We start from the raw sequence: 72,089 nt of genomic DNA on the forward strand, positions 1-72,089 counted from the left end.
GATGTCCATTATTACCACAACCTTTTGAAATATTTTCTCATACAAATGAAATTTAAGAAGGAAAAAAATTGTATCTCTAAAATTTAATGAGCTAACTTAATTAATTTTACTCTGCCTTTCCCCAGAAGGATTCAAGAGATGTATTAGAATATATAAAAGGTAACAGACAATGTTATCATAAAATTAAAGTGAAAATAAAAACTTTTAAAAATAAGGTTGAGAAAAAAGAAGAAGTTTTTAAGTGCATAGAATAATACCCATATAACTAGGAAATGTGGGCTACAAAGAAAGTGAGTCAATTGCTCTGACTTATAAGATTAGATCAGAATTTCTCCTGAGAATACTGGTAAAGAAATACCTTTTTAAATCATGAACACCATTCTCAAAAACATGAAAATATGTACTAGGCTTTCATCATCTCATTTTCACATTATTTTTAGTTTTTTTTTTTTTTTAATTTGAAGTGTTTCTTTTGGAGTCTTCAGAAATTCACAACTAAATTTCCATTTCCAAAGAACTAATTTCCAGCTTAGTTCATAGTTCATTAAGAGACTGCGAAAGGATTGATGCTATTCATGTGAATTACAAGGAATTGGGGAGGCTGAGATTAAATTTTATAAACATTTTAAAAACTTTACCATTTAAAAAATGCGAGATGATTACATTATGAATATGAATGAATTCCATTAGCAATCATTCATTGATTTAAGTGTCTACAGAATCTTTTTTTTTTTTTCAAAAAAAGCACATATTTTATGAGGAAATTTTATTATTTATGTAAAGAATTGTGAGGCTTTATTTCTTTCAGTCAACAAATATTTGTTAAATGTTATCATATGTTGAATATTTTGCAAAGGGTTAAGGATCTATTGCAAGAGGACATCTGAGTTAGTGAATGCTAACATAGTGCATTCATAAAATATATATGGATGTCCAATCAATAAATGAGTGAACTCTTCATTTAACTATTACTGCTGCAGTCTAATAATTTGGCAATATATAAGCAAATGGGGAGTGGGTTAATAATACACAGATCTCTTATATTGTTAATGAGAAAGGAAGTCACCACTGACTCTGATATTATTTTAGCATTTGCTTTTGACATTTGGAGCTTGAAGTGGAAACTTCTTATCTTTAACTTCTACCAGTAGCTGGCACATAAAGCTACTTTTTTCCCTTCAGTTTTAACAGAATCAGAGCAATAGTAGGTGGTAATATGTTAGATTGAATTTAAAAGAACCATCTTCTTCAAAGTTATCATTAACTCATTCAGTTGAGAATACAAAAAGTGAACCGAAACCCAGGGAAAGAGCTAAGAGTTTGTTAATCCCTTCAAAGATGAGAATCTCTGGCATCTTTTGAAGGTTGCTTTCTATTCTTAAAGTGTCACTTTATTTTAATATCACCATGTCACAATGTCTAATAGCAATGTAGAAATCACAAACATTTTTATATTCTAGCAAACTCAACTTAGAGAGAGAGAGAGAGAGAGAGAAGAATGAGGAATAATATGAGAATAATAGAAAAGAAGTGACAAACTTTTTTTTTATTAAGTTGCACAATTAATTTAGTTGAACATGAAGTTTAAATAACTGTTCCTTGGTTTACCTGCTATTTTATTCACCTGAAATTATTGGTTGATTAATTAAATAACATACGAACACAGAATGATATGCAGCACTCTATACCCTTGTGTCCACAGCATACATTTTGGCAGTCTCTGTCCGAGGGGCCACGTATGATTTGGCCATGGAAATAGCTGCATTAGAATAGGTCTTCCTCATGGAATAAGGATAGTTCCTTTCAGGTCCCACATCTGTTTAGGACAGGTAATTGTAGGGATATAAACATAATTATGGCTGAGTAAATTTTGGGAAATAAAATAATGTCAATTTGCATATTCTTCTCCAGAGTGACAAGAATATACATATTCTAAGAAAGAATCATCTAAGAAGACCTCTAGGTGACAATATAGATTTTTTTATCCTCTAAGTTATTATTAGATTTAAAATTTAGCCAGGTATTCTCTTTATTTTTTCTTGATAAGGAGAGGAGTTCTTTTTGTTCTTAAGTGGTATTTTTAGAAACCAAATTGCAGTTTTTAACAACAAATATTTGGTTTGCCTTTCAGTCTACTTCTCTATTTAACTCTAGATATAAATGTAATAGATTGGGTGAAGTAAGAGATATAAAATTATGATACATCAAATTAATCATTATATGTTTGGATATTAGACAGTTGTAGTTATGGAATTTTTTTCAATAAATGTACCACTAACTGGGTAATAGGCTTGAATATTAGAAATGAGTTGTCCTTGAACAACTTAAATTTTTAATGGCAGTGAGTAGAGATCAAGGGAATAACATTATTTTGAGTTGGTGAGATGTGTTTCCATTAGGTTGGGGAAAATAATACTGGAGACAGGGAAGTATGCTATTTTATTTTGTTCTTACCTTTGAAGATGTATAAGCAGCATGTGAGGATAGCCCCAGCCAAAAAGCAACCCAGAGATCCAGCCATTCCAAGCCAACAGGACCAACCAAATTTATATTGGATGCCAAGAAATATATTGTGCAAAACCAGAGAAGAACGTTCCACGTAAACATCAACAGCATACCACACAGAACCAATAATTCCTGGGGCACCTAAAAGAAAAGGAAGATGCAAAAAAAAAATTGCAGGTCTTTTCTAAATTTAAATTATGCTGCTCAAAACAGATGGCATCATGCAAGGAATAATGATGATACTGTGGCTTGATGAACAACTCAAACTGTGGTCACCTCTTTTATGTGTTCCTGTGGCCATCTATCTTGTATTTCTTCCAAATTACATCTCAGAAATACAAAAATAAAAGTGTGAAGTGCTCATCTGTTTTGTAAACCTAAAATGGTCACTATGGTTTTCTTTATTTTTTCTCTTTCCAATGTTATTTTAGTATTATAGAAAGAAAACTATTAAAAGAAAAATCTAAAGAAGAGAAAGAACACAAAATGTAAGACAAATAATGAACATATGTTCTTTATATGTCAATATTTTAATTGAAAGTAGATGTCTTTAAGAACATTCTATCTCTCCCCTTCTCCACCACCCAGCCCCACGATTAAAACCACATCAGCTACATAACACACACTCATATAGAAATCATATTTTTAAAGTCATTAATTTTAGTGTGTTGGGGTTAAAAACTAATAACTGGAGTAAAAATTTGCTTTAATTTTAAAACAAATTCTTACCTATCACCCCCACATCCTATATAATAAAGAGGTAATATGCAAATTGACCCTCACATCCTCGCACAAGATGGCACCCCATGTGGTCAAAGATGGCTGGCAGGGGAGGGTAGTTGTGGGCGATCAGGCCAGCAGGGGAGGGCAGTTAGGGGTGACCAGGCCAGCAGGGGAGGGAAGTTGGGGGAACCAGGCCTGCAGGGGTGGGCAGTTAGGGGTGACCAGGCCGACAGGGGAGGGCAGTTGGAGGCGACTCAGCTGGCAAAGGAGGGCAGTTAGGGGCAATCAGGCCAGCAGGGGAGCAGATAGGCATCAATCAGGCTGGCAGGGGAGTGGTTATGGGGTGATCAGGCTGTCAGGCAGGTGAGCAGTTGGTAGACAGCAGTCCCGGATTGTGAAAGGGATGTCCGACTGCCCATATAGGCCCGAACGTGTGGGATCAGGCCTAAACTGGCAGTCAGACATCCCCCGAGGGGTCCCAGATTAGAGAGGGTGCAGGCTGGGCTGAGGGACACCCCCCCCCTCAATACACAAATTTTGTGCACCGGTCCTGTAGTATAAGAATAAACAGAGAAAATGTATTCCTTGTAAATAGAATTTATTCATTTTAAATAAAATTTATTCCTTTTAAATTAGTCTATCTGACAAATGACTGGCTTGAAGTAATGCCACTAAGGTCCTCTTGTTTTAAAGGAATAAATTGCATGTCAGGGTCTAGATGCAAAAAAAAAAAAAAAAAAAAAAAAAAAAAAAAAAAAAGGACGGGGGATTGGAGGATAAAAGGCTATGTGAAAAGGGTATTTCTGAAAATTGTAGTGTCCAAAATGTTTTTCACATTACTTTCTAGGGAGTTTGTGATATCTATTTAAACCACCATTTCATTGCATTCTTCTCCCAATTATTCAATACAATTTTTAAGAAGAACCAGATCGTGAACATATAATCTTTAGATAACAGGGTATAAATTATCATGCTTTTTCTATAATACTGTAACCAATGGGAATAGAATGGAAATTCCTTTTGTTAAAACTTAGAATCAATGTAAATACTAATACTGAATAATGGTTCCAAGTCCTTGGCCATGTCTGGCAATTTAAATGTAGTCGTTTTTTTCTTCAGCCATTCCTACTGGAATTTTCTCTATAGACTTTGTTTTGTTTAAATTTAGCTCATTCTGTTGTCTTATTTTTAAAAAATGCAGTATCTAGTGATATCTCAAAAAGTATTCTGTAAGAAAATGTATAGCATTAAATGATGTTTAAATTTGTTAAATAAAACACATTGTTACATACAAAAGCTTTCCGGTATCACTAGGCTGGATATGGGAATACATGTCTTAAAAAGCAAAAATAACTAAATTCTTGTAACTTTTTAATACAATCTAAGGATCATCAGGGCCTTGACTCAATGTTTGCACGTGAAAAAATCAGGGAGAACTTGGTTTTGAGTTGGTGATAGATAAGTTAGGCTCTCTGCTATGAGCTTGCTCTGCATACATTGGATCTTCACAAGAGCAATTCAAAGTAGATATTATTTCCCGGGCTTCAGCCTATTCTGCAGATCAGAAAATGAAGGCAGGGTAAGTAACTGGTCTAATAAAACCGTAATATGCTAATTAGACTGGACAGCCGAATGACCTTCCAGATGAAGCCAGGGCTGCGAGGGCACAATCTCTATCCATTCACTACCTAGATTGCCTGGTCAGGTTCTCACTTACATTTGCTTTGCTAACTTTTTGCTTCTAGCATAAAAGAAGACAGTTTTCTCACTGGAAGATATTTCTGTTGGTTTCTTCAACAGGATGCTTCCTCCCAACTTGCATCAAGATCCAAAGATGACATCATGTTGTGGTAGAGAAAGACTAAGCTTTGAAGTTGACAACAGAAATGAGTAAAATATTAATTGTGCTGTTTCACTAATAAACATCATGTGAAGTGTTTCTTGACTTATGGTCTATTAGTCATGCTTGATTTATTAGTCTTCAGAACTCCATTTATTCATCTGCTTCTTAAGTAAAGAGAATAATATTATCTGCTTATTGTTTAGTTTATGATCAAATGGGTTGGCACGTGAGAAAAGTCTAACATAGGACTTGGTACAATTTAATTCATTGCTAAAAAGAATTGGTGGGGTGGGAGTAGGTAAGGAGGCTTAATTTGGGGCTTAAATGAGAATTTAACTTCAGGAATAATCACATTAGAAATTATTTTTCAAATTAAAGCATTATACAGCTTTTTTTAGTTGGTTGAAAAATAGTTTGAGGACTTTGATAAATCTTGATTTGCCATATTAACAAAAAAAGATTAATTATCTGATTCCAAAGCAAAAGAAAGTAGGACTGGTGAATGTGCCTTTTATTCCTTCAGTTTAGAAAAGGAAGTCACACACAATCCTAAAATGAGCACTTCAGAACATCACCCTTCTCCTTCACCTCAAGAACCCTGAAACACCAGTCAAAGAATATATGCACCCCTATGTTCATAGCAATGTTATCTATAATAGCTAAGGTCTGAAAACAGTGGATGAGTGGATAAAAAAGTTGTGGTACATTTACACTGTGGAATACTATACAGCTGGAAAAAGAGGATTTCTTATCCTTTGCAACTGCATGGACAACCTGGAGAATATTATGCTGAGTTAAATAAGCCAGTCAGAGAAAGACAAATATCATATGATCTCACTTAGATGTAAAATTTAATGAACATAATAAATTGGTGAACAAAACAGGCCCAGAGGCATGGATGCATGGAATAAGCTGACATATCTCAGAGGTGTGTATGTGGAGGGGAAAGGGGAGATACAGGAAGAGATTAACCAAAGAAATTGTATACATATATGCATAACCATGGACTCAGACAATAGTGTGGTGAAGGCCTTAAGTGGGGCAGGGGCTGGGGGACTAATGATAGGAAATTGGGGGACATCTGTAATACTGTCAATAATAACAAATTTTTAAAAAAGGATCTTAGATGTGTATATCGACCCCTACCACTAGTCCAGACCAGTACCTGCTATTAATAATGTGGTCCCAGCAACAAAGCAGATGCGCACTTTGATATATGGCTCCTCAGGGAGGAATTTCACGCAGTGGAGACCCAGGAGCAGGGTAATAAATCCAAACCCAGCTAGAATATCTGCAGTAATCATCAATGCCCGAGTCAGCACCAGCTTCACTGCAAGATCGGGGCAGGTGGTTACAGCATAGTCAGAGGAAGAAAACATACTAACTCACAGAAGTGCATAAAAAACAGGCAACCTGAAAGTGGTACATTTAAATTTGCATGAATTTGGAAATGAATACCTTTACATTTTTCATAAAACAAAAATATTATGAGACTATTGGCATTATTATTTGTTTATGCACTGATTATTCCTTAGTCTTGTTACCTCCGATAAAAATTCCTGGTATACAGTGGGGACTAAATAAATGTTTCTCTTTTGATTCCTGTTCTGGACTGAATCCTGATCACAAGTATGATAATTGAACACTGAATTCATAGTAGAATATCTGTTATGCAGAAGTTACTCAATGAATATTCAATAATAAATGACCACTGTATTTGTTTGAACTTTTATTGTAAAAAATTAAAAATAATTTATTCAAGTTTGACATAAGGGAGCAAAATTAATTTTAAGACGTCTCTTGTGAATTTAGGCTGGTGGGAGAACTGTAGAAGACTATTTCTGGAAGACAGATTATATTCTCTTTCACATTCCTTCAAGCCATGACCGTTCATGGCCAAGACTTCATACTAACCCTTTCATTTGCATTGTCAACTGAGCATATTTTAAAGCTACAGCCAGTGAGAATAAGCAGTAGAAGACACAGGGAAGAGAAGATAAGGAAAATAGAAGTAGAATAGCAATCACCTCCTTCAGTAGAAGCATCATCCACTGGGAAAGCCTCCTGAATGAGTGATGATTATGCTAATTTAACAATAGGAAGATTTCATTACAATGTGTGGAGGGTTAATTACCCAAAGTCAGAATTACTAGCCTTTTAGCTGACTAATAGAGAGGAGTAATAAAATTTATTCCTTTAATGATATAGTAATTAGGTTTTATATTCATAGTGATTTGGGGTTCCCTTGCATTATAAATAATTTCCCCCAATGATGGGGTAACTTTAGGGCCTACCTACACTAATAAAAGAGTAAGATGCAAATTGACCATACCTTCGCGACGCCCATCAGCCGATCAGGAATGAGTATGCAAATTAATCCCCCCCAAAAAAGATGGCAGGTTAATTTGCATATGCAGGTGTTCCACACCACCCTAGCTGCTCTGGGCCTCTGGGCAGCATGGAAAGGCTGAAAGGCGGCTCACAGCTGGAGCAAAAAGGCAGCTCCGGCTGGAGCGAAGGCAGTGTCAGCAGCCAAAGAAAGGAAGGCCCATTCTTGCATGAATCTCCATGCATTGGGCCTCTAGTTTAGTAATAGGTTCCTTGCAAAAATGTGGCTAATTTTTCTTATTTAAAACAAAAAAAAAATATTTTTATGATCTATGTAAGAGAAAATCAATGCATAAAATCAGCTTCTACATTATTAATAGGTATATATAGTATATGCAATTATTGTGAAATTAAAATATGAGTATATATTCATTTCTAGAATGGAATTTTTAAGATGTCAAAATTTAGCATTATTTTTAAAAATTAGGCTCAAATTTCAAAATTAGGTTAAACCTAAGGCTGACTTTTCTCAAAATTGAGGAAAGAAAATAATATGTAACTCATTAGGTAATATTAGTTTTTATATTTCAACAGATACTCCTGATCATCAAATGATATACATAAGCAGGACTCCTATTCAACACCCCAAGCCAAGGGGCCCCACATTTTGGAGTGCCTCCCTTGAAATTTTCTATGAGCCTTTTTGGAACCTGTGACTACCCAGTAACAGGAGCACCATCTGGATGGGGTGCCCTGAAATCATTGTGGGTCTTGGTCTTCCCTTCTTTGACCCTTGATCCCACCCAGAGCATTATTTAGATGCTCTGCAGAACTCCAGGACTCATGCTTAGGAGATCATCCGGGTGCCTCATGGCTAGGCCAATTCCAAGAAAGTAGCACTGCAAGCAGGTTGCTAAGGCAGGTTCGCCAGGAACTTTCTTTTGAGGATTGTGTGTGATTTGGCTGCCAGAATAATATTAAATATATTCTAATTAGCAGGGGGTAGAGGGGTCCAAATGAACTATATCAACAGGAGCCCTGAATAAAAGTATTTGTCTGGGTCTGCATACTTCAGTTTACAGGATAATGGAAAAGGATACTATGATTGTGTAAAAGATATCAAAGACTAAAAATAAAATCCTACTCTCTTATAAGTAACACCCTAACATTGAGGGAATAGTTATAATATTTTCTAGAATACATTTTCATCTCCATTGTCTTTAAGTATATGATAGATATTTTTAAAGAAAATTAATGTATCTTTTCAATGTTATTTGCAACTAATTGGTAAGACTACATAAAAGAAAAATGTGAGATAGTGTAAGCAAAAGATAAAAAAAGGAACATTAAAATATAAAGTGATTTTCTCTTGTGCAGCATGCTCATGAGTGATTTTAAGTGTTCAATATGTTGAAAGATTTCATTTTTTTTTCTCAGCTGTATCCATACCACTATATTTCTGGAATAGCTTAGTGACCACATGAATTTATATTCCTATTGACCAAATCATGCTTCTTTGTAGGTAGAACTAGGTTAGTGCAGAGAGGGGAAAATGAGAAAGAATTAAGAGGTCTTTTTAAAAAAAGATGAAATAAAGTCTTTATGAATTATGTTAAAAATGTTCCAGGCACTCAAATCCCAAATGCCAGGGAAAGGTATTTACAGCACTGCTCCTTTTAGGTTCTTTGCCTTGGATGAATAGCTTTCCAGGGACAAGTCACATTCCAAGGTTTACTTTCCCTTTATCTTGAGAAAAGAAGTTGCCCTGTGATACCATCACCTGCCAATTACTTTGAAAGAAACTAAAACCAATTTGCTTTAATCTGTCTCTTTCTGTCTCTGTCCTTCTATCTCCAGTTCTCTTTTTATGTCAAATCTTCCATTGAAATGCTATAAACTTCTTATTTGAAAACAGTCATAGTTAAAAGCTATCTCTGAAATACTTTTCATCTAACCTGTCAATTCTAATCATAAAATCAAAGCACCCTAAAAAATTCGTTTCAATTTCAAAAATGTTTACTATAAGCCTACTGTATAAGGCATTATGCAAGGTCCTTTGAGGAAAAGCAGAAATGAATAAGATAATATTTTTACTCTAAAGAATTTACAAACACATTGGAAAAGATAAAATACAATAAAATGTTTCAACTCACATTTCAGAAATAAACTTTCTAATCAAAATATTTAAAACTGGAAAGAACCTTAAATACAGTACTGTAGAACAAAAAAACCACATGACAGAAGCCTGAGTTCAATTTTCTTTGGTATCCCCTCCCTGCGAAGTGAATGTCTAAGGTATACGTACAGGGGTGTTCGGCAAGTATAGAATCGTACTCATCGCAGGTGCGAATTCCATCAAAAGCATTTGTGACACACTCCCACCAGAGGCCTCGGCATTTTGTGCTCACCTAGACATGGGAGAAGACACTGTGTGAAACAATTCATGCAGACACACTTTAGTTCCTCTTGACCAAAGAAAGAATTCAGCTGTTGTGAGTTTCATAGCAAAGTACAGTGGTTATGAGCATGATCAGAATTTCAGTTACAATAAACACAATGCACTTTAGAGTATTTTCCCTTAAACACTAAGAATTAAAAGCTTTCCCCACCAGGAAGTGAATTCACTTTCTGAATAGGGGTGGGAGGGATAAGTCATGCCTCAGCTGGATAAAAATCAAAATTAAGCATATGCAGATGCCTGTGGTGGTTCCATCATCCATAGTTTATCATGGAGATAATTCATTTCACTCTCCTGTGCTGACATTTACTCACCCTCCCACCCAAAATCAATATAACAATAGATAATAACTGTTGACATCTTGAGTCTATTAATAATGTTCATTAATTTATCTTCATCATGAACACTGGGTTTCATGAAGAAAAGTGTTATTATAAATGAGGTTCATAAATTTAAAATAATTGCCAAAGGAAGCTATATATAAAAACACAAAAAAGTGAAATACAAAGACCTCACCACTTCTTCCTCCCTGCTCCACTGACAGACTACAATGGCTTATGCTATGATATGGATGTAAACAAACTAGCATTAATTTTATACAATCTGACATCTGTAAACCACTTTTAGTTAGAAATGCTGTGCAGATAATTCTTGGTCTACTTAGAGCTAAAAGCTACCAGTGCTCTGAGCCTGCCCATACTTTATCTCTAAATTGTAAGTCACAATAGGTTTCTTAGAATTGTAAATATGCCAACGGAAAATAGTTCCCAGTATTCTTGACAGAGTTCATGCATATGAAACAGAGCTAATAAGATTGTTTCTTTTGACTCAATTACTGACTCAATTACCTTGGCAATCTGAAATAGGTAAGATTTAGCAAGGGTTATCTTGGAAAATGAAAACTTAATTTTTTCCTTAAAGAAAGAATAAGTAACAGAGCAGAGTGAGGAGAGAAATACAAAGGCACGGGGATTACAATTGGTGGCGAAGAAGAAAGGAAGGAACACAAAACACTTTGACTTACAAAAAAAAAAAAATTCTCACTGGTAATATTTGCATTTGGACACTCTCTGCCCTGTGTTCTGCTTTAAAGCCATGCTGTGGGCCAAATAAAACTACTGAACTCTGCTGCTGGCTACTCCACTACAATTTCAAATGTAGTACGTCTTTTATCACTTTCTATGTGAAATACTTCTAACTGATAATAATTAATAATTTTAATTTAAATTCTTTATTGTTTAAAGTATTACATATGTCTTCTTTTTCTACCATTGACCTCCCCCTGCTGCTCCCACCCCCCCCAGCACATGTCCTCACCCCACTATTGTCTGTATCCATTGGTTATGCTTATATGCATGCATATAAGTCCTTTGGTTGATCTCTTATTCCCCCTCCCACCTTCCACTGCCTTCCCTCTGAGGTATGATGGTTTGTCTCTTCGATGCTTCTAAGACTCTAGATCTATTTTTGTTCATCAGTTTATGTTGTTAATTATATTCCATAAATGAGTGATATTTATCTTTCTTCGACTGGCTTATTTCATTTAGCATAATGCTCTCCAGGTCCACCCATGCTGTTGCAAATGGTAAGAATTCTTTCTTTTTTTACAGCAGCATAGTATTCCATTGTGTAGATATACCACAGGTTTTTAATCCACTCATCTGCTAATTAGGGTGTTTCCAAATCTTAGCTAATGTAAATTGTGCTGCTATGAACATAGGAGTGTATGTGTTCTTCCTGATTGGTGTTTCTGATTTCTTGGGATATATTCCTAGAAGTGGGATTACTGGGTCAAATAATTAATACTTTTATATTGATTCTGTACTACAAGGCAGTTGCTGTTTAAGCATATTATTATTTCATTTATTCTTTAAAGCACTCTATGAGACATCATTATAATTGTCAATTTTATAAATAAGGAAAATAAGGCACAGGAAAGGTAAGTGATTAACCTCAATAAAGCATTGTTAATAAATGGAGAAGATAGGATTCAAACACCAAAGTCTGTGCATATGGCCTTAAGCATTGAGGTATACTTAACACCCATTTTTTAAATTTCAAATCCATTCGGGCTAAACTACTCTATTAATGGAAATTAAAAGATTTGGGTAAAACAGTAAGCCTTACATTTATTCTCATCCTATGGGCTATTATTCTATAAAACTTCACTTTGGCTTGTTCTTCCTAAGGTAAAATCTGAAAGTGATATTCTGACACTTATGGAGTATTATTTCAGGAAACAGGAATCATAAAGATCAAAAGTTTAATGAATAAAATCTATCTTGTGAAATTTAACACATTAATTTCTAAATAAGAATGTGAACATGTAAATTTAAGCTATAGTTGAAAACATATAGACTTTAAGTATAAATTGACATTTATTAGTTGTGTTATATAGTGAGCAAGATCTTACCTTTTTTCAGCCTCTATCTCTTTATCTGCATAGAAGAGATAACGCTAAAAAGATTATAAGAATTAAAAAGTGTACATACACACACACAATTTCTCAGTAAATGATGACATTAATAAATAACTTAAACATCATAATAACCTGAGTAGTGACTTTGTTCAGCTTTCCTGACTAACCAGAATGACAGTAGAGAAAGGTAGATGTCAGGAAATGAATGGTGGTTGCCAAAAAGATATGTCCATATCCTAGTCCCCAGAACCTGTGAATGTGACCTTATTTGGAAAAAAAAAAAAAGATTTGCACATGTAATTAAGCTTATGATCGTGAAATAAAAAGATGGTCTTAGATTACCAGCCTAGGCCATAAATCTAGTGGCATGTCCTCATAGGAGACAGAGGAGAGACACAGATAGAAGAGAAGGAAGAAATGTGAGCACGGAGGCAGGGATGGAAGTGATGTGGACACAGGTTGAGCAATGCCCACAGCCACTAGAAGCTGGAAGAGGTAAGGAATAGATTCTCCCCTAGAATCTCCAGGGACAGTGCAGTCCTGCCAAGACCTAGATTTCAAATTGCTGGCCTCCAGAACTGTGAGATAATAAATTTATCTTGTGTGAATGTGGACAAAAAGGGGGGGGGGAGCTCTGTAACTAAATCTAGCAATTCTAGTGACTGAAAGTAACCTCTCAGGGTGATCTGATCATAAATGCACAATTGGGCAGCTTATGGTGAGTAGTCATGGACAGGCATATAACTTTTTTTTAATAATTGGCTTTCTGTTATTTTATTATTATTATCATTATTTTATTGACTTCAGAGAGGAAGGGAGATAGAAACATCAATGAGAGAATCATTGATTGGCTGTCTTCTGCACACCTCCCACCAGGGATCGAATCCACAACCTGGGCATATGCCCTGACTGGGAATCAAACCGTGACCTCCTGGTTCATAGTTCAATGTTCAACCACTGAGCCACACGGGCTGGGCTATATAACTTCCTTAGTAGAAGGTTTATCTTTGCCTTCAGCAAGCCCTGTCCATTGTTTTAGTGCATCCAAGTAAACACACCTTTGGAAAGCTCTTTTTCAAAGCTCTGGGAAGTATAACCACCCTCAAGAGAACACACATAACTGTGTTAACTATCCTGTAATCTAACCCCTGACTTGCTTTCTCCCACCTCCATGTCATCTTTATGTTCCCTCCTTAATTCCAAATTTACAAAAGAAACCACAAACTGTCATTCTCTGGGGCATTTCAGATATTGCTTCCCAGCAATTATTGGCTTGGCTCAAATAAATTCTTATAAAAATACTCTGAAGGTTTGGACATTCTTACATCAACATTAAGCTACCAGATTTGTGGTATTTTGTTATGACAGCCCTAGGAAACGAACACAGTAGATATTATTTTTACTCAGCCATTATACCATAACAAAAAGATGCTATAACTATTATCCTGTATAATGAAAAGCTAATATACTAATTAGACTGGACAGCCGAACGTCCTTCCAGACATCCTTCCGGACGAAGCAAGGGCTGATGCAAGAACGACCTTCCTGAATAACCAGTGAGCAGGGGGCAGGGTCAGCAAGTCTGTGCTGCCGGGCCAGCCATGGTGGTCCCCGTGCCCCTCCTTCCGCAGAGGCAGCAGGAGAGGCGGTGGTGCAGGCCTGGTCCCAGTGCCCTTCCGCAGAGGTGGCGGGAGAGGGAGGGGCACGGTCCCAGCACCTCTGGAGAGGCAGGACAGGGTGCAACCACAATGCCTCAACCTCCCACGGCCTCTCCCCTGGCCAGTCTGGTCCCAATCGGCCCCCAACCAGTGGGCAGGGGGCGGGGCCAGTGCTAAGGAGCAGCAAGCCAGCTTCTGGTTGAGCGGCTTTCTTCCCCCTCGCCCCCCACCACTGCTCAGCTGAAGCCAGGCTCATGGCTGGCAAGCACAGCAGTGGTGGCGGGAGCCTCTCCTGCCTCTAAAGCAGGCAGGCAGTAAAGAGCGAGGGGCCCTGGACTGAGAGAGCACCAGACTGCAGGAGGGATGTCTAAGTGCTGGCTTAGGCCCAGGTGCACTGGGCCTAAGCCAGCAGGTGGACATCCCCCGAGGGGTCCCAGACTGGGAGAGGGTGCAGGCCGGGCTGAGGGAACCCCCCAACCCAGTGCACAAATTTCATGCACCGGGCCTCTAGTACATACTATATCAGAAAACAGACCTTTTCATAGCCTACTGCTTGTCAATCTATTAAAAGAAACACCCGTGATCCAATTTATTTCAAATTAAGGAAGGTTATGTGGACTTGCAGTCGTTTCTTTATAATCAAAGAGTGACTATTCAGGCATCCTCAAACTACGGCCCGCGGGCCACATGCAGCCCGCCGAGGACATTTACCCGGCCTGCTGGGTGCCGCTGCCTGTCCTGCTTAGCAGCTGACTCATCCCGGGCTCGCAGTACGCATAGGAATTTGTTCATAGTTTTTTTTTTTAAACTTTAGTCCGGCCCTCCAACAGTCTGAGGGACAGTGAACTGGCCCCCTGTTTAAAAAGTTTGAGGACCCCTGACCACACATTTCTTCTAACTCAGCCACTAAAACAATCTATCCAATGGCTATTCTTGTTATATATGACATTATTTAGAAATTCACCTGAGATATATATGTGAGAATACTTATTTTTACATAAGGAATATTTCTTTCATGCCAACATAATCCAGTAGTGGTGTCATTTTCAAGGCTATTGATCATTTACCTGCAATGACCATATTTAGAAAAGCAATGAGCTCATTAGAGGAAACAAAGAATCCAATTTCATTAGGTATTAATGCTCAGGGGCATACTATTAGATTGCTTGGTATTCACACTCAGTTAAGGTATGTGAGAATAGTGGCTGTAATTAACTAAACTTCTGTGTTAATATAGCACTTACTGGAGACACCCTTAAAGGTGCCTTTGTTCATAAAAGACAAGGTTAAAAGATTTTATATTATTTAGCATATTTAAGAAATCCCTCATTGTCTATAATGTATAGCATTCACTTATCTCTGTATTGTACAATGGCTTATTAAGAATTTTCTAAAAGGCAAGCAGATCTAAGTTCTTAAAAGTTTTAAGACAAGTTTCTTAAAAAGCCAACCAATGCTTAGAATATGTGCTTAACCTTTCTTTAAGGACAAAATTGCAAAATGTTAACTAACAATTTTTATCTCACAGGGTTGTCCAAAATAGGGGATCACTACTTTAAGCTTTTTTCTTTTAATATGTGATTTATATATTAATAAATAACATACAAACCCATACTAGAGGAATTTGTATATTATTTCAATGAATAGTCATTGATCCTGATGTTAGAGAAGGTATTATCTCCTAAATTAGGAGAAGTTTATCCAAGGTACAACAATAAAAGTACACAAGCACAAGGCCAGCAGAAATCTCTTAATATTAATTAGTTGCCAATAGTGAAACATAGGGATTTTACAGAACAGTCCGTATTTCTGGCTTCCCTTGGAAACTTGGTCAGTCTAGCCATCTGGATTCCCTAGTTCAATGTAGCAACAATTACTATGAGGTAAGTAGTTGCTCCATTTAGGTGGAATTTGTGTTCATAGGGTCTACTATTCCTATGTAGGAAACCAGTCTGAATGTTGGCTTCCTTGTTTCTGTAGGCATTTGAATTTTTCCCTCATAGTATATAACAATAGAAATAACACTGCTTGCTCTCAACCTGTCAAATTTCTACCTATTATTCAAATCCTACTTCCAAGATATCTCTTCTCTCAGGCTCTCAACTAGAATTAATCTCTTCCCAGATAAGAGTAACTGTCCATATTGTTCTCTAGCATTTACAATATTAAATTATCTTTTGTATGTGCATTTATGTACATTTGTCTTCCAAATCTGTTGTCTGTCATGTTTCAGTCAATAGGCTAACTAAATGCTATGGATACAGCAATGACCAAGACAGGTATGACACTTTCCTCAAAGGAGCTGACAGACCCTCCTCTTTGGTTACATAGTAGATGCTCAATAAATATTTATTGAGGGGGGGATGGGAATCAATCTATCTTCTACACACACAATAACTCTCATTTGATCTTCGGCATAGATAATGGTTAACGATACACTGTATACACTGATGTTTAATATGTGCTTTCAACTTAACTGAATAGACTAGGATACCTGAATCCAAGAGCCAAAGAACTATTATTTAGACTAGACAGTTTATACTGATTTTGTATCTGCCTGAATCTCATCTGCTCAACTGGCTAAAGAAAGTATTTACCATGGTACTTAGCATGAGCAGGATACCACTCAGAAAAAGCTTTAGGAAACCATATTGAGGATGACTCTGCCCAGTTAAGTTTCTAGTAGCATAAATTAATTCCTTAATCCTGGAACTTCTTATTCTGATCCTTTACTTTCCATCAAGGTTTCTCTCTCCTAGTCTTTACCAATTTCTCTTTCTTATTACTTTCGAAATACAAGCAGCCCAACATAATTTTGCCTGCCTTGTCTTATTCAGTGTAGTTTTGAGTGTGTTTGTCTTGCTCCACATAGTTTACATATAGTATTAGAGAAACTTAAAAATACTTTAATTAATTGGCATTTATTTTTCACTCAGTTACATAGGAGATTTATACACAGTAAACTTAGTAAATATTTATTTTTGGTTGACCATTATCAAATATAATTTTTTTGTCAATGTTCATTAATTTAAATGCATATGTACTTTGATTTTTGTGTAAATATATATAAGAAGAATGCATAAATCAAAAAATGTAAATATAATTGTATTTTAAAAAACACATTTCATACACATATTATAGAAAATAATAGTTTTAACAGCAATTTACTATCCTTATGCTAATATACTTTACAATGAAGATTCAACGTACCTGTTTCCAATATTTACCTAATTATATTTATCAGTATGCAAATGTTTTTATTTTATTTTAAACTTTTAAATAAAATTAATTGGGTAACATTAGCTAATAAAATTACATAGGTTTCAAGTGTACAATTCTACAATACTTCAGCTATATATTACATTGTATGTTGACGAAGTAAGTTTTAATACTAAAAACATGTTTTACTTCTAAAACTTGAAACATTTCCAATTTAACTTAAAATACATTTGAATTTTTATCATAGGATTCTAAACTTTTTATTTTAATATTTACTTTTATCTTTCTTACTCTCCCAGGGTCTAAAAGAAATCAAGACAAGTATAAAAAAGGATGAGGAAGCAAGATTAAAATAAGCATAATAGATACCACCTTTCCTTTCTACTCCATTTATGTACCATGAGTTTATTTGCTAAAATATATTTGGTTTATCTCTGCCTGCTTATTAGTGGAGCACTGGCTAAAAGTATAAATAGTGAAAACAGGATAATACAAGCATGGTAGGTAAAATATAATTCTTGTCGTCTTCACAGTTAAATTACCTAATTTACATATCTGAACTATCTAAATATTTCAATTTTAGCATTTATTGTTTAATTTAAGTCACACATTTAATAATTTTATAATTCTTATGAAAGTATAGTATCACATCTGCAATGATTTCTGCCCAATGACAGATCATAATTTATGTTGAATAAATGATAATAAAATTAGTATTATCATTAAATTACTGATTCAGTATTTTATTAAAATACTAATTTTATTATCATCTATTCAACTTAAATCATTACTTCTTGTTTCTCTTCTTCTTCATTTCTTTCTCTCTTTGAAATACTAGGCAGAAAAGCTATAGACCAGAATATACTCTTCATCAACTTTATTATGCATCCCAGGGGATTAGATTTTTGCCTATCTTATTAAAAAAAGAAGCCAAATCCATTATCTTGAGAAAACTGAAGTTGTACCAAGATAAAAGATTTTGCCTAAAAAATAGTGTTGGTCTCCCTACAGAGATACTTCTCATTTAGGGCTCAATGTGAGTTTCCAAAGATCACTCTATATTGTATTTCATTCACGTTCATTTATTCATCCTTTTAATAAGCATGGCAAGTATCTTAATAGTTACCCAATCAATTCATGTTAGCAAATAAATCAGGCGTTTCTATTATTTGGAATTCCCTGTTAGGTGCTATAGAAGATTATGAGATCAATGAAAGAATTTCTGTAGCCTCAGATGTTCAATGAAGGAGTTTGAAATCAGTTGGAAAGTGAAATTAGTATATAAATAATCAGAGTACGTGCTAGATAGATTTTTTAAATATTTACTTTATGTTTGAAAAAATATAAATCCCAGGGGAGAACCTGGTGATGGAGCTAAAATAAATCCAAATGTGGGAAACATTCATTTGAGGTAATCAAATTTTAATTATAACAGTGCTTGGTGTATAGCAGGTTCTCGGTCAATAATTAACAAAAGATTAATTGAAAAAGTAATAATCTTGTGAAAACATTTTTTTTCCTCTGGTAGTTGAGGCCAGTAATCTTGTGAAGAAATTGCTTTTCTATTTCAGTGTGGATAATGAATAATTACAATATCCATAATTTATTTTCTTTTAGAAATATATTTAATAGATAACTTACGCTATTTTGTCTTTCTTGTCTGCCTATTCCCCTAGTTAGACAAAAAAATCATAAGTATAAAAATGGGTAAACCACAGCCCAGAGAAGTAAACAAAACTTCTCCAAGAAAATCAATAGCAAAAATAGGAATAGAACTTAAATGTCATATCTCACCTTTAAGTGAACATTATATAAAATGTCATCTCCTCCTTCAGAACAAAAAACAAACCGATAAACTGCAAATAGACAGTAATATATCTAACGGTTATTGACTGACTTGTATCTGCCTGATACTGTGGTACACAAGCTCACTTAATCCTCACAAGACACTTACAATGTTCACATTTTAGTCTCTCTGTGCAGAAGAGGAAATGTAATTTGTAGCAGCTTAGACACCTGTCAAAATTCACACAGCTACTACCTGGCAAGGTGGGATTTAATCTCAGGTCCCTCTAACACCAAGTCCAACCTGTAGGCCTTCCCACAATACAGCATCATATTACCCCATCTTGAGGTGCTGTGTAAGAATCTCAACAAGTTAGAATAGTGTGATGGTTCAGGGACATTGCTGCTCAGTGACTTCTGCATAGAGACTAATTGTCCTCCATTTAATCTCTAGGTGAGTGACTCCATCAGTCCTCCAATTGCCCCCAAAACAGTAAAGGATTTCAACCTTGACTTCTTCCTCTTCATCAGCTTTCTTTCTCTACATACAACCAATTATGAATTCTATCAATTTGAATTCTTTAGAATTTCCCATAGCTTCACATGTCTCCTTTGCTGCCATCCTAACTCAGATGACTGTTGCTTCCCTCCTGTTCTGCAGCAAAAGTCTCCTAATTTCTCTTGGGATACTTCATTTCACTGCTTCCCAACATTCTCCACAAGCAGCCAGAATGATTGATATTTCTAAAATACATGTATATGTTTGTTTACATTGAAACATGCTTGTCTGTGGTATATACCACCTATATTTTACATGATCTCAAAGTCCTTGAGATCTAGTCCCTATATTCTCTTAACTACATTGGAAACTCTAATCATGCTTAAATATATACAAAGCCACAAAAATACAGTGCTCTCATACCTGGATGAGAGCCCATACAATTTCCTGTGCTTGGGACACTCGACTTCTTCTTCACTCACCTATCCTTCAAATCCTTAGTTCAGATATTTCTTCTTCTAGGTAGACTTCATCGGTTATCCATAAATGAATGAGCTAGGCACTTGGAGTTATTTGCAAGATCATACTGTAACTATAAATTCACTATCTTCCACAATGTGCTGAGAGCAATTTAAGGAACATCCAGGTCTTATTCTCCGTCATAATCTTGTACCCACAGTACCAGGTAGACAGTAGGTGTCAAAGAATAATTGTGAAATGCAGGAAGATAGAAACAAATGGAAAGAGGAAGGGAGAAATATTTTTTTATATTATATTGATATTTTACAGAGAGGAAGGGAGAGGAATAGAGAGCTAGAAACATCAATGAGAGAGAAACATCGATCAGCTGCCTCCTGCACACCTCCCACTGGGGATGTGCCCAGAACCAAGGTACATGCCCTTGACCAGAATCGAACCCGGGCCCCTTCAGTCTGCAGGCCGACGCTCTATCCACTGAGCCAAACCGGTTTCGTCAGGAAGGGAGAAATAAAGCAATGAAGGAGAAAGGGGGAGAAAAAGAGAGAAAAGGAGAGGAAGAGCATACATAAGGGACTTTAAGAAAAGGAGGAAAGGAGAGGGGGGAAGATAGAGGGAAGAAGAAGAAAAAGAGGGAAGGAGGAAAGGAAGAAGGAAGGGAAAAAGAAAAAAGGAAAGGAGGAAGAGTGGGTAGGAGAAAGAAAAGAAGAGCCTATGAAGTTACAGAAAAATGGAGAATATTCACTCTAAACTACTAGTGGAAATTTCTAGGGAGGCTCTAAATGCCATCAGACATTGGGTAACTGGCCATCTCTCTGGGATTGCAGACATGGTCACAGCCAAGGAGTCCTGATGTTAAAGAAAGTGAAGACTGAAAAGACCCTTAAAATGACTGAGTTCAACTTCATGTTATGATTGAGCCAAAGAAAGGAGGTGTGACTTGCTCAATCAGTAGAAGACAAATAAGATACAAGCACAGGCTGGAATAATTTCAAAATCCAAGTTCTCTTCACCACAACTATCTTCCCAGAAACAAATGAGTCAATAAAGACAGGAGCAGTATGGTAGCTTAGGGTGGTTGGTACTCGTTTTGGGGTCATGCTTCTGTGTGCTATTTCTTTTCCCTAATGTTTTACTTAATGCAAAGAACTTCACTCTCCAAGGCAGGTAGAAGTAAATGACTCTGTTTGATATTTTGAGGTTCTTTCTGCTGTGCTCCCTGTTACTAACCTTGATCCTCTAATGAGCCCTTAGTTTCTGCTCATGCTTCACTTGTCATGTGTCTTCTTGTCAGTTCACCTTTTGAAATCCTTTGTAACTTTTGAAGCTTTGTGCAAATGCTTTTCCTCCACAAGGCCTGCACCAGTGACAGGAAATAATCACTCCATCTGCCCTGCTCCATTGGTATTTTGTTCATTTCTTTCTCCAATATGAATTGGCCTATGCCTTTCAGTATAGATTCATGTGCGTATTTTTTCCTCACTAAATGTATACTCCTGTCAGGCTGACTCATTCTTGCTTTATCCTTATCTCCCCTACTAGATATTAGCATAGTGGCTTTTATATGGAATACATGTCATGGTTTTTAATGTTGAATTGAGCTATGGAATCCATTTTCCAACTCTGAAGCCTGTATCATCCTAAATGATTAACAAAGCTAGAAATTCATAACACTACTTTTAAAAAATTTTTTTCCATGAGTATGTTTTTTTTTTAAAAGCACTTTTGTGGTGCCAACCTTTGTTCAACAGTTGATTAAAGTGAGTTGTTAATATGGACTAGTGGTAATACATATATATGAGGAAGGAAGCAAGACGAGCAGCATAATTGAGTCAGTATCACAACGTTCAAATTTATGGATAATAGTATGATTTCATGTGTTGGCCCATTGAAGGAGCAATTACTAAGAGAGATTCATGTCCCTTTAAAAATATTGGCAAATAAAGAGATTGTTGGAAGAGAAGGAGCCTCATCTGTTATAGATTCTTTCTTTAATGTGGAGGCTTCTTGGGGAATATTTATAGCAATATATTTCAAGTATTGGAAATGAGGAAGAAGCTAAGAAATACTCACTAGAGCTTGCCCAAGGTTAGCAAGGATTTACTTGAGGTGAATAACCTAGACTGTTCATTCCATTCATTTTAGCTAGAAGTGTTCTTGCCCAGAGCAGATGGCAAATTGGTTGGATGTAGTGAAATAAAAGCAAGAAGGCACTTTAAGTGCCAGGACTCCCAATCTCTCCCAGCAAGGCTTGACCCTTTCGAAACTCCCATTTCTTATCAAGTGAAGTTAGCAGTTCCATTAGCTTAAGCAGATGGATTTTCAAATTGTTTTAAAAAATATATTTTAACAATGCTTTTAAATGAAAAGTTGTCTATATGTAAAAACATAACTTTAAGTCTGCTCAAGTCCAATATATTTCTCTGTTATTCACATACTACTGACAGTCCAGATTCCGGTAAGCTAATGGCTGCAGACGTTTTTATCTGCATTTTCCCTCAGCATTGTTCAAAGGGCATTGTCTTCATTCACTTTTTATATGCATGACCAGATAAAATGTGCCACATATAGTGGACATCCTTTACAGTAGTTCTATTAAAGTTTTCAAAAATATAACTGTTAGTACTAAAGAAGTTTTTAAAACTCCATTGGTTATGAAATGCCATGTAGAAGTCCAAGAAAAATTAAAAGCAAGGAAAAAAAATAAATGGCAGAAATAATACACAGCAAAATAGAAAGATTATTACCTTTCATTTCTAACTGCCACTTGAGAGTTGAATAAATAAAATTAAGGGGAAAAGATACCTTTGCTCTCAGGTATCTTTCCTAAACTTCATAGAGGTGACATTATAGCATTTGTTAAATTGTTCCCTTCAGATGTACATACAAGAACCTATTGGGTTGCTATATAGTCTTTACTGGAGGTCCTGATTTGTTGTTTCTTTTTCTTACCTACACTTTTTGAAACCTTACTAATGAATAGTAGCTGATTTTGATATTTACTCAGTTCTATTTCTCTCACATTCCAATAGCCATAGGAAATACTTTTAAACTCCAAAATTACTTCTTCCTGAGCTTCTCCAGTGAGAAGAATAAAATCTTCAAATGTCAACTACTCACTCATTCTTGCATAACAGTTGGTTCCAGAGAGCAACTCATTTTTAAAAGAGGGTATCTTAAATCTATATCTATTCCCTGTACCTTGGGACACATGGGAAGATGTGCTTTCCCTCAGAATGTTTTCTCCTACTTGGAAACTCCTTAAAATAACATTTTTCTATAGCATACCAATTGAATAGATTTTATATGTCTTGAGTTTTATTACTCAATTTCTTAGACTACCATTCTTTAAGAGAGTCTATCATGGTACTTCTAATGTTATCATCAAGATTAGCAAATTTATGTTTAAGAAACTGTTGGGGGGTATTTAGGGGTGGAGGGATTGAGAAAAGACAAGAAAAATTCATGGACACAGACAGCAGTGTGGGGATTGCCAAGGAGAGGAGGGTGGCGGGAGCTAAAGAAAGGTACAGGGGAATAAAAGGTAAAGGGAGGATACTTGACTGGGAGAGGTGAACATGCAATACAGTATACAGATGATGTATTAAAGAATTGTACACCTGAAACCTGTATAATTTTGTTAACCAGTGTCACCCTAGAAAATTCAATAAAAAGGAGAAAAAGAAAGAAAGGTGTTACTGGAATGTTATTTAAATTGGTATATGCAGCAATAGAAGAGATGAATTTCTGGAGGGCTGAGTGACAGAGATTATATTATTATCCTTTTATGAATTTATCCTTATAAAAAACGATAAATTATTCAGTTACTTCATCTGCAAAATGGAATATGAACAATACTTACATCATAGATTAGCTGTGAGGATTCAGTGAATGAAAATGTGAAGACTCAGTAAGTAGTAAATAAAGAGTTGATCAGTCCATGTTGGCAATTATCATTAATCCCAGTGAACACAGTGAGGCAGTGAGACTTTGAGAAAATGTGGAAGGGCTTGGGTGAGAAAAAGAAGTTGCTGACTTCTTACCTCCAGGGAATCATCAGCATTCACCATCCAACAGTCTGTCCAGGTGGCTACAACCAAGAACCCAGTAGAGAACAAGGCAAAGAAGCAGGCCACGTACTGAAGAAGATCCCTCATCTTAGCAAGCAGCCGAACTGGAAGGGATGCATGGGAAGCTGCCAGCCCTTGACCACTCAGGTAGCTGGAATGCTGTCAATCTCCCGTACTCCCAGTACCTGGGGATGTAAAAATACTGGTCTTTTCCTCTTTCTCACACCCCACTGCAGGCGTCTTGAGTTGCAGTAAGAGTTATACAAACAGGCTGTAACCCACAGAGGGGTCCTGGAGGTCATGATCCGAAACAACCAGCCTCCAATCAGAAGCCAGGTCAGTGAAAGGGCTGGGTATGTTTTGTGTGCAGGAGAAAAGTGGCCCTGTTATGTTTTCGGCCCAGACCGTGAGATGATGGTTACCAAGGTATTTTCAGCACCAAGATGGAGAGAAGGAAGAAGGGTTATACCCCATGCTGACGTCTGTAAACTGATCTTTCTCAGGCCCTCCAGGGAAAGTGAGCTATTCTCCTCCCCCTCCCTAAGGAGGCTACACGGTTGACTGAGTGCTATTTTATTATAGGACTATTTTAATATTCGCAGACTACCTTAGACAGACAGGCCGCGGGTGAAACTATGCCAAACAAGTGCTTGCTCAAGGGAGTTTGCATTCCAAAGTATTGGACAGAACAGCCCCATGAAGGGTTTTCAGCATCTGGGCCCCAGGTAGAGCCACCGCTCCTAACCTTTCGGCATCATAGAGTGGGAAAGAGAGTGCATTTTTATCCAGGCAGCTCTGGGTGGAAATCCTTGCTCTGAACCTTATAGGGTGAGGGCACTTGGGTTGCAGTTTCTATAAAATGGGAGTGTTAATACTTTCTTTGTAAGATGTTTGTGACAATTAAATGACATTGTGACTCTAAATCATTTAGAATAGTATCTGACAAAATAGCTGAATAATAAATATTAATATGACCAAGAATTCTCTATATGATTACTTTTCTTCCAACCACACACCTGTTTATGTTAGGAAATTACATATATATCAAAGTGGGGTTTTTTTTTATATAGCAATGGCAACTGTAGTTTTATCTACAGCTGAATGGGTAGACTTCTTGGGTATAAATATTCCATAACTAGTAGTCTTTTAGAAATTTAAAAAATACTTAAAAAAGCATATGAACCATTGTTTTATCATCATCAGATAGACTTCTCTATAGTAAAATACAAATTTCAGTGATAATAATAAAAACATTTTACATGGCTCTTAATGCAAGACAGAATGAGAAAAGTGGAGAGAGATTGAGAAAGAAAGAGAAACGGGAATAAGAATTAGAAATCAGTCATTACTCTGAAAAGAATTAGCTGCTAAGTTATTTTAGTACCAGTGAATAAAGAAATTACTATTTGGTAAAGACTTGGTCATAGTGTATGGTAAAAGGCTAAAATCAGAATTGATTCAATATCCTTCAATAATATTTTAAATAGTAAATTTTGTGACTAAAATTTATAATTTTCTCATTTTAATTCATGTGTATTATAATATGCAAAAGGTAAATATAAATGTAAAATTAATCTAAAAGCTGGATTTAAAACCATGTTTGGAATATAAACCCAATTATTGCCATAAATAAGGTTATACATGTTAAGAGTCGATATCATTATTAGTTTGCAAAGCACATTACAGATGCTTTTAATTTTGCTTATTTTATTTTATTTATTATACTTAACAATTGGGAAAAATACTTATTTTTAAAAGTGCTCATTCAAATAATGTAAGTCAGCTACAATGCACATACTGCTTTGGTGACTCATAAGTGAATCTTTTCCTGTGCCCTGAAATCTAAAATGCTCATGCTCTATTGATCTGGGAGAGGAAATTCATTCCAAAAGCACATGCCCATTACAGGAAAAGTCCTGGACTTATATGCTAGCTTTCCACCCAGGGACCTTTCACAATGTACTTTTCCTGCTAACAGGGCACCCCAGGGCAATGGATCTTAAACTTGAGTGCACACTGGAATCTCCAAAGCCATTTGCTATAAATGTACCTGGGAGCTCAACCCACAGAGATTTGGACTTAGGAAATTGGGAGTGGAGGCCAGGAATTCACATTCATAGATGTCTTGTATAAAATTCTAGCTCTGAAACAGGTGACCATACTTTGAGAAGCTAAGAAAAAGAAAATAAAAATTCCATCTAAAACCAGCATATTACTTTTCAAAGTCATATACTACAAATCAAAAACAAAGCTGTGTGAAGGAGATATCAGAATTACATCTTTGGTAAAAAAACAAAACAAAACAAAAAAAGTCTTCCCTATATAGAATCAAAAGCACATGATAGTCCCAGGCAGTTTGGCTCAGTGGATAGAGCGTCAGCCCACAGACTGAAGGGTCCTGGGTTTGATTCCGGTCAAGGACACGTACATCGGTTGCAGGCTTGATCCCCAGGGCCCTGGTCAGGGCAAGTGCAGGAGGCAACCAATCAATGTGTCTCTCTCACATCCATCTTTCTCTCTCTATCTCTTCCCCTCCCTTCCACTCTCTCTAAAAATCAATGGAAAAATATCTTCGGATGAGGATTAACAAGAAAATAAATAAAAATAGATAAATATATTAAAAACACATCCCAAATCCAAATATCAGAACTTAGTGAAGAAGATTAAGGAAAGGAAAAGACATTGGGCATGCACATGTATTATGCATGCAAATATACACATGTACACACTGACCATTGAAAATCAGAGATCTGTCACAAGAAAGATATACACTGCAACTGATTTATGGCATTTCCAACTATGTACTGGGCATTGTATGTGGTTGAAGGTGGTGGGGGGTGGGTACTATATATGGGACTCTAGAACTGTTTCTGAGTCTATACGTTTACCACTTTTTAGAGAATAGCATAAAACAATCATGTTTAAATGTTAATTGTTGTGAGTGAGGCCATACTATGAAATGAGATCTAAGACAGGAGAGCCATGCAGACTAACAGAGCAGGAAGGACTTCATGGATAGGATGGGAGGGTACTCATAAGAAGAGATAAATGTGCAGGGAGCTGTGAGAATGGAGGGGACGGATGCATAATAAATCACTCGCAAGTCCATACAAATAAATCTCTCTCACTGTTCTGCCCATTCTCTAGCTTCCACTCTAGCTTTATCAACTGAATCCTAGTTTTGTTTCATTCTATTCAGAGCATACGCTGACCCAGTACCATACTAGGTCCTGGGGGCACAGAGGAAATAGAATGTGGAGACTTGGTCCCTGTCCTTGAGAAGCTGCAATGAGGGGACCAGAGCCAGGCTCATGGTCTGAAGTGAAGAGCATCATTCAGGAAACTCTGATTCCAGCCTGAAGTTACAGTAGCACTCCCTACAAGAATACACAAATATTAGATAGAAATAGGCAGGGTTTCCCAATGTAGACTAAACACAAAGGACAGTGACCACCATGCCTATGGCTCAATCATGTTTACAAAGTATGGTCAAGTGTATTATCTCATCTAAGCTCAATGAAAACAAACAGCTTTGTTTTTTCACCAATGCACCTCAAGTGCTTAAAATTCTGCCAGGCACATAGTAGGCTCTCAACAAATGTAGGTTGAATTTAATTTAGTCCTCACAGCCCCACATTTTACAGAAGAAGAAGAAATGTTGGACTTACTCTTTTTGAACCACCTAGGGTCCCCCAGGATAAATACGAGGTTGGCAGAAGTGGCTCATCTCTGCAGTGCCAGAGCTCTTTGTTCTGCACAATCCCTACGATGAGTTGGTCGGTTCATAGGTACTGCGTTCCTGCTCACCCAGAATCTGCATTATTCCTGGTTGGAACTTTAGAGCCAACTGGTGATGAGGCGAGTGATGCCCTCAACCTGGCACCCTGCATGTTGGTCTATATAAGAAAGGAAGTTAATTATACAACTAGAAACACTGCAATTGTCCCTTTGTCCTGCAGATGGAAGCAACTCTGCATTTTCAATGGTGGAAAATAACAAATTGCTTTGTAGTAACTGTTCTTTCTGCTAGTGTCTCAAACTGTTCCTTCTCTATTCATTATAATAATGAGTCCTTAGAAGAAATACGCTGATTTATACCACATCTTGTAACAATCTTCCCACTCCTTTTTAATTGCCCAGTGCCTGTTGGAAAAACCTAAGCAATATAATCAGTTGCTGTTGTCAAAGGCCATGCTGACTGTGACTAATAGCAAATAAATTAGTGCTTTTAAGCTTAGATCTCAGAGTCAGGCAGACTCAAGTTCAGCTAAGATATTAATAAATGTGAGCTCTTGGCATGCTACTTGTCTTATTCAATTAAATGAGAATTACAGATTCTGTGTAAGATGGCTGTGCAAAATAACATCTGTAAAGGTCTTAATACATTGCCTGGAAAATAATAAACAAACAATAAATTATAGTGATTATCTTTTTTATGTTACAACATTGCTCTTCTACAGATTCACCATATATATATACACATACATATGTATGTATATAGTATATGTATGTATAAGTGTATTTGTATGCATATATATTCATACACATGGATATATATGTGTGTACATAAACACACATATATATGTATGTGTATATGATATATATTATATATATGTGTGTGTATATGATATATATACAAACATGTGTGTATGATATATATTAAACTTGGACACAGAAAAAACAAAAGGTGTAATCATGAAGCAATTTTTTAAAAAATCTTTATTGTTGAAAGTATTACATAATGTCCCATTTTTTCCCCATTGACCCAATCTAGCCCAACCCTCCCACTGCCCCTTATTGTTTGTGTCCATGGGTTATGCATACATGCATACAATTTCTTTGGTTGATCTCTTTCTAGCTGTCGACCCCTGCCTTTCCTGAGATTTGACAGTCTGTTCCATGCTCCATGAAGCAATTTTACTTTTATCTCTTATGATCTTTTCAAATCCACTTGGTTTGGACCAATTCTTCCCCTGCCTCTTGGATAAAATCTAGGGTAAGTGTCATGACATTTCTGTCATTCTTAGGTAATATAAATTCTTCTGGTCGTTTCAAGGCTCAAAGAACCAGCCTCATTCCAGTGGTATAAATATCCGAACTCCTGTATATAGGCCAAGCCCATGATGCAGAATCATATAGGCCTCAGAGCAATGCACTTACCAGTCTCTGCTCTTTAGATCTCTTTTGGCCTGAGACACAGCAGTCCATTCATTATGTCTCTCCAGATCCAGAAGAAAAAAAATACCAGGCTGGCAGATAGATGAGTTGAAACTTCTTTCTCTAGGCTCAAAGGGAGGTACAAGAACTCTCACCCTCCTCCCTGCTGACAAGGAAGTGGGACTCAATATGAATGGCTCTTTCCAAAAATATCTCCTCTTATTTATCTCCTTTCTTGGTGTTAACATTTTTTTCTTTCTTTTTTTTTTTTTTTTTTTTTTTGGTGGGGGGTTGGGGGTGGAAGTGGGTGTGCAGATCTGAGAAAGATAGTCCACTAAGAGTTGAAAAACTGGTTCTAAGATACCTTTTTTGCAGCTCTCGCCTGGATCTCTCATCTCATTTTGGAATATTGTATCTATTGTCTAGTGAACTCAGCAGAAACTGAAACTAAAACAATTTCAACTGAAAAATCTATTGCACAGTGTTCGTGGTGTTAGTGTTTATCCTGGCCATAACATACCTGGATTTATTTACTGTCGAGTACCACTACTTAAGGTAAACTGGAACCTATCTAGAAGACAAGGTTCCAGTAAGTGAAGTCAGTGAAGAGATTAGCAACCATCTCATATTAGGTATGACTGAAGAAAGTTGGGGTGAAGAGGGTATTTTAAGTCTAAATAGAGTTCATAAATATGACAGTGGGGTTTTCAATAATAGGAGGACTGCCATCTAGGAAAGGAATCTTTCTAGCAGGCTTCTGAAAATATTGTAAAAGCATAATTATGGCTAATTAACTAACTTTCCAACAATTAGAACTGACTGTAAGGGCAGTGGTCTGTTCTGGTGGGTTTCTTGACTTTGGAATGCTCAAAGGAAAAATTCAGAGAATTCTCCAGAAAATTTATACCCTTACTCCAGCTCTTACCTTACACAGAAGTAGAGTATTACTTAAGTCAAAATTCAGAGATGACTTGGTGAATCATTCATCAAAAGTCATACTTCAAATTCAGGAGCAATGCATATATCATTACCCTTTCTGTAATTTATTTCACCTAGAAAAATGTTCATCATGGTACAGTACTATTAAGCCACCAAGGGTGCTTTGTGTGAACCAATGATGGAACAAATCTGGTATCAAAGGTTAGCGTTTTACTCCCTTTGAGTTAACAGATAACCCATGAGGCCATGCTAAAATGACACTTTTCTCTTGATTGGCCTGCAACCTTCTACCTATATCATCAAAATCAGCCTTTTTCTCAAAAGTTGAACTTTCTTTTTCAATCAACTCAAGCACATTCAATTGACCATTACTACTTTTTTTTTTTTCACCATTTTGCATTTCCTTCTTCTTGTTTTCTTTCTCTCCCCGCATTTAACTATTCACTTATGGAATCAATTTCAGCTCTCTCTCTCTCTCTCTTTTTTTTTAAATCATGAAGGTTGTGTGAATGGTGAATGTTCAGTATATGCTTAATCCATGTTAGAAGGGAAACACTGAAATTATCACAAAATTGTAGGAGATGCTCTTAAAACTATCACATTATGTCCTTAGCAATGCTCCTTTGTCCAGCTTTGTCAATTAATTCTTAATTGATATATTCTCCCCCACCCCATTCCCTCTATGCCCTCTTTCACCTCCACCCACCCCTTCTCCCTACCCGGCCCCACAATCAACACACTGTTGTCCATGTCCGTGGGTAATTCTACTTTTTTTTCTTTTTTACTCAATACGTCCACCCTGCCTCCACCCCTAACTCCCACCAGAACTGTCTGCCTGCTCTCTTATTTATTCTTAATTCAGCACATTTGGAATGACAAGTACCCAAAGAAAGTCCCTATCTAAGACAGGAGATAACTAGCTTTCAGTTTCACTCAATACACAAGTGCTCAATGACATCAGTGATAAAGTGATGTTATCAAGGGCCTAGGGGCAGGAGGACAAAGGGAAAGCTATGGAAGCAGTGAGTGTTCGGCTATATCCACAGTTTAGTATGTTTAAGACAGTAAAGAAAAATGAAGCTGGACTGGAAGATAATGGTCACATTATGAAACATCTTCTATTGCAGGCTGAGGAGCATGGATTAACTTGGCCATTTGTTGATGGCCACTGACAATAGAGCAAGAGTGATCAAGTAGCAGACAGACCAGGTAGCAGCAGCCCTTTTAACTGCTACCTGAAAATCTAATACCTATCTCTCCTAATCCTTAGCCTTTACACCAGAATTATCTCTTACCACCCAGGTTCAGGAAGTCAAATATAAACAACTCCTATTCAATTAATTATATTTTAGGAAATTACCTTGTTTTTTATCCCTTCACTCTTTCCCTTGATCTTTGACCCACATCACCTATCCCATTATCTTTTAATAGATACCTGAATTCAGAGTTTGGGGAGTTTACCTGTCATTTAAACCCAGTACTGACCTCTTGTCCTTGAAAACTGACTGGATTCCCTAGATTTTACCTGGTGCTCCCTAGAGTACAGCTTGTACTCATCCTCCTAAACAGTCTAAATAACCTCATTCCTTCCTATTCAGTTCTGGTTCCTGGGACTTTACTTTGTATCAGTTAATTTGCAAGATCTATTTCCTTCTGCCCATCAAGAAGAAGCAACTCCATGTTTTGACTGCCCCTCTAATTCCTTGGCATTGTGACTTAAAAGTCTACAAATTAATAAAAGAAATCCACCAGCTTTATTTTTTTAATCTTCATAATTTATTCACGGCTTATATATCCAGCAGTATTTCCATAGTCAGCCTTCAGCTGGAAAAGCAGGGGGAAGTGAGAACAGAAAATAAATGTAAATGACTTGATTGTTAAGGGAAGAGGAGCTATGGTGAGGGCATTTAGTCACTCCCTCTCCATATCCCATGATCTGCTCCATGTAGGTGATCATTGTTGAAACCACAAATACCTTGTCCTTTCCTGATTTGTGCCTTTGCTCATGCTGCTTTGTCATCCACTAGAACCCCCAATCTACTTATCCCAAATCTATATATCCTTTAGGATGCACTTTTTTTTTTTTTCAGAAAGCTTCTTATTAATAATGCTGGTTGAAAAGAAACCAAAATGGTGGCATAGGTAAACACCTGAACTTGCTGCCTTGCACAACCACTTCAAAACTACAACTAAAAGACAAAACAGACATCATCCAGAACCACAGGAAGGCTGACTAAGTGGAAATTCTACAACTAGAAGGAAAGAGAAAAGCACACTGAGACTCAGAGGAGGAGTGGAGGTGCAGAAGTAAAGTGCAGAGGTACGAAGGGACGTGCACGCGCAGAAAGGGCTGGCAACTGAGTACACAGTTGTCTTTTTCTATCAGGAGGGAGACACAAGCTCCTGACTGCTCTGAACTCCAGTTCCGGGTGAGACTCTGGGGACCCAGACTCATACGGGGAGAAACTGGACTGTCTGGCATCAGGCAGAACTCGAGGGTGGCTTTCTCTCAGAGGTGCTTGCAGTGATTACTGAGGGACAGTGAGACCCCGGGGGGCCTCCTAGGGCAGGGCTGAGGATCAGCCATTGCTGTTGGCTCCGCCCGGTTGATTCCCTGAGGCCCTGCCCCACCCAAGCAGTGTGCAGAGGCTTTTGCATATGAATGGCCTGGCCCTTTGCAATCTAAAATTACCTAACAAACTGAAGCTGGGTCAGAGAGCCCCAGAACTTCCAAAAGAAGGCCCAAGGCCTCACAGCAGCTTGCATTGCTTCACAGCTGGGCCTCATCTGGGCACCTCCAAACCCCAAACAAAGAAGAGGAATCTGCAGATCTCTCCATAGCTCCTGCTGGGTGGCCTCAGGCAGAGGCTAAATTTGCACCTCTTTGGAGATCCAAGAGCCAGTGTACCTAGTGGTCAGAGTGGGACCATCCAGATTACAACTCCTCACATCCTTAAGGGACACACTCAGGGGGCAGACTCAGTGAGCACCAAAGCCCCAATGAAGCAAGTCTTGTCCCATAAGGGTGTCTCCAGCACAGAAGTTCTCCCATCGTAGACACAGCTGATCCTCACAACCAATTGGCCTGGAGGTCAATTCCTCCCAGTGATACCAACAATAATCAAGGCTTAACTACAACAAGACTGTACAAACAGCCCACAAAGGGGTGTACCAAGAGTGTCCACCTCAGGTAATTAGGGAGGCTGAACCACTGGGCCTTATAAGACACCTAGCACACAAAGCCACTCTATCAACACAGGGAAGCAACCAAAATGCGGAGACAAAGAAACAGGTCACAAATGACAGAAATGGAAGAAAGCAAATGACTGGATATAGAATTCAAAACCACGGTTATAAGGTTATTCAAGAATCTTCTTGAAACCGCCGATAAATTTAGTGAGACCCTCGAGGATATGAAATAGGACCAACTAGAAATTAAGCATACACTGACTGAAATAAAGAATAATATACAAAAATCCAACAGCAGACTAGAGGATCGCAAGAATCAAGTCAAAGATTTGAAATACGAAGAAGCAAAAAACACCCAACCAGAAAATAAAAAAGAATTAAAAAATATGAAGATAGTGTAAGGAGCCTCTGGGATAACTTCAAGCATACCAACATCCGAATCATGGGGGTGCCAGAAGAAGAGAGAGAGCAAGATATTGAAAACCTATTTGAAGAAATAATGACAAAAAAACTTCCCCTACCTACCTGGTGAAAGAAATAGACTTACAAGTCCAGGAAGCCCACAGAACCCCAAACAAAAGGAATCCAAAGAGGACCACACCAAGACACATCATAATTAAAATGTCAAGAGCAAAAGACAGAGAGAATATTAAAAGCAGCAAGAGAAAAACAGTTAGTTACCTACAAGGGAGCACCCATACAACTATCAGCAGATTTCTCAACAGAAACTATGCAGGCCAGATGGGAATGGCAAGAAATATTCAAAGTGATGAATAGCAAGAACCTACAACCAAGATTACTCTACCCAGCAAAGTTATCATTCAGAATTGAAGGGCAGATAAAGAGCTTCACAGATAAGAAAAAGCTAAAGGAGTTCATCACCACCAAACCAGTATTATATGAAATGCTGAAAGGTATTCTTTAAGAAGAGGAAGAAGAAAAAAAAGGTAAAGATAAAAATTATGAACAACAAATACATATCTATCAACAAGTGAATCTAAAAATCCAGTGAATAAAAAATCTGATAAACAGAATAAACTGGTGAATATAATAGAATCAGGGGCATAGAAAGGGAGTGGACTGACAATTCTCCAGGTGAAAGGGGTGTGGGGGGGTGTGGGAAGAGACTTGACAAAAATTGTACACCTATGGATGAGGACAGTGGGGCGGGGGGTAAGGGCAGAGGATGGGGTGGGAACCAGGTGGAGGGGAGCTATGGGGGGGGGGAGAGGAACAACTCTAATAATCTGAACAATAAAGATTTATTTAAAAAAAATAATGCCAGTTGAAATTTTTCTTTTCTAATATTTTCTCTGTATATCTGATAATGGTTAACTTTATGTATCAACTTGAGTGAGCTATAGGGTGCCAAGATATTTGATCAAACATTACTCTGGGAGTTTCATGAGGGTATTTTTGAGTGAGATTAACATTGAAATCCATAGACTAAGTAAAGCAGATTGCCCTCCCTGATATGGGTGGGTCTCATTCAATCCATTCAAGGCCTGAATAGGACAGCAAGGCTGAACCTCCCCAAGTAAGAGAGTTCTTCCCATCAGACAGCCTTCAAAATGGGACATTAGCTTTCTTCCCCCTTTCAGACTTGAACTGAAATATTTGTTCTTCCTTGGACTAGAGACTGCCAGCCTTTAGATGGGAACTCTACCATTGACTTTTATAGTTTTCAAACCTTAGGATTTTGAACTGTTAATCTGAGTCTCCAACTTGCCCACTCACCCTGCATATCTTGGGATTTGACTTGCCCACACCATTGATAGATAGATAGATAGATAGATAGATAGATAGATAGATAGATAGATGATAGATAGATCCCACTTCCTATTAGTTCTGTTTCTCTGTAAAATCCTGATGAATACAAATCTCATAAAATAACTGTATCACAATCCCTCTTCGCTCCCTCAGTCCTCAATGGAGCTCCACTCTAGTCATTATGCAATTTCTTTCTGAACCTCTGGCTAGTTCTGTCTCTGAACATATGTCTATTCTCTTTCTTCTGGATGAAATGCTTTTTATTTTTATTGTCATTTATTATAGTCCTAATTCTCAACCAAGGGAGGAATATTAACTTTATAAATCCTGACTTGATATTTTCATCTTACTTTCCTCTTTATCTGTTGGATGTAAAATCACATAGTTTAGCATGTCATCATTTCATGTTTTCTACCTGTTAGTTTGATGTCTCCAGATGATGTTTAACAAAACAAAAGTTCACCAAGTAGAAAGTATCTGTCAAGCTCAGGGTTAGGTACTTAATATTCACATATCAATAAAACATCATTCAAAAGGCTTACAGTCAAAAGGGAGGATGGATAGCTAGATAGATAGATAGATAGATAGAAAATAAATAGGTAAAAAAGATCTTGTTTTGAAATATATGTTTCTGAAAAATGTTTTAGGAACATAAAAGATGGAATAATTAATATCTCCAGGCAATTATTACAAAAGACTTCTTAGAAGTTATGATGGTTGATTTGATTCTTAGTAAGAATTTGGTAATCACAAAAGAAGGGAACAGAGTATTCTTGACAAGAGAAACATGTTGAGCAAAGGCAAAGGGGAGTAAATGAATAACATATTATTGAGGAAAAAGTTGTGACAAGTATTCTATAAAAAACTTGGGAGCATAAATCATTTTTTATTTTTCTACTTGTGCTTTAAATGCTCAAAAACACAAAGCACAGTGATTGCACCAATGTAGAACCTCACATGCTTGGATTGTTATTATGTTTGTTTATGAATTTAAGTCCCATGGAAATAGCTAGCTTTATGGGATGCTGGCTCTCAATAAATATATGTTGAGTGGATGAATAAATTAATGAATGAATTCTATGTGCCAGCCATCATGCTAGGCATGAGAAATTAATCAAACGAAAAATATTCTAGTGGGGGAAGAATATTCAATAATATTTAGGCCCTTAATAAATATCTACTATCTCTCTGTCAGATAAAGATGTTTGCTATGAGCATTCTAAAGAAGTCCTTCTAAGGTGGCCCAATAATAGTATAGTCTACTTGGAATATATTTTACATTCAAGAGGCAGGAATTTTAATAGTAGAAAATACTGGGCTGGGATTTTATATACTTGGTTTCACTCCAAGGTATACTTTATGTTTTCTTATCATCCTATATAATAAAAGCTTAATATGCAAATTGTCTGACCGGGAGTTTGACGGCTCACTATGACGTGCCGCTGACCACCAAAGGGCAGCATGGAACATGGTGGGCATCGGCAGCATGGAACATGGTGGGCGTCGGCAGCATGGCACTGGCAGGGGCAGCAGTGGAGGCAATGCTGGTCCCAATGGGCCCTAACGAGAGTGAGACCACGGTGGGATGGTGAAGCAGGTGAGCGGGTGGCACCAGGCCAAGGCAGGGTGCCAGGAAGGGCTCTGGGGCTGCAAGGCTGGGGGTGGGAGCTGGGGCTGCAAGGCTAGGGGTGCAAGCTGGGGCCTGATTCCCATAGGCCATCCTGAGGGACTCCACCCATGCATGAATTTGTGCACCGGGCCTCTAGTGTATTATAAGAAGGCTCTCTTGTACTTTGTATCCTATTATATATATATAAGGAAACTGTGGAGTTCTACCCTCCTTTAGAAAGACCTCTCCTCCCACTCTTGTTTCTTTTCTCTGCTGTTTCCCAACCACAGCTGCTGAGATCCTCTTTCATCTTTAAGGAACTTTTTACATGTTAACTTCTCATGAGTGCAATGTGAGGTCCCCATGTGTATATAATCTCTCCTTTAAATTAACTCTTGCTATTATTATTAACATTTTTTGAGGGCTTGTTACGTGCCATGGACTGAGCTCATTGTTTTCTAAATATTATCTCTTTTCATTCTCCCCACAATCATAAAAGTGATTACATTATAAACATTTTCACTTTTCCCATATTTCACAACTATTAAGAATGCAACCAGGATCCCAGGTCTGACTGACTCCAGAAAATGTGGTCCTAATACCACTTGATCAGTGATGTTCATCGGTGTGCTGTGGCTGGCACATCAGTGTGCCACAAGAATGTTTAAAACATGCACTATGACTATTTAGACAGGAGCACTGACCTCTTTTCCCTTAGATTATCAAATTTAAAATATGACCACAATCAACACAACAATAGTTGTCTGGTGTGATTGAATCAAAATTATACCCTTTTTTTGTCACGTTGGCAAAAAATATATTTTTTGGTGTGCCACAGAATTTTAGTGATTAGTTTATGTGCATCATGAAATGAAAAGGGTTGAAAATCACTGCACTAGACTTCTTCCTGGCATTAGCACCACAACTTTTCACTAGAAACCCATGGCTAACACTGGAAGGCTGCCTTGGAGATTATCTGGTTCAGCTGTCTCATCTTACAGATGAAGAAACTGAAGTTCCTGGAAAATAACTTACCCAAGATAACACTGTTACTAAGACAGATAGGATCCAAACCTCCTCCACTTCCCATTTTCCACACAGCCTGTAAGATTTATAAGAGCCGGTAGAGCACCTTCTCATCCTCTTTATCACCCACAGCATTGCACACACATCTTGTTTACAGCAAGTGCTTCAAAATTACATGTTATTGGATTTTATTATGTGACCAGAGATCACTAATTAGAAAACACAGATATCAAAGCATATCATGATTATTAATGACATACCTAGAATACAAAATATTAACAATAATTTAATTGCATATCAGAGGAGATTTTACACAGAGGATCAAAACATTGTTTTTGTTTTTTAACCAGCGACCAACTAAGTTCCACTAAGCTAAACTGATTTACAGAGATGAAATAAACAAAAAGTGATAAAGTAAAAAATGGAGTCTAAGTGTGAAAACTTGTCCTGACCTTTTACTGGATGATGTTCCAATCAACTGTGCCACACTGGCCAGGGCTAAGTGAAAACTTTTATGATAGAAGAAGACTGATCCATCCATTTTAGTGAAATGTTCCAACCACAGAACTTAAACATCAGTGAGAAAAAATTCCTTGAGATTCAAATGCATTAGCAGCAATTCCTTGGTGCTCCTTTGCCACATTGTCTCCATTAACTTTTTAATTATTCCCATCACTATCAGGATAAAGTACAAAGGATTTAACATGTCTGGCAGATTTTTCCCAATCTGATCCTCCTCTGCATCTCTAGATTCACGTGTTATGATGCCTAACATGCACGCAGCTCCTCTGCACCAACAAACACTCTCTCTGGCATCTGAAGAAACCTCTTTCCTCTGCCTGGAAGATCCCTGCCTGTCTCCTCTCCTCAGCTCTTAACTTACTCCTCTTCCTCCTTCTAAACTCAGGTGTCATTACCTCATAGCTGATTTATTCTAAAATCAAACAGTTTGATAATCAGAATCACCTGGGGAGTTGTTATGCAAAAGCGGACACCCACAGAGATTGTGATTTCCAGGAGTCATAATTTCTAAAAATATCTCCAAGAGATTCTGGGAAATCACTGCCTTAAATAAACCCTCTAAAGCCTACTCTTCCCTGATACTTGTTATCAAACTGTACTTGTCTGTGTCTCTCTCCTCCCTACAGGGTTGGATGCTTCTTATTAGCAGAGACATGCACCTTCTATTTCTCTAATGCCAGCCAGCATTAGATCAGCAATGAAGGGTGGATGAATAAATGAATATATGAAGTTCGCAAATTATCAGCATCTTTGCTCAAATTGTTTCCTCTGCCTGTGTGTGTGTATGTGTGTGTATTCCTTTATTTTCTGATAACATTTACAGATCCTCTTAGTTAAAGTAAATCTCTCCTTGCTGTACATTACTAGGGCATGTATTTTTGTTTATTTTTCCCTTCTAACACTTTGTAGCCTGACTTATATTTATGTATTTGTGCATCTCTCACACTGAGTTCTGAGCTCCTGAATTCAGAGACTAAATACTTTTCAACTGTGTAATTCTTTTTTTTTTTTTTTACAGAGAGGAAGGGAGAGAGAGAGTTAGAAACATCGATGAGAGAGAAACATCGATCAGCTGCCTCCTGCACACCTCCTACTGGGGATGTGCCCACAACCAAGGTACATGCCCTTGACCGGAATCGAACCTGGGAACTTTCAGTCCACAGGCTGACGCTCTAGCCACTGAGCCAAACCGGTTTTGGCTCAACTGTGTGATTCTTATAGCAATCAGCAATATACCCCCTTCACTTGTTGAATTGAAGTCAAATTTTATAATTCTTTAATTTTCTAATCTTTCATATCACAGGTTCTCAGAATAAAATCCTTATGATACCACAACATAGAATATATCCAATAATACATCCAATAATCTTGAGTTGACCCCATATGTAAAGGCTTTTGATTCCCAAGCAAAAATATCTCCAACAGAAAGAGAGAAGATATTTCAGAGTTTTGGAGTAGGACATAACTGATACAATGAAACAAGATTCTTACTAATTAATAAATCTCTAATTGATGGCTTCAGCAAAATTTATTCTGAAGGCAGTGATGTGGATAAGTTTGCAAATTGTGCCTTGACTATCCAATCATAAGGTTCTTTCAATTTGAAGCTATTCCCATTGGACCTCTCAATAAAAGCAGAACATGGTTGTGACACATGGTGGTTATAGGAATTATTGTTCCAGATGTGAAGATCTGAAATAAAAATACTGGGACAATAGAGACATAAATTTGGAGCTAAGTAACTAATCAGAGATTTTTTTAAAAAAAATATTAAAAACAAAAAATAAAAACAAAAAAATTTTACCAAAAAAGGGTGAAGAAATAGACAAAGATTAGAGAAGGAAGGTGACTAGACAAAGGAAACAATTGAATTAGAGAAGCTGAATCTTCTAAAAACAAAAAACCTATAGGGCACTCATGTTGGATTCCCCATAGATACATTGTTGGGTAGAGGAAAGACTTTTGAAGGGAATAAACTGGATTCAACTTTAAATGTTGAATAAACAGATAAATAATGAATGGATAATCCACTCAAGAATGTTTGGTTCAATTTATATCTGTAATTTCAAGAAGTATTATCATACTCTGTTCTTTAAACCCTCTGCCATCCTCTTTGGGATGAAATGTCTACATCTCTCAACTGTAACTGGGCTCCACCACAAAATAAAATAGTTTCTTCCTTCATGAGCCATGTTCATGTCTGAAGTATTTCCTTTTACTTTCATCATATGGGTCTCCTTTCACTTGATTTCCTACAATGGCCAATGGTTTTCTCTTGTGCAACCCAACTCAGATCTACAATGAGGCTATATGCATAACCCACATGTTCCAAAGAGCCCAGAGGGCAAAGCAAAACTAAATGCCAAGGTGGCCAAACAAAATACAACAGCCTAAGTCTCCTTTTCAGTTAACATTTGCAAAAATGCTGTCAGTAAGTTATTAAGCAAATAATATTTAGTTGACCTTCAGAAATTATGTATGAAAGGAAAAGATAGGACTGCTTATCATTTATCCTAAAGTGCATCTCACTAACCTGAGTTTAAACATCCCCTGAATAAATAGAGAGGGCAAGAGTTAGGTGTAGGGAGGAGAGAAATAGAAAGATAGTACTTCACAATAATACACAGGTACCTTTAAAAGTTTTGAAAGAACAGGCTCCTTTTTATAAAGAAATATAGTATAGATACAAATCCAAAGATGAATAAATCTAATGCTATTTAAATTTATTTCATTATTCTCTACTCTGCTACCTTTAAGTTGAAGATGTCAAATACAATGATAGATCTACCATGTTTCCCCAAAAATAAGACAGTGTCTTATATTAATTTTTGCCCCCAAAGACATGCTAGGTCTTATTTCCAGGGGATGTCTTATTTTTCCATGAAGAAGAATACAGTACACATTTATTGTTAAATGAAAATAAAGGAAATTTATTACTTGTGTACGGTACGGTAGTACGGTAGTTGTCAACACAAACCAGACAAACTGAATCCTACAGTATCAAGAATTTACTCATTTATTCAATGACAATCATGTCATCATCTTCTGGAACATCATCATAACAATCCAATTCCTGCATTTCCTGGTGAATTTCTTGTGACTCCATTTCTTTCAGAATCAGTGGACCGAATCTCTCATGTTTAGCAATAGCACTGTCTTTAAATGAGTACTTCTTGTCAAGGTAGCCTGCTCGCAGTGCATTTGCAATGCAACTGTCAGTGATTTTCTCCCATGAATTCTTCACCCAAGTCACAACTTCTTGCAGTTTAGGTTTCACCAAGTTTCCACACTGATTTCTCTCCATTCTATTTTCAATGTAGTCATTAATTTCCATGCGCAAATTGTCTTTGAATGGCTTGTTTATTGCAATATCAAGAGTCTGGAGATAGGCCGTCATTCCTGCGGGAATCATTATCTGATCTATTTTTCTTTCGTGAAGAAATGTCTTCATGTCTTTAGCGCGGTGAGTGCTGGCTGCATCCCAGACTAGCAGACCTCTTTGGCTCCCTCGCATAACAAGCGGCAGCATTAAATCGACCCACTTCCTTATAACTGCTTGTGTGGCCCAGGCTTTTTCAGTTTCAAGAATAAAAACACTCAAAACACGTTCAATCTTTTCCTTCTTGCCCTTAGAAATGATTAAAAGTGGGATTTTAGTGCCATCCAGACGAATTGCCAAAATACAGGAAACACGTGCACTTTCGTAAGCAGTGGAGGGAATGTACGCTAAGGAGGCACCCCGCTGTTCATTGTTGTTTGAGATGATTGGCCCATAAACACTGCAGTTTCATCCATAGCAATCATGTTGGAAAGACTGTATTTAGAGAAGTCAGCATTATCAATAAAGGACTTGAATGCAAGTGCTCGCTTAATAACTTGAGTATCTTCCAACCTAAACAATGTTGTAGATCTTCTTAAAGACAGTTCACTTCGCTGAAGGAAATTATCCAGCCAGTGTTGTGATGCTTTGAAGTCTTCAGGGGCTATGTCAAACTGTGGTGCCATTGCAAGGGCAAATTTTTGAATCTGAGCCCTATTCACAACCAAAGCCTTTGCTCTGCTGTCAACAACCCATTCACAGATCAGGTCTTCCAGCTTGGAAAATAATGGTTGCCGACCTGATCCACACTTGCGCTTTTTAGCATTTCCCTTGTCCGCTTGTTCAATGAGGTTACCATACTCTGCTCGCCATTTTCAGACCAATCGGATACTCAACATCTTCTCTTTGCAGAAAGCAGTAAGATTTTGGCCCCAAGAGTCTTCCACGATTCCTTTCTTGTACTCCACGGAGTAGTTTTTTCTTTTTGCGCTCAATTCTAGGGGTAAAAAAAAGGAATTGGGGTATCAAGGTGGGGGGAGGGGGATCACTCAAAATGACACAGGGGGGATCAGAGGGGGAAATCAAAATGGCACAGGAGAATCAGAGGGGGGATTACCATTTTAGTAACCCCTTTTGATCCTCCTGTGTCATTTTGATTGTCCCCTCTGATCCTCCTGTGTCATTTTGATTGCCCCCTCTGATCCTCCTGTGTCATTTTAAGTGATCCCTCTCCCCCCACCCCTGTGCCACTGAACACCTTCACCAGACATCCCCCCTACGCCTTTATCAGACATTTACCCTCTGGGGCCTACCTGGGGACTGTCACTGGGCTTGCTGGGGCCTGGATCTGGGCTGGAGCAGGGTCTGCCGCTGACTGCCGCAAGCATCAGATAGTGTCACCAGAGACAGACCAGCACTCACCACCTTCGCCGCGTCCCGTCCGCTCTAATCCTCCTGTTCTTCTACACGCATCTGTGAAAGTCTCCTTCTCTCTCCCACCCCGCGCTCACCGCTCACTCCGACCTCCGCTCCACCTCCACACAGCAGTGACGTCAGGACTCCGCGTAACATCACTGGTTGCTAGATGCCAGTCAGGGCGGCCCTAGCGACCAGTTTACGGTAAATTAATTTTCATTCTGAGACAGAGCCTGGGGGCCTTATTTTCAGGGGATGCCTTATATTTCACTCAGAAGGAAACCTGTAAGTGGGTCTTATTTTCGGGGGATGTTTTATTTTTGGGGAAACACGGTAATTACACTTTGCTTACAACTCAGCTTACAGTAAATATAATTTTTTTAATGTTTTAGGATTTGTAACCTTCAGTTTTTTTTAATAACAAAAAAGACTCTTTTCTATTTATTTTAACAACTGTATGGCTATCTTTTTCAATATCTGATCATCAACTAAAAAATTTAAGTCTAATAAATAGTGTGCCTAGATCTAGCTAGGTAAGTTAATGTCTAGTTGTAGGCAAGAACTCACGAAACTTACATGCTGAACTACACGTGTTACATGTATTGGGTTCAACCAGAGAAGACTGCCTTCTAAACAGATGGCCAATAGCGAGTCCAGTCCTGCAAAGTGATAAAGAATTGAGTATTTCAGGGTGGTAGAAAGGGCAGGAGGAGGAGGAGGAAGTAAACAGTCGGCTTGCCACTCCTTTAGATGGCATTCTTCATAAGCCATGAACTTTTCCTGGGCTTAAAGCAACTCACAGAACTTGTTTCTTACTTACAGTTTGGGCCCTGTACACAGTAAGGACTGCTGACACTGCTTCCGAGGAAACCACTGGGGGGCAAGAGGGGAGCTATTTTCTGTTTTGGAGGGAAAAGAGAGAAACACCTACGTTGCTTCCACTTACCAACAGCCCCATACCTCTCACTAGGCAGAATATATCTGAAGTTTTTTTAGCTGCTTTTTGATCTCTCTAGAACATTTCTGTATCTGAGTCCCATGCTATATGAGATACAACCTAACAAGCCCAGATGCTGCTGCCTAAAATCCTTACTCTGCTTTCATTGCCCCTAAGGGAATATAAAACAGCTGAGAAAGGCTTTAAACACACACACACACACACACACACACACACACACACACACACACACACACACACACACACACCAAAAACAAAAACAAGAAACAGTTTAGAGTCAAGATTTTCCTAATGAGTGATTTTTGTTAATTGCAGGAGGAATGTATAAAGTGTTCTCAGATCCCTTATAAGACTACCAAAGTAATACTATGCCCGTCTCATATTTTTACAGTATGGGTGTATTTTGAACTGTTCTATATTTTCTTTGTCATCAAATGATTCTGAAGAAGCAGTCATGTATTTTTTACATCATAGACTAGTTCTGAAGAATTTATTCATAAAGAAAAATGTTGCCTGAGCACTTTACTAGATATTAGGCAATCAAAGATGACTAAGAGCCTTTTCTCTGGGAGCTCACAATCTATCCTGAGCACAATAGCATTATTATGCCAATGTAAATTAGCTAAATACCATGTATTATAATTAACTTTTAGGCATATTCTCACACTAAAGAAGTCTGGAAAAGGAGTGTCTCTCAGAATTTTTATGTTAAAAAAACAGAATTAAGTCAAAATTTCTATACTTCAGCATGTCAAGCAGGTTAGGAATTGGGGAACATATTTCTTTCTCATAAGTGAGTCACTCCTAAATATATAACATGTTCTTAGCCTGTATCCTTCATGAAGTGATTCATGAAATGTTTCTCTTGTCACAGGTATGAAGTCAGAATGTGCTAGCTAATAGTTTCAGTGGCCTCCCAGAGATGGAGGCAGATTATGGATGAAAAATAAAGGGCAAGGTGAGTGAATCAATGGACGAAAGCTCTGGAAGACTCAGGTTTAAGCCCCAACCCAGGCATAGACTCATAATTTTAGAGAGAAAAAAACCAAACACATTTCACTGCTTTTCAAAGCACTGGGAGGAAGAGAAGGGACTTCTCAGCTTCTTTAAAGTCTTATTTTAAACTGGATTTCCTAAACCCTACATGCATCAAACAAAGGACACTGAAAGACAGCAAGAATTGGGCTGGTTATGTCAGGGATTGAAAAGCAGAACAAAGGGGCTGCGGTTTAAGAGTCAGGCAGATATAAGCACACATAGTGAGGACTGAGGTGCAGGCAGAAATGCCGGAAGTGAGCAGTCAAAGGCTAATGCCACGATCAGGGAGTGGGAGCTGGCAGCATGGAGCTGAACAGGCAGGCCCAGGCAAGTAGATCCGACACATGCCACCTGCCTTAGGAAGACATTGATACCTAAGGCAGGCGTCGGTCAAGTCCCATCTTTTATGTTTCTCTTTATGAGAAGTAATGAAGGAAATGTAATTTACATATAACTGTAAGGTGCGAAGGACGATACTAGGTACTTCCACAAATGCTGGCTCTTTGATTCCACATTGCTTTTGAAGAAACTGCGGTTCAGAGAATGTTAGTAACTTGCCCAAGGTACAGGAGACATAAAGAAATTGAAAGCTCTGGTGATGAACCCTCTGGCTGACAGTGAACTCTGCCTCTTCTTGCAAAACTTTTCTGTTTGGGGGGTTGAAAAAATTGCTGGATGCTATTTAAAATGAAAGATCTATCGTTAACCAGGTTTTCAAGTACAGAAGTCCTGTCAGGGTATGAGCTAAGTGGGGATTGAGGAAGGCTAGGACCTAGTGATGAGATGCATTTCATACTGGAACAGGTGCTCAGGGCCAGACTAAGCCCTACAAGATATGAGCGTAAACAGTTCAAGCGATTAAAGCAAAGAATGAAAAAAAAAAGACTGGTGGTCACGTACATGCAGCAGCCCAGGCAGGCAGATGCTCACCTTGGGCAGCAGGCATTTGGGCTCTCGTGTCAGAAAGTCTAGAGGCTGGTAGCATATGGAACCACGGAGAATGACAGAAGGTTTTAAGGCAGATGTCTGGGTGCCTGACTTGGAACTAGCATTCAGGAGTAGGCAAAATCCCAGCTGAGTGGGACAGAATATGTCTGTGCCCTATCAATTAATTAACAAATCAACAAAGATTTATTTTGTATTTACTGAATGCAAGGCTTTGTTCTAGCCCGGGGTTACATCAGTGAACAGATAGACAAAAATGCCTACCTTCAAAGAATTTACTTTCCATAGAAAAAGAAACCAATGAATAATTCAGGCACCAAGGAACAAGGCAACAGCATAACTTCTTTTTTCAAAAAAAAATATTTTAATTGATTTCATAGAGGAAGGGAGAGAGAGAGAAACATCAATGATGAGAGAGAATCATTGATCGGCTGCCTCCTACATGTCCCTACTGGGTATCGAGCCCGCAACCCAGGCATGTGTCCTGACCTCCTGGTTCATAGGTTGATGCTCAACCACTGAACCACACTGGTCAGGTGCAGGAGCATAATTTCAAAATCAGATATTAGTGGTAAATTGAGAACATCAGAGAGTTTGACTCGATTCTCTCTGCCAAACTATCAGACTATAACTTACAAAGTTTCTTCTTAATAGGGACACATTTAGTCTCAAAGCCCAGAGTGACACTGAACCTGCAATGTGTCCAGCTTGGAGGGTAGGACAGCAGGAAAGTTACTACTAATATTGGAGAATATATTAAAAGGAAATTATCATGGAAAAATGTGACCCTCTCATACACATAACTTAATCATATCTACCTGATTGCTTGTAGGATAAGTTTAGCAATTATGAGAACACTCATAGTCACAACAGCCCTAAACTTTCACCAAGAGCTGTAATGACTGATATTAACTTGGCAGTGGTGTTAACCAAAATGTTTGACACTAAAATCATTCACTGAAATTGGTTTGCAAAATACTAGGTTAAGTAAACTCATTTAAATTAACTAATATATTCAAAGTAGATAGCTAGCATAAAGTGAGAAAAAATCATTGTTCTTCAGTCTTTTTTCTAGCCAAAGGAGGACATTTCAAATTAAATAAAAATATCTGAGAAGGAAGATATATGACTAACTCTCCATGTGTTTAAAAAAAATACATCTTTCATTCTAACCTTAAAGACTCATAAAATAGCAGAGTTAGAATACCTCTAAGAAACTTCAGGGAGCCCAGCCAGCATGCTCAGTGGTTGAGTGTCGACCTGTGAACCAGAAGGTCACAGTTCAATTCCTGGTCAGGACACATGACCGGACTGCGGGCTCCATTCCCAGTGTGGGGCGTGCAGGAGGCAGCCAATCAATAATTCTCATCATTGTTGTTTCTATCTCTCTCTCCCTCACCCTTCCTCCCTAAAATCAATAAAGGAAAAAAAAAACATATATATATATATATATGTTTTTAAAAAAACAACAAATATATATATATTTGTTGTTTTTTTAAATGTCAGGGAAAGAGTTCCTCCCAAGGCTATTTAAGTGCAGTGACAGTCCTAGGTTTGGAGCCCAGGGTTCCTGAGAGCCTGGTTGGGACTGCCCACCTCTATCACTGTCATGCCCTCATAAGGAAGAATGTCAGGTCTTAAGGGTAAAAAGAAATATTCTCTGTATGCCTCAGATTTTTCTCAACATACAAAATTTGCCTTAAAATTGTGTGCTAATTCTGACTCAGTTCACAGAATCTTCATAGGTTTCATCTACCCACACCTACTTTTATTTGAGCAAGGGAAAATAACACTTAGTTGTTTCCTCTAACAAGTCTCAACAAAGCCAAAGCTGGTTTAGTCATTTTCCAGCCTTTCTTTTGCAAGGTTTGTTCATCATAATGAGCCTGAGTCACTGTTTTCCCTAAAGATAGACAGGAAGAAAAAAGAATAGAATGATTATTCTGACATAGAGCTCAATAAACAAATTAACATATTTATCTTTGTCGGCATGGAACCATGTTAATGATGTATTTTAAAAGATAAAAATCTAAGAAATAGTAAGAGCTCATTTTTGTTAAGTACATAGATAAATTTTGTTATGAAAGGGGCTAACATCAGAGGAATGGCAGCATGAGAGATCCCCTGGTTTCTCTCCTTGAAGTTTTTTTTTTCCTCTTCTTAAATATGTTTTTATCAATTTTTAGAGAAAAAGCAAAGGAAATAGAGAGATAGAAACATCAATGAGAGAGAAACATCATTAATCCACTGCCTCTGCATGCCCCCTACTGGGGATCAAGCCCACAACAATTGGGAATTGAACTGGTGACCTCTAGGTTCATGAGTCGATGCTCAACCATTGAGCAACACCAGCCGGGCTCCCCTTGAAGTTTCAACAATTTGAAAAGCTGTAAGTCAACAAATGATTCCATGCTCACACACACACACACACACACACACACACACACACACACACACACACACGTCTGAGAGAGCTACCCATTGAAACATCTGAAGGTAGGTAAGTAGGGTTGAACTAGGGAGGTTGGAAGGGAGAAGAACTAAGATAGTGCCAGGGACCCAGCCCAGAGTTTGCAGCCCAGAGCTCACTGTAGGTCTCAGCCTTGAGGGTAGGAATCAAGTTGCCCCTGACGCTTCCTTCAGCCAGTGGAAGCAGACAAATAGTGAGCATTCCCACAGCAGTGATGAGTATGTGCTGCAGCTGAACCCAGTGACCTGGGCAGGGACAAAGCACAGAGGTGGGCCACCATTGCCTAGCAATTCCAGACAGAAAAACAGTCTCAGAGCCTGGCTGCCTACCCTCACCCTCCCAGAGCTACCAGTGGGCCCCAGAAAGAGCTGTAGCAGTGGGTGTTGGGTTGCAGAGCACATTACCTGCAAACCTGAGAATTGGTAATACAGAAACATTTTTTCCCTGAGTGACAAGGTCAAGTAGAGATACAGAGGGAAGGTCACTGAGGTCTGCCAGTCTCCCACAGGTCACCCCAACCCCACCCATTGAGGCTGCACTACCAGCAGCATCTGGCTGCAAGAAACCGAGGGAGAAACTGACAAAAACATAATCATAGCAGGGGACCTAAACACCCTATTGACAGCTACTGATAGATCATCCAAATGGCTAATGAATAAAGAAATATTGGCCTTAGATGACACATAGATCAAATGGACATAATTGACCTTTGCAGAGCCTTTCAGCCCAAAACATCAGATTATACATTCTTCTCCAATGCACATGGAACATTCTCAATAATAGACCATATGTTGGGACACAAAACTAGCCCAGCAAATTTAAGAAGATTGAGATCATCCCAAGCATATTCTCTAACCACAGTACTTGGAATTTAGAAATAAGCTGCCCAAAGGAAGCAAAACAAAACCCCACTGATATATGGATATTAAACACAACTGGGTCATCCTAATATATAAAAATCAAGGGTCCATAACATCCAAAATGACTGAAGGCTCAACCGAACACCAGGCTAGGGAGCTGAGGGATCAGGAGCTGATCAATCAATGGCAGCGGTGACTGGCTAGCAACTGAAAGAAAGACAGACCTCTTGGTTCCTCCTCCCAGCCCTCAGACTACAATCAATCGGTGGTGGAGGTGGGGAGGAACTGGGGACTGGCTCCCTTAGTAGTCCTGCAGGTTCAATCTCAAGAGGACAGGCCAGGCACCAACAGACGAGCGCTGCCAGCAGGATCCCAACAGCGCTGCCTGCCTCCTGGAACTTGGCCTCAGGCACTGTGGCCACTTCCCCTCCCTAGAAGCTCCACAAGGAAGAAAGGATACTGCCGGCAGCGCCAGGGGTGACTAGCAGTGACTGCTCTCCCCATGCTTCCTCTAGGTCACTTGAGCCTGCCCCACTCCAGGTGAAGTGTGATCACTGCACACGGAAGAAATGTAGTAAAAAAATAAAAACCGATGACCAAGGGCCCACCTCTACGAGCTCTCGGGAACCTCTGAGTGCTGGGCACCCCAACTATTTTAGGGGCTTCAGGTGAGCGGGGGACACAGAGGGGTCAGGAAACCTCCCTGGAGGTCAGGCAGTTGGTCTGATCGCGGATCCATCTGTCCTGCCATCTACCAACAGCCGCCTCCACGGAGAATGGGAGAACAAAAGGAGGAGGAGGTTCTGCAAATCCCAGAGGGAATCTAGGGTCCAGGTACTCTGCCCCACCAGCTGATACTTACCATTTCTCCCGGAATCAGAGGCACTGCCTGAGAGATCCTGGGCGGGTGCCTGGCACAGCCGCTTCTCCGCGTATGCCTGTTCGTCTTTTTGTCTGTCTCTGTGTCTATCAGGCTGTCCCTGAGCTTGCCTCCACTTCTAGAACTAAGCTTCTGGTATAGCGACAATCTGCAAACCCTCATCCCTTTGCTATGGCAGGATACTTGCCCCCCACAGGCTACACCCCTTCACCCCCTCCTCCCTATCCTGTGACTGCTGGGTACCCAGAGCAGGTGCAGCATCCTGGGCCCGGACCTGCGCCAGTGCCCGCCCAGGTGCCTGCCCCTGCACCCGGCTTCACTCTCTTCCCCTTGCCCAGCCCCAGTGCCCTGGGGCCTGCTGCTGGGCCTGCTGCCCCCCTCTTGCCACTGCCCAGGGTGCCTTCTGGCCTCGAATTCTTGTCACAGATTGATCAGATCCTGATTCACCAGAGGGCTGCACAAGTGGAAACGCTCCTAGGCTGGGAGACAAGTAACCGGTATGAACTGTGCTCAGGGGTTGGACAGCCCCTGGGTCAGGCGGCTGAAGAGAGCAACTGCTGTGCACGTCTGTGCTGCAGGCCCGCCGGCCCCTTCGCGTCTGTCTGGTGGACTCCGGGGACTGAGAGATGGAAGTACAGTCGCCACCAGGCACCACCATTGGCCATGTGCTGGAGACCTGGCATCCCTTTCTTCCCAAGTTCTCCATTCAAGATGTCAATTGCCATACGATCCTGCGAGTGGTGGGGCCCTGCGGGACCTGTGGCTGTGGCACAGACACCAACTTTGAGGTGAAGACTCTGGATGAGTCCCACAGTGTGGGCTGCATCAGCAAGCAGTGGGGGGGCGGGGGGACTGCTCCAAGAAGCCCTCATGGATGCAGATGACTTTGGCTTGCAGTTCCCGCTGGATCTGGACGTAAGATTGAAGGTTATACTGCTGGGAGCCCCATTCCTCATTGACTACATGTTCTTTGAGAAGCGAGAAAGCACTGGGCCCTCTGCCATCACCATTTAGACAGCATCTCAGGGTGAGGACCATCACTTCAGCCGGAACTCAAGATGGTCACCTGGCCTGGCCTGGCCCCTCCTCAGAGGCAGCCCTTTCCTCCATGTACACTGCAGAGGACAGACATGGATGCCTAAGAGGCTGGGGCCATGGTGCCCCATCCCTACCTTACTCCCCTGGCCTCCTTCACCTGTGGCCCCCACAGAACGGTATGTATGAGCGCACTTCCCCTGCTGCCTCTCACCATTGTCTCCAGCCATCCCTCAGCACACAGGCATATTGGCTTTCAAACTTGCCCTCCTCATTTCCTCTCACTCCCTTCCAGGGCCTCTGCTCTGGATGGGGCCTTTGGAATCCAGAGCTCTTGGGTTTTACAACAGAGCTAGGGTGGGAAAGGGTAAGCACCAAAGATGGCTGATATGGCCACCCACCTCTGCCTCAGCTTGACCAATTAGTTCAGCCTCAGAACGTGGCACTCAGAGGAGATCCATACTTCTCTAGCAATGGCTCTAGGTCCTCGGCCCCAGTGCCAACCTCCTCTCCCATTTGGCCCTCCTCACAGCTGGTGCTTGCTGCAGCTCCGTGTGCCTTATTTAACCACCCCTTCCTTCCCTGTTCCTAGAAAGGAGGCTGCATCTTTGTATGTTATATTCATATAAACTTTATAACGTTTTGGGAAATAAAAACACAAAAAAATAAACAATGACCAAGAGAATGCCGCAGTCAACATCCAGAGTCCAGCTCAGGAAAATGGAGAGAAGGGAGAATTCCATAAGTTGGCCGATGCCAAGATATTTCTGAGTGACTGCCTGGTGTGTGAAAGTTGTGTGACCACATAGGAAGGAGTCCAAGTTTCTCAGCAGTGGTAAGGACTAGCAAGCAGGTGGGCAGTAAGGAGGGAGGGGTTCTGGACTGGGAGAGGGATTTCCAACTGTTGGCTTAGGCCCATTTCCCAAGGGAACGGGTGCCAGCAGGCAGACATCCCCTGAGGGGTCCCAGACTGCAAGAGGGTGCAGGCCGGGCTTAGGGGACCCCCCCCACCCCCGTGCACGAATTTTGTGCACTGGGTCTCTAGTAGAAGAAATAAAAGATGAGATCAAAAGATATATAGAGACAAATGATAATAACAATAAGACATAAAAAAACTTTTGCAATGCAGCAACAGCAGTAATACCAAGAAAATTTATATCATTACAGGCCTACAGGCAGAACAAGAAAAATCACAAATAAAGAACCTAAAATTATATCTTAAAGAACTAGAAAAAGAAGAATAAAAACAGCCCAAAGTCAGCAGAAGAAAGGAAATAAGAAAAATTAGAGCAAATTTAAATAAAATAAAAAACAAAATGACTATACAAAAAAATGAATGCCACAAAGGGCTGGTTATCAGAAAATATTAATAAAATTGACAAACCTCTGGCTAGACTAAGGAAAAAAAGAAAAACTCAAATAAAAAAAAATCAGAAATGAAAGAGAAGTTACCTCAGACTTACAAAAATACAAAGGCTTATACAAGAATATTATGAAAGACTTTATGGCACTAAATTCAAAAACCTAGGGGAAATTGATAAGTTCCTAGAAATATATAACATTCCTAGACTGAATCACAAAAAAGTAGAAAATATAAATAGACCAATGAACAGTGAGAAAATGTGAACAACCATCAAAAACCTCCCAAAAAGTAAAAGTCCAGAGCCACATGGCTTCACCAGTGAATTCTACCGACCATTCAAAGAAAAGGTGAAACCTATCCTTCTCAAACTCTCAAAAAATTGAAGAGGCAATACTTCCTAACATATAAGGCTAACATAACCCTGATACCAAAACCTGGCAAGGATAACTCAGACAAAAAAAAAAAAAAAGCTATAAGCTAATTTCTGATAAATACATATTAAAAAATCCTAAACAAAATATTAGCAAATAGAACAATACATTTTAAAAAAATAATACATCATGATCAAGTGGGTTCATTCCAGGTACACAAGGATGGTTCAACATACCCAGATATATCAGTGTAATACACCACATTAACTAAATAAAGGATGAATATTGTATGATAATATCAATAGATCCAGAAAAAGCATTTGACAATATACAACATTCATTTATTGTTAAAACAATCAATAAAATGGGTATGGAAGGAAAGGACCTCAACATAATAAAGGCCATACATGATAAACCCTCAGCTAATATCACACTCAATGGTGAAAAACTGAAAACTTCTCCTCTGAGATCAGGAATAAGGTAAGGATGTCAACTCCCAACACTCTTATTCAACATAGCACTGGAAGTCCTAACCAGAGCAATCAAGCAAGTGAAAAAATAAAAGGATACAAATTGGGAATTAATTAAAATTGTCACTTTTTGCAGATGACATGATTCTTTTCTTTTTATTGGATATATTGGGATGACATTGGTTAATAAAGTTATATAGGTTTCAAGTGTACAATTCTATAACACATCATCTATATATTATATTGTGTGTTCACTACCCCAAGACGCCTTCCATTTATTACCCCTATACCCTCTTCTACCTCTCCTCTCTCTCTCTCTCTCTCTCTCTCTCTCTCTCTATATATATATATATATATATATATATATATATATATATGTATATATATATAATAAGAGTAATCTAATAAAAGTAATATGCAAATTAACCATCATTCTGCTACACCCACAAGCCACGCCCACCAGCCACGTCCACCAGCCAATCAGGAGCAAGTATGCAAATTAACCCAACCAAGATGGCTGCGGCCATGGAGCAAGCAGGAGGCTTGGGTTTCCCCAGCAATGGAGGAAGCCAAGCTTTCCGCACACCCTGGCTGGCCTAGGCCTCCACTCAAGGCTACAAAGTTTCAATTATAGAAGATAAATAAATCCCAACAAAAATGGCAGCAGCCACGGAGCTGGAGAGAGCAGGAGGCTTGAGTTGACCCCAGCAATGGAGGAAGCCAAGCTTCCTCCACTCAAGGCTACAAAGTTTCAATTATAGAAGATAAATAAATCCCAACAAAAATGTCTGCGGCCAGGGAGCAAGCAGGAGGCTTGGCTCTGCTCAAGGCTACAAAGTTTCAGTTATAGAATATAAATAGGAGAAACCAAGATGGCGGCATAGGTAAACACCTAAACTGCTGCCTCGCACAACAATTTCAAAACTACAACTAAAAGACAGAACAGACACCATCCAGAACCACAGGAAAGCTGGCTGAGTGAAAATTCTACAACTAGAAGGAAAGAGAAAACCTCACAGAGAATTGGAGGTACGGCAAAGGGGCTTTGTGCGCGCAGAGAGGAAGGGCGGCTGAGAGCCTGGCTGACTTTCTCTGGCGGAAGGGGGAAGGAAGCCTCCGACCGCACTGAACCCCAGTTCTGACTGCACTGAACCCCAGTTCCGGGTGAACCCCTGGGGACCCACGCTTTTACGGGGGGAGTCTGGACTCTCGGGCAGAGACTCTAGCTGGGAAAGGCAGAAGTCTGAAGGCGCACACGGGCCAGTGCGCACAAAGGCTGCGGAGGTTGCCACAGGCTTTCCCTAGTGGAAGGGAGTCAGAGGATCCTGACTGCACTGAGCCCCAGTTCTGACTGCAGTGAACCCCAGTTCCAGGCGAGCCCCTAGGGACCCACGCTCTTGTGGGGGGAGTCTGGACTCTCGGGCGGAGACTCGGGAGCCGGGGAAGGCGGAGGACTGAAAGTGCGCACACGTGCGCGTGCCAGTGCGCACAAAGGCTGAGGAAGTTGCCACAGGCCTTCCCTAGTGGAAGGGAGTCAGAGGATTCTGACTGCACTGAGCCCCAGTTCTGACTGCAGTGAACCCCAGTTCCAGGCGAGCCCCTGGGGACCCACGCTCTTGTGGGGGGAGTCTGGACTCTCAGGCGGAGACTCGAGCTGGGGAAGGCGGAGGACTGAAAGCGCACATGCGCGCAAGGGCAAGGCTGACAGGAAGCCAAGACTTAGACTCCACCCCATCCAAGCTGAGCACAGAGGCTATTGCAATTTGGCAAGTCTAATCCTATAAGGCTGTCTCCAGCACCGAACTTCTCCCAGCATAGACACAGCTGATCCTTACAGCCAACTGGCCCGGAGGTCAATTCTTCCCAGTGATACCAACAACAATAAAGACTTAATTACAACAAGGCTGTACACACAGTCCACAAAGGGGTGCACCAAAAGTGTCCACCTCAGGTTAACTGGGGAAGCAGACCCACTGGGCCATATTGGAAACCTAGCACAAATATCTACCTTACCAACTCAGGGAATCAGTGAAAATGCGGGGTCAAAGAATCAGATCACAAACGAAAGAAATGGAGGAAAACAAATGACTGGATATAGAATTCAAAACCACGGTTATAAGACTTTTTAAGAATATCCTAGAAAAGGCCGATAAATATAACGAGACCCTCAAAGATATGAAAAAGGACCAACTAGAAATTAAACATACACTGACTGAAATAAAAAATATTATACAGAGACCCAGAAACAGAATAGAGGAACACAAGAATCAAGTCAAAGAATTGAAATACAAAGAAGCAAAAAACACTCAACCGAAAAAGCAAAAAGCAAAAAAAAAAATCCAAAAAGTTGAAGATAATGTAAGAAGACTCTGGGACAACTTCAAGCATACCAACATCAGAATTATGGGGGTGCCAGAAGAAGAGAGAGAGCAAGATACTGAAAACCTATTTGAAGAAATAATGACCGAAAACTTCCCCCACCTGGTGAAAGAGATAGACTTACAAGTCCAGGAAGCCCACAGAACCCCAAACAAAAGGAATCCAAAGAGGACCACACCAAGACACATCATAATTAAAATGCCAAGAGCAAAAGACAAAGAGAGAATATTAAAAGCAGCAAGAGAAAAACAGTTAATTACCTACAAGGGAGCACCCATACGACTGTCAGCGGACTTCTCAACAGAAACTATGCAGGCCAGACGGGAGTGGCAAGAAATTTTCAATGTGATGAATAGCAAGAACCTACAACCAAGATTACTCTACCCAGCAAAGCTATCATTCAGAATTGAAGGGCAGATAAAGAGCTTCACAGATAAGAAAAAGCTGAAGGAGTTCATCACCACCAAACCAGTATTATATGAAATGCTGAAAGGTATTCTTAAAGAAGAGGAAGAAGAAAAAAGTAAAGAGAAAAATTATGAACAACAAATATATATCTATCAACAAGCGAACCTAAAAATCAAGTGAATTAAAAACCTGAGGAACAGAATAATCTGGTGAATATAATAGAATCAGGGGCATAGAAAGGGAGTGGACTGATAATTCTCAGGGGGAAAGGGGTATGGGGGGTTCATGAAGAGAATGGACAAAAATCATACACCTATGGATGAGGACAGTGGGGGGGAGGTAAGGGCAGAAGGTGGGGTGGGAAATGGGTGGAGGGGAGCTATGGGGGGAAAAAGGAGAAATAATTGTAATAATCTGAATAAAGATTTATTTAAAAAAAAAAAGAATATAAATAAATCCCAGATACCAGGGCCTCCACTTGGGTCACCGGGGGGCATGGCCGGCCTGCAAACCACCACAGGCCCCTCACCCAGGCTGCCCCACGCCCCAAGGGAACCCCCACCCTGATCCGGGACACCCTTCAGGCAAACAAGCTGGCCCCCACCTGTGCACCAGGCCTCTATCCTATCTAATAAAAGAGTAATATGCAATGCCCTAAGCGGTTTGGCTCAGTGGATAGAGCGTCGGCCTGCGGACTGAAGGGTCCCGGGTTCGATTCCGGTCAAGGGCATATACCTGGGTTGCGGGCACATCCCCAGTGGGGGGCGTGCAGGAGGCAGCTGATCGATGTCTCTCTCTCATCGATGTTTCTAACTCTCTATCCCTCTCTCTTCCTCTCTGTAAAAAAAAAAATCAATAAAATATATTTTTAAAAAAAAATTAAAAAAAAAGAGTAATATGCAAATTGATCATCACTCCAACACACAAGATGGCTGCCCCCATGTGGACACAAGATGGGCACCACAAGATGGCCAGCAGGGGAGGGTAGTTGGAAGGGACCAGGCCTGCAAGGGAGAGCAGTTGGGGGCGATCAAGCCTGCAGGGGAAGGCAGTTAGGGGTGACCAGGCTGGCAGAGGAGGGAAGTTAGGGGTGACCAGGCCTGCAGGGAAGGGCAGTTGGGGGGGACCCAGGCCTGCAGGGGAGGGCAGGTAGGGGAAAACATGCTGGCAGGGGAGCAGTTAGGGGCTAACAGGCTGGCAGGGAAGCAGTTAGGCATCAATCAGGCTGGCAGGGGAGTGGTTAGGGAGTGGTCAGGCTGGCAGGCAGAAGTGGTTAGGGGCAATCAGGAAGGCAGACAGGCGAGCAATTGGGAGCCAGTAGTCCTGGATTGTGAGAGGGATGTCCAACTGCCCGTTTAGGCCCGATCACACTTGGGATCGGGCCTAAACGGGCAGTCGGACATCCCATGAGGGGTTCCAGATTGAGAGGGTGTAGGCTGGGCTGAGGGACACACCCACCCCATGCACGGATTTCGTGCACCGGGCCTCTATACATATATATTGATTTCAGATAGGAAGGCAGAGGAGAGACAGTTTTAAACTCAAAATAAACTAGTTTAAACAACAAAAGGTTTGGTTGTCTTGTAAAGTGAAAAAGAAATTAGAGGAAATGTCAAGCATTTTTTATCAGGATTCTGGCTCTGTGTCCACAATTCTTTATGTTCTACCCTCCTCAGAATGGCAGCTTTGTCTTTTAACTGGCTTTCCTCATTTGGATAAGATAGCTCCAACATCCACACATACACATTTCACTACTTGGGAGATAGTAGACTGTCCAGGTACTAGAAGCCCCACTAAAAGTCCCTGCAGTCCCTGTGAATGGACTAGGTTAGGTCAAATGTCCACTTCATTCTCATTACTGTGATAAGAGGGATGAAGTGCACTGCTTGGCTTAATATAAATTATTATATTAGGTATCTACTGCAGTGGGACAAAATATCTACAATACTTAGTAGCTTAAAACAACAAAAATTTCTTTCCAGGAGTCAGGAACTCAGGGTGAGGATTAGTTGGTTGCTTCTGACTCAGGATCACTTATGAGGTCAAACTCTTGGCTGCTGTAGTCTCCTCTGAAGGCATGGCTCAGAGAGGATCTGCTGCTCCATTGTTGTTGGCAGGTTCCAGTTCCTCACTGGTTACTGACTTACTATTTCAGATCCTCATTATAAGGGCCTCTCCTGAGTGTCCTCATGACATGGCAGCTGGCTTCTCACAGACTAAGGAGTCAGAGACAGCCAAAGAGAGTGTGCGCTTCCACAAAGGAAGCCACACTGGATCACCCAATCTCAGAAGTAATATACCATCAATTCTGCCAAATACTGTTGGTCAGGAAGACCAACACCAGAAAAATGTGGATGGGGACTATGCAGGGTGTGAATAATAGGAGGGGAGAGATTATTGGGGGCTATTTTGGATGCTGATCACCACAGCCATGTACACCACTCTGCCACCAGGACTAGTATCAACTTCCTTAATACCACATGGGGAATTCCACATAATTTAATCCATAGTGTTCCCATGGAAAACTAAAAATCTCATGAGTTATAACGAGTTCCACAATAACGTAGGCTCTAAGGCCAGAAAAATTCAGGCAACAAAACAAAACTAGCAGATTTATATTTAGATATAAATCGCTTTCAAAACAAAACATTTTGTAGTCTTGTTTTCTGTGGAATGCTCTTTGGCAAATGATTAATTGGACATTTGGAGAAAATGTTCACCTTAATCATCTTCTAACCCTAATATATTATATACTCCTTGCTTAGCCAACAAGCTTGTATTTAATGTCACCATTGGAGAAATTCACACTAGAGCAGTAGTTTTGAATCTCTAGCTCACAGATCAAATTCACTGTTCAATAGGTTTCCTCTGCTGGGTGAGTAAATTCCTAAGAGAAGATAATTTATGCCAATAATTTTAAATGTTTAGCATCGTCAATTTTTCCTGGAAGTACTGATAACATATATTATCTTGCTTTTTATCACACAATACAGTTTCACTGTGCACTTTTATATCCATCATCAAATACAAACCTTTGTAGTTATCAGGACAGAAAGTATTGCCCCATCATAAAATAAAGAAGTAAGAAACCTTTTCTTTCAGAATGACAAATGAATCTCCTGGGGACCCAGAGTAGAAAATTATCTAATGTGAACCCCAAGAAGAAATTTATCCATTGAGATGGACTCAGGCTCCTTTGGTTAACTGGGCCTAAATGCAAAATCAGAGTCTTGCAGCAGGTCACTGACAGGGGCCTCAGTATGCTGGGAAGAACCACAAGCTGAACTCGGTTTCTCACACTATGCCCTGCCTGCTTACATTGTCTGAGTCAATGGCTGCAGTCAAGTTCCTTGTTCCTTCATCTCCATGCTATCACTCAACCAATAGATTGTGACCCTCTCTGACCAAAATGTACCCTTATTTGCTTTTATATCAACCAATCCAAACTGCACAACTTGAAAACTTCATTTTACTAATTGATATGGAAACTATGGGTAGAAAGTTTTCCCTATAAAATGGCATCTCCTTTGTCTCAGCAGAGCTACTTTTGGTTTCTGCCTAAGTCTGTTTATTCCTGGTTTGCAAACTGTTATTCTGAATAAAATCTCTCCTTTTTCACTCCAGTACCTTTGGATGATTTTGTTCATACTTCCTACTTAAACGGAAGCAAGATATGAAAAATAGTCTTCACTAAAGATAAGAAGCAAAAATAACTTATGGTTTCAAGTTTTATGTTCAACTAATAATGTTGAATATTTATATTGATCTTATTCCTTGAATACTGCCACATCTTGCCCTGGAGCAATTTTAAGGCTTTTGCAATCCTCAGATAATCTTATTTTTGGAGGCCTCAGCTCATAGCATATCAGATATAATGGAAGCTGTGGCGTGTTGCAAACCCCCTTAAGACATAGATACTCACTGCCCTAAGCTTTCTGGAAATGTTGGATGCTGGTGGATCACATTTGAGACACTGTTACAGGTATTGCTCTAAGTTAAATAGAGCTTTTCATCCAAGAATACACTCCCTTCTAGGAAGAAGCCCATATCTCAGTATGTGGGAGAACAAATTCATGGTCCCCTTTCCAATTTGGGACAGTTGTGGAGGTTTATCCCAAATCAAGAGCTTTCTGTAGGACTTGCCAAATCCTCATTGCAACTGCATTATAGTTCAACTTCTCCCTCTATCCAATCTTGTCCCCCGACCCTCTTACAGATTTGTTCCAAGGAGTACTTCTTAGTAAATCTGCTCCAAAGTCTCCATCTCTTTTTGAGAATTTTTCAGACCCATTTCCTTGAACTAGATATCTGCACTTTGGACATATATACTTACCTTGCAAAGTTTCTTTGCTTTGTGTCTATTTCACCTTAAATACTCTAGTCAGTTTCTTCTTTGCTTCACAATTTAAAGGCCAGGGCCAGCCATGCCTCAATCAGAGTTCATCCCATCTCAACACAGGCAGCCCAGTCCAGTTAAGAACCCCAGACTGAGGGAAGGTGGGGGAGGGTGGATAGGTGGGTGGGTGGATGCTAAGAGATCAACCAAAGAACTTGTATGCAAATATGCATGACCCTTGGACACAGACAATAAGGTGGGGCTGAGGGCAGAGGTGGGTTGGAAGAGATCAATGGGGGAAAAAGGAGGACATATGTTATACTTTCAACAATAAAGTTTTTTGTTTTGTTTTGTTTTAAAAGAAGAAGAACCCCAGCCTTTGTCAGAGTATCACCAGCTTAGCCAACAGGACTGTTAGAATACTTTATAGCATTAAAACTCAAGCATATAGTTTTCTTTCGGTTCCTGGACCCAATTCCAACATGTGTGTGGAGGCTTCACCACACCAACAAGTAATTCTAGGACACCAGCTGGGTATCCAATAATTCAACCCAATTCTGACAATATCCACTCAAAGATAGCATCAGATTCCACGAGTAAAGGAATGGCATCTGGTTCCACAAGACCACTCTCCACTTCAGTCACTAATTGCAAGCCCATATTGTTACCTGTGCTTCAGACCAACTGGCTATAAATCATAGGTTCCCTAGGATCCCCTATTGGGGTTTGATTAATTTGCTATAAAGGCTCACAGAACCTAGGAAACCAGCTTACTCACTAGATTACTGATTTATTACAAAGGATATTAAAGGTATAAATCAACAGCCAGATAAAGAGAGAGATAGAGCAAAGCACCAAACAAAGGAGCTTATGTTCTGTGGAGCCTGGGACCCAGCACTGTAGCATATAGAATCATTTGGTTGCCCAACATGGAAGCTCTCCAAACCCTCTCCTTTTGGGTTTTTATGGAGATGTTATTACATAGTCATGATTAATTAATTAATTGGCCATTGGTGATTGTTTCAACCTCTATTCCCTCTCTTCTCCCCAGACACCAGTGAATGGAACTGGGAGTTCCAACCTTCTATTCATTCTTGTTTACCCTGGCAACAAGGCCTCATCCTTAGGTGCTTTCCAAAAGTCACCTTCATTAATACAAACCTAGTGGTTGTGGAACGGCCTTTTCATGAATAACAAGACACCTTTTTCACCTTTATGCTCTGAAGTGTTTTCAGGAACTGAGGACAAGAAACTAATTATTATAACAAAAGATGTTTCCATTACTCAGTAAATTTGAAGGACTTGGGGACCTGTAATCCAGGAACTGTGGATGAAGATATATATATATATCTTCATCCACAGTATTGGCAAGTGTCCTTCCCATCAAGTCCCACACCTCCTTCTTAAGCCACAGTTTACAGCTATACCAAAATTTCAGAATTTCCCTGGACATACCTTTCTCTGTCATTTGTTTGCATCTTTATACTTCTTCTTTCTTCTTTCTCAAATACTATGGCATTTTTTTGTGCTTTGTGAGTTCTTACTCAACCTCTAAAACCTGTCTCAAATCTCATATACACTATGAGAAACATTTTCCAAGCAGAGTTTGTTAGCCTTCTCTTCCTCAATGCCCTTATACTACTTTAAACCAGCACAGATCACATTAAGGTATAAATAGTATCTGCCTGCTCCAGCCATTAAACTGAGGAACATGATTTTATCATAGTATCCTCTCTGGCCATAGTACTACTGCTGATATTTAAAATAATTTTCACTGAATGATAGGTGACTCAATATTATAGTTTGTTAGTATCTAGAACAAGAAATCTATCATCAAAAGAATGAAGAATTATACCCATTAACTGGCTAGAAGTAACTGTAGAATTGTAATAAAGTTGAATAGAATTCATTCATTTAATTCAACAAGAATTTATTAAGAACTTACATAAAGTTAGAGCTCAAGAGTATATGGAGGAAACTTAGGGTTAATAACATTGAGTAGGTAGAGAGAGAGCTAAATTTAGAAGTCCCTAATGCACTGTGTGTAAAGTCTGAATTTATATGTTAGGGTTGTTCATTCGAGAGCAAAATTAATGATAATCTTAATGAACAAATTTTTTGCAGAGATAAGGCAAATTATAATATAAACAAGATTGCAGAAAGTGATTAAAACACTTCAATTACCAAATTCTAGTACTTTATGTACTCAGCTATACACAGAAAATTGATGCCTTGATTACAAATCATATTCATTATGCTATAAGTTTCAAAAGTTCAACAACAGTTTATTAGTTAATTGAAGTAAATACTATGCATCGAAACAACAAAATATTAAAAAGTTAGCCTAGAATGAGACCATCTGCAGTTTTACTAGTTATATTCTTTAAAAATAATAATAATAAATTAGGTTTCAGGAATGTCTTGGGTCATAAATATTTTTCAATGAAGGAGCATAAGGTCTCTTATTGAGGTAAATTTACCTACTATATTGAACTATAAATTTCAATAACTACTGAAGCCCTTCTAAGAATAACAACTGGAAGAAAGAAAGATGATCTGCAACAGAATTGGATTTAATTAAAAGACTATGTCCACAGAATTTCACTGTAGGCAGGCCAATACAATGGGACAGACTGTCATCTCTTTTCTAATAAAATCTTGGCTTGTTGAAGTCTTGAGAAATAAACTCATGTTTGAAATTTCCCTGAAAAAATCACTGTGTAGACTAATTATGACATCCTGAGAATAAGCAGCTAGCTTTCATCTCAAAACCTCACACAGTTTGCAATCAGCTTACAAGGGCCCTGTTCCTGGAGATGTTCTGACTTTCCAGCCCATCTATTGTGTGTGTGTGTTGGGGGGGAGAATTTAGAGTTTCTGTGTATGACTGATCCATTTGTTTGTATTCTGGAGGGATTCGGCAGATTTTTATTCTGTTTTGAATATTCAGTCCTATCTGGCATTTCTAGTTTGAAAGTTGAATTGGGGATATGAGTAGATAAATGGTTAGATTTTTTTTTTTTACATTGTAAGAGAAAGCAAGCTTCATAAATCATGCTATATTTCTATTGATCTTTATAGCACTTCTCAGTGGCCCTTATCCTATCTAATAAAAGAGTAATATGCAAATTAACCATCACTCTGCTACACCCACAAGCCATGCCCACCAGCCACACCCACCAGCCAATCAGGAACGAATATGCAAATAAACCCAACCAAGATGGCTACGGCCACAGAGAGCAGGAGGGAGGCTTGGGTTTCCCCGGCGATGGAGGAAGCCAAGCTTTCCGCCTGCCCTTGCTGGCCTAGGCCTCCACTCAAGGCTACAAAGTTTCAATGATAGAAGATACATAAACCCAAACAGAAATGGCGGCAGCCACAGAGCTGGAAAGAGCAGGAGGGTAGGGTTGCCCCCGGCGATGGAGGAAGCCAAGCTTTCCGCACACCCTGGCAGGCCCAGGCCTCTGCTTAAGGCTACAAAGTTTCAATTACAGAAGATACATAAATCCCAAGAGAAATGGCTGCCACCTGGGAGCAAGCAGAAGACTTGGCTCCGCTCCAGGCTACAAAGTTTCAATTGTGGAAGATAAATAAACCCCAGATACCAGGGCCTCTGCTTGGGTCACCAGGGGGTGTGGCCTGCCTGCAAACCACCACAGGCCCCTTGCCCAGGCTGGCCCACACCCCAAGGGAACCCCCACCCTGATCTGGGACACCCTTCAGGGCAAACCAGCTGGCCCCCACCCATGCAGCAGGCCTCCATCCTATCTAATAAAAGAGTAATATGCAGATTGACCATCACTCCAACACACAAGATGGCTGCCCCCATGTGGTCAAAGATCCTGCCCCCATGTGGACACAAGATGACCACCACAAGATGGCCAGCAAGGGAGGGCAGCTGGGAGGGACCAGGCCTGCAAGGAAGGGCAGTTGTGGGCGATCAGGCCACCGGGATCAGGCCTAAACGGGCAGTCAGACATCCCTCGAGGGGTCCCAGATTGGAGAGGGTGCAGGCTGGGCTGAGGGACACACACCCCTGTGCACGAATTTCGTGCACCGGGCCTCTAGTCCTATATAATAAAGAGGGAATATGCAAATTGACCATCACTCCTTCACAAAGATGGCTGCACCCACAGCTGAGGCCAAGTTTCCGTAAGGAGCCTTAATGAGAAATCAGCAGGGACCTGAGGCTACACCCTCCCCTGCCCCCATGGGGCTTGACAGGGGACCTGAGGCTGCATCCCCCACCCACCAGGGCTTGACAGGGGACCTCAAGGTGAGCTTTCTGTCCTGGTGCTGGACTAGGGGACCTCAGGCTGCTCCCTTCCCGCCCCCCAGCGCCAGGCCAGGGGACCTCAGGCTGTGCCCCCCACCCAGCGGGGCTTGACAGGGGATCTCATGCCATGTCCCCCACCTGGCCTTAACGGGGCTTAACGGAGGACCTCAAGGCACGCCCCTAGCCCTGGTCTGGGCTGGGGGACTTCAGGCCATGATGCCACATCCTGGTGCCGGGCCAGGGGACCTGAGGCTACTCCCCCTGCCCGGCAGGGCTTGACAAGGGTGGGACTGGCCAGGTCTGGATCTAGCTCATTGCGGGGGGCTTGCCGGGTCCGGGTCTCACGTGATTTTCAAGTGCATGTGGGTGGGTGGGGACTTGACTCTGGGTCCCGTGGTGAGCCCCAGACTCTGACAGGAGGAAGGTTTTCATATACATTTTACTAATTTTCTTTCATCTCTGACACTTCTATTATAGAGAAAGGGCAAATAGCAATATTAAATTATTTCCTCTAATTAATCCCCTTTTAATGTCCATGAATTTCATGCACCTGGTCACTAGTTATGATATAAAATTCACAGAGCCTCACTCTGGACTTACAAAACAGAAATTTCCAGCAAGAAAAAATAAATTTCCACATATTACAATGAAAATTATATTCAACCTCATTTGTTGAGGAAACATAAAGAGGAGAGAAATTAAGAAACCAAACCAAGTTCAAGCCTGGAGGCATGGTTCAGTGATTGAGTGTCGATCTATGAAACAAGAGTTCACGTTTCGATTCCCAAGGTTGTGGGCTCAATCCCCAGTGTGGGGCTTACAGGAGGTAGTCAATCAATGATTCTCTCTCATCATTCATTGATGTTTCTATCCCTTTCTCTCTCTTGCTTCCTCTCTAAAATCAATAAACTGAGTTCAAAATCTCAGACTCCTACTACTTTATAATACTTTTTATTCCTCAATATGCTAAATTTTCATGTTTAGAATCCTAATTAATAACAACAATGTATTGAACATTTACTACTTAGAGGCTTCTGTGTTACTCCCTATGATCCAGAGAAGATGCAAATATAAAAGTAAAATAAACAATCCTTGCACTGAAGGAATTTAAAAATTTCAGTAGAGAGATAAACAAATGCTAATATGAATTAAAGTGTAATGAGGACCATGAGACTATTATAAAGTGCTGTGGAATCATGGAAAAGGAAACCTTAGTGATATGGAAGCTCAAAGATGGCTTTAGACAAGCTGAAATGTTTGAACTGGATTTTAAAGAAAGGGGAAGATTTATGATTAATGAGAAGGAGGGAGACCTCTTATCTGCACTGATGAAAAATCATAAATTAAGCGTCATAGTGAAAAAATGAAAAACGTTGTCCACACACAGAGAGTGCAGGGTGTAGTGTAACAGAAAAGGGAGTTCAGATCATGTTTGTACAGAACTTTGAGTGTTGTGCTAAGAAATTTAAGTCTTTGGGAAACCACAGGCCCTTAAAGGTCACATTTAGAGTTAAAAAGATCCCATAAGAACAGAGTAAAGTGTGGGAAAATAACAGAAATGAAGAAAAAAAAATAGGGCTTGTTGTTTTAGTCCAGGCAAATATAAAGATCACTTGCATAGTACTAGAAGTTCTAGCCATATAAATTAGGAAAGAAAAAAAAATAAAGGCAACCAAATTGGAAGGAAGATGTAAAGTCATCTCTGTTTGCAGATTATAGGTCTAATATATAGAAAATCCAAAAGATATATCTCTCTATCTCTACCTCTATCTATCTCACACACATACACATACACATACACATACACATACACATACACATGCACATACAGACACATACACACAACTGTTAGAACTAATGCATGATCAAAGCAAAGTGGAAGGGCACAAAGTCAATACTAACACACACAAAAAAATGTACCTTGTGAATATTTAAACATTTCTGCATCAAAAAACAATATCAACAGAATAAAAAGGCAACCACAGATGCAGATGGTGTGGCTCAGTTTGTTGGAGTGTCATCCCCTACTCCAAAAGATGGTAGGTTTGATTCCTGATCAGGGCACATACTCAGGTTATAGATTAGATCACCAGTTGGGGCACATGGGAGAAGCAAAGGATTAATGTTTCTCTCTCCTCTCTCACATAGATGTCTCTATCTATCTATCATCTATCTATCTATCTATCTATCTATCTATCTATCTATCATCTATCTATCTATCATCTATCTCCTTTCTTCCTTCCCTCTCTCTAAGATCAATTTTAAAAGTATTTAAAAGGCAATCCACAGAATGGGAGAAAATATTTCCAAGTTATAAAACTGATAAGGGATTAACATCCAGAAAATAGAGATAACTCCTAAAACTCAACAACAACAAAAAGACAAATAATCCAATTCAAAAATGGGCAAAGAACTGTTCTCAAAACTGCCTGGTACTGGCACAAGAACAGTCATAGACCAATGGAACAAAACAGAGAACCAGAAATTGACCCAAGCCATTATTTAATATTTGACAAAGGGGGCAAGAGCATACAATGGAATTAAGACAGTCTCTTCAATAAATGGTGTTGGGAAAATTGAACAGATAACTGCAAAAAAAATGAAACTAGAGCACCAACTTATACCATACTCAAAAATAAACTCAAAATGGATAACAGAGTTAAACATTAGATGGGGAACCATAAAAATATTAGAAGAATCCATAGGCAGCAAAATATCAGACATATCTCCTAGCAATATCTTTACCGATACAGCTCCTAGGACAATGGAAACTAAGGAGAAAATAAACAAATGGGACTACATCAAAATAAAAAGCTTCTGCACAACAAAAGAAACCATCTATAAAAAAAGAAAGCCCACTGCATGGGAGAACATATTTGCCAATGTTACATCTGATAAGGGTTTAATCTCCAAAATTTACAGGGAACTCATACAACTTAACAAAAGGAAGATAAACAATCCAATTTAAAAAAATGGACAAAGGACATAAATAGACACTTTTAGAAAGTGGACATAGAGCAGGCCAAGAGAGATATGAAAAAAAGCTCAAATTCACTAGTCATCCGAGATATGCAAATCAAAATGATAATGAGATACCACTTCACACCTGTCAAAATGGCTATCATCAAAAAATCAACAAACAACAAGTGCTGGTGAGGATGTGGAGAAAAAGGAAGCCTCGTGCACTGCTGGTGGGAATGCAGACTGGTGCAGCCACTGTGGAAGACAGTATGGAGTTTCCTCAAAAAGTTAAAAATGGAACTCCCATTTGACCCAGTAATCCTACTTCTAGGACTATATCCCAAGAAACTAGAAACATCAATCAGAAAGGATATATGCATCCCTATGATCATAGCAGCACAATTTACAATAGCTAAGATTTGGAAACAGCCTAAGTGCCCATCAGCAGATGAGTGGATTAAAAAACAGTGGTACACCTACACAATGGAATACTATGCTGCTGTAAAAAAGAAAGAACTCTTATCATTTGCAATAGCATGGATGGACCTGTAGAGCATTACGCTAAGCAAAATAAGCCAGTCAAAGAAAAATAAGTGTCACATGATCTCACTCATTTGCGGAATATAATGAACAACATAAACTGATGAATAAAAATAGATCCAGAGACATAGAAGCATCGAACAGACCATCAAACCTCAGAGAGAAGGTGGTGGCGAGGGAGTGGGGTAGGGGGGTGAGGATGGCAGGGGAGTTAGAAATCAACCAAAGGACTTGTATGCATGCATATAAGCATAACCAATGGACATAAACAGTAGGGGGGTTGAGGGCCTGTGCTGGAGGGCAGAGCAGGCAGGGGAGAGGTCAATGGAGAAAAATGAGACATATGTGATACTTTCAACAATAAATAATGTTTTTTTAAAATGGGCAAAGAATGTGAATAGACATTATTCTAACAAAGATATGCAAATAACAAATAAGCCTATGAAAAGATGATCAATGTCACTAATCACTAGGGAAATGCAAATCAAAGCTACAGTGATATATCACTGCATACCCATTAGGATAGCTATTGTCAAAAAATAGAAAACAAGTGTTGGCAAGTATGTAAAGAATTTGGAACCCTAGTATACTATTGGAGGATATGTAAGATGATATATCCACTATGGAAAACAGAATGGAAGTTCCTCAAAGAATGAAAAATAGTATTACCATATGATCCAGATTCTAGGTTATGTACCCAAAAGAAATAAAAGCAGGGTCGCAAAAAATGTTTTTACACCATTTATCAAAACAATCCAAGTGCCCATCAAGGAATGATGGTTAAGCAAAATGTAATATACATACAAGGAATATTATTCGTCCTTAAAAAGGAAGGAAATGCTGGTATATGCTATAATATAGATAAACCTTGAGGACATTACTTTAAATAAAACAAGACAGTCAAAAAAGACAGATACTGTATGTGAAATAGTAGGAATATATATGTTTGTCCCTGGTTTTTGGCACAGAGCTCCTAAAACCTTTCTAATTGATAAGAGCACAAGGAGCATCTTTTGTTCTAATGAGGTGACTCTGGGTGAGCTCCTGGATGGGGGACTGGTCACCCGAAAGACCGAGTCATGATTAGAAGCTTGGAATTTTCAGCTCCTCCCCACCTTCTCCAGAGAGGGGCTGGAAATGAAGTTTATAATTGATCATGCCTATGTGAGAAAACCTCCCATAAAATCCCAGTAGTATGGGGTTCAGGCAGTTTCCAGTAGGCAAACACATCCACAACATGGGTGTGTGGTACCCCAATTTCACAAGGACAGAAACTTCTGCATTCTTTTTGCCTGGTTGTCCATCTGTATGCTTTATCATACCCTTTAAAAACCTAGTCAACATAAGTAAATGTTTCCCTGAGTTGCATGAGCCACTCCTATGAGTTGCTCTAGCAACTTAATCAACCCAAAACATGGGTGGTTGGAATCTCTACTTTATAGCAGTTGGTCAGAAGCACAGGTGATAACTTGGGGTTTTGACTGGCATCTGAAGTGTGTATGGAGTTGGGGGTTGGGGGTGGGGAGACATTTTGTAAGACTGAGCCTTTAACCTGCGCAATCTGATGCTGTATCCAGGTAAATAGTATCAAAATTGAGCTAATTTGTAGGACATCCAGATAGCATCACAGAGAATTGCTTGGCGGATGTGTGTGGAACCTTTCCACACATTTAATTGAGTCTTAAAACCTTTGCACTTAAGATTCCACTTACATGAGGTATTTAGAATAGTCAAAATCTTAGAGTTAGAAAGTAGAATGGTGGCTGCCACAGACCAGAGGAAGGGAAAATAGAGTTATTGTTTAATGGGTATAGAGTGTGAGTTGGACAAGATGAAAAGAGTTATGAAGATGGATGATGATGATGGTCACACAATATTAGGAATGTATTTAATACCACTGCACTGTATACCTAAAAATGTTTAAGATGGCAAATTTTATGTTACATGTGCTTTACCACAATAAAATTAGATATTTTTAAATAAAGAGCATTTGAGCCAAAGTGTTGGCTGTGAGGTTAAAAGGAGGCAATGAATGAGAGAAATATTTTCAGAAACAAAATTCAAAGTTTTCATGGAAGAGTATGACTTAATGATTAAGTAGAATCAAGGTTATCTTGGTTCCAATCCCAGCTCTGCTATATACTAGTTGTATGTAGTCTTGGAGAAATTTTGTCTTAGAAGTATGTCTCCAGAATTCCGCCAAAATTTTGTATTAGAACATATTCCATGGGAGAAAAGTCACTTCATGTATGCATTCTCTGTAAAAATAAAGGTAATTTCTTTTTAAGTTAAAAAAACATACTTAGAATTGTGATTAAATTGAATGCCTTTAAATAAAATACATTGAAAAGGACTTTGTATATATTAGATAATAATTAGTAGGAATCTTCATAATGAAAAGCATTAATTTTTATCTTAAGAGAATATAAAAGGCAAGACTGTATAATTTAGCCACAGAAAATTATATACCAGCCACACTAATATTCTTGCATAGTAATTTACAAAGGATAAATTCTCAATTTGAGTGCAATATTGTATATTATGCTTAATAATTAAATGATAAATTATTCTTAATCTAAATAATGAATGTTATTTACAATCATTAAAATTCAAAACTATATAAATGATTTATGATTGTAATGATAATTCTTGCTTTTTTATAGCACTATTTATTTAAATAAGATTTTATGGTGTAAGAAAAATATGTAACTTTATTTTCTTCAAAATGAGAGATATCTTAATACCATTTATTAAATATCTCTATTGCTTTTAAGTGCCAGTTTTGTTACCAAGTAAATTATTTTGTATGTTTGAGTATGAATAACATTGGACTTTGAGTGAGACTGGGAAAAGGCTATCCAATCATTTTTGGATAAACAAGGTTTTGGTTTACCACAAATAGATAATTTACTACAGTGTTACTTATGCCTGGCAGTTCAGAAAATTTCCGACAACAGGTACATTAGTCTGTAATCTACAGATTAATCCAGACATGATGTGTCTACGATCCCTGTATACAGTTTGTTGCAAAAAAAAATCTAAATTTGAAAGTTATTATAGTTTTAAGATCATGTTATGCCCAAAATGGCAGTGTTTTATCAGCAATTAAATCAGAACAATCTGAAAAAAGAGATATAGTCAAGGTTGTTTTTTGTTAGTCTCATAAAATGCAGTTATAAAAATAACCTAAAGAAGCAATTATTAATATATTGCTTGGACATGTTTGATATAAGAACCTGTAAAGAAAAGATTTCACATGCCCAACCCACCAAAATGGAGGTTTTTACTATTTTTGCAAAAAAGTCATATTGGTTTTTCTCCTGATTTCTTTTAGGCTCAGTTTAATTTTAATGACTTTGAAGATCTTTGAAGATCTTTATGTGAAAGATCCTAAAATATAAAAATTCAGGACTATAGATATGCCTCATATGGATTTTTTTAAATTCACAAATTAGGACTCTTACTATGGACCTGGATATTGCTCCTTTTTTTTTTTTCTTTTGCTTGTTTGCACACCCAAGCTATAGCATTAATTATATCGCTATTTTCCTTTTATATGGGTGATCTCCTGGCATTGACTCTGTGCATGCAACTAGGATATTAGTGAATATGAACACCCCATTAAAATACCTTGTATTGGTTCTCACGGGACTGTGAGAAATTTTCTTTTAAAAATATTATAACAAGCTAAATATTTATTATTAGAGTTACTAAAGAATGGTATGTAAAGCCCATAAATCACATATTTTTCTAATAATCTGAGAACCAATATTTTATTTCAAATTATTGTAAATTTTAATGGGCAGGGGACCTAAATAGACATTTCTTAAAAGAAGACTACAGATGGACAATACACATATGAAAAGAT

At 39.1% G+C, this 72,089-nt stretch overlaps 1 protein-coding gene and 1 pseudogene across 2 annotated transcripts; one reads left to right on the plus strand and one right to left on the minus strand.

Annotated features, from left to right (window-relative positions):
- Window positions 1–1,682: 1,682 nt before the first annotated feature.
- CLDN16 (claudin 16) lies at window positions 1,683–24,071 on the minus strand (the record flags this gene model as incomplete). The annotated part of the gene is made up of 5 exons (XM_080656047.1): window positions 1,683–1,816; window positions 2,455–2,646; window positions 6,237–6,401; window positions 9,705–9,807; window positions 23,958–24,071. The coding sequence occupies 5 exons, from the start codon at window positions 24,069–24,071 to the stop codon at window positions 1,683–1,685; spliced, it is 708 nt and encodes a 235-aa protein (XP_080512173.1).
- Window positions 24,072–50,253: 26,182 nt separating this feature from the next.
- Window positions 50,254–51,096, plus strand: LOC308241283 (phospholipid scramblase 3-like; annotated as a pseudogene). Its single transcript has one exon. The product of its transcript is annotated as a phospholipid scramblase 3-like (transcript).
- The last annotated feature ends 20,993 nt before the right edge of the window (window positions 51,097–72,089 follow it).

Source organism: Plecotus auritus, assembly GCF_963455305.1.
Source record: "Plecotus auritus genome assembly, chromosome: 2".
Lineage (NCBI taxonomy): Eukaryota > Metazoa > Chordata > Mammalia > Chiroptera > Vespertilionidae > Plecotus > Plecotus auritus.